Raw genomic sequence first — 67,355 nt, 5'->3', positions numbered from 1 at the left:
CTCTTGGTCCTGATAAAGGCGAGGTGTGGGGCCACCAGACAGACTGGGCAGCCGGGAAGACTGGCACCAGGCCAGACTGCCCCACGCCTCTCCTGCCAGCAGGCAGGTGCAGCTGACCATAGAAAGCAGCTCAGATATGGAGCCCACGACCCCACTGCGCGTCGATGCCCTGGGATGCCCAACCCCAGACTCTCCACAGTCCGGCAAGGTTGGGGCCAGGGCACGAGGACGCCAGGCTGACAGCCAGTCATGGGGCTGAACTTGGAGTCTTGGGCCCTTTCACAACCCTCTGAAAGTGATAGGTCTTCCTCCCAGAAAGGGTGGACACAATTCTGCCTCTGATTTCGAGGCTTTATGAACCCCTGAGAGGTGACCACAGATGACCAGGACACTGCATGTGGATTAAACATCCCCGGACTAAGTGCCAGTGGGAGGAAACATGAGGTTGGGATGGGGACCCCGGGGACAGGAGCTGAGGCTGCTGAGGTCCCCAAGGACACCTCCCCGGGCCCCATGGTGGGACTGAACTCACAGCAGACACTGACCGCATGGCCACGTGTTCCCTCTGCCGGCCCAGTGAGAGGGTAAGAACCAGGGCAGGAGGCCTTTTGGGAAGAAGCCCATGAAAACGCCATCCCTCGACTTACCGTTGGGCTCCCTGGAAAGCAGCCTCCTTTGGACAACCAGGCGGGGGTGAGGTGGACGCAGGGCCCCTGGGAAAGGCTGGGTTAGGACGGTCCCTGCAGGCGGCCAGGAGCCTCCCCAGCCCTGAGGCCACCACTACCCTGCCCAGGCCAGATGCCAAAGGCTGGGTGTTCACTGATGGCATCGAGGACCCGCTCTGCTGATGAAAAAGCCTGATCAAGCCTTTAAAATATGAACCCAAAAGGCCCACTTTAATTAGGTTAATAGACAGTGAATTAAAACACTGCTGAATAAATCTTCTGGAAAAATCGTTTTCTGAGTTCAGGTTGGAGGCACTGGATCAGCCTAATTGGTTTGGAACTTGCTGGTTTGGGATTTGAGGGGACGTTTACTTCCGTATTAACGGATTGTGTGACATCCTGAAGCGACTGTGCGGAGACGGGAGCCCTGGAATCTACAAACCCACCTGCAGGGCCCATGGTCTCTTCTGGGGGGCAGGTGTCCGAGCCCTGGTTGCCTGCTGGGCGGGCACTTGTCAGAGGGTTAGATGTGAGTGCTGGGCCACAGAGGCGAGGGAGACCCCACGGCAAGCTGCACAGGGAGTGAATAAGGAGGCATCCAGGGCTCAGCAGACACCAGCCCCAGGGATACAACACACCTTCTCAGGGGCCCATGGGGAGGCGAGCCCCTCAAATTGACTGTTAAAAAAATAACTCAATAAGATTCAAAACAGATAAGCAGTATAAATCTTACTGTGATCAAAATTAATAAAAGTAGAAAATAAAAATGGAAATTAAAGTTCCCCAATTTAGTTCTTTTGAAGTCATGAGATCAAGAGCAAGTGCTCCCTGCAGATGGCAATGGGTGGGGGAGACCTTCACGGCCTTGAACTCCGAGTTCCCAGGTAGATATTCTAATAAACTGGTGGGAGGGGCAGGCAGCCCAAGTCGCTCTGAGAAAGAGCCACAGGGAACGGAGCCAAAGTTGACGCGTTGAGGGGAAAGGCAGCAGAACGCTGGGGTTCAGAAGCTGACTCTTGGGGGAAACTAAGAAGCCAGGACTCTAACAGCCACCTGCCTAAAGCACTCGCCTCGGGGCCGCTGGAAAAGCGCGCCAACGCCCTCAGGAGAACGGACAACAGGGCAGAGGCGAGTTCCCCACGTGCTCGCGGGAAGCGTGGGTTTGCGGAGGCACGCACAGTTGCCTGGGGCCTCCGCAGATACTCGGCAGGTCGGGAGCTCACGCTTCCTTCTACCACCGTTTCTCACGCAGAAAACAGGCAAATATACCAGGTCTTTTCAGATTGGAACAGCAACATTTTTGTCCGATGTCCCATATTCAAACAAACGTATTTGAGGAAATAAAGACCGACTTTGAACTCAGCCTGTGCGCTGGGACACGCAGGGACAACCTGGAGAAAGTTGCCTGGGGCAGAAGACAGTGTTTACAACCAAACATATCCACAGTTTCCTTAGTTCCAGTGGAAATGACTAAAATCAAAGAAACGAGTCAGAATTAATGAAAAGACAAGCTGCAGACTGGGAGAAAAGATTTGCAAACCACACAGCCAACAAAGGAAGCGTATCTGGAATATATAAAGAGTGCTCAAAATTCAACAGTGAAAACAAAAAATCCAGCTGGAAAATGGGCAAAAGACATGAGGAGACATTTCACCAAAGAGGATATATGGGTGGGAAATAAGCTCATGAAAAGTCGTTCAAGGTCATCAGCCAACAGGGAAATGCAAAGTAAGCCCATAATGAGGTATCACCACACACCCATCAGAATGGCTGAAATTATAAGTAGGGACCACATCAAATGCCGGCGAGGACGCGGAGAACCTGGCCCTTCGTCCACGGCTGGTGGGAATGGGAAACGGAGCAGCGTGGAGTCTGAGGAAACCAAGAAGCCCAGCACCTGCACCCCCGGGCGCTTACCCCCGAGAAACAAGGACCTGTCCACAGGTACATAGCCACGAGCTCATCCGGCAGGTGAATGGCTAACACAGGAGGGTGCAGCCATGCAGTGAGGCGTCCTCAGCACCAAGGGAAGACCCTGGGGGGCTCTCCAGGGCGTCACGCGGAAGGAAAGAAGCCAGTCTCAGAAGGTGACATACTGTGTGCTTCCATTTACATGAGTCTTGAAATGACAAAATCACAGAGCGGGAGAGCAGATTAGTGATTGTGGGGATACTTTGGGAGGAGGCGGGGTGGGAGGGGGCTGTGAAGGGCAACGAAGAGGAAGCCCTTCCTGGACATGGAGCGGACCAGAGTCTCAGTCATGGTGGGGGGGGCACAGAAATTGCACCTGTGACGAATGGGGCAGAATGGGACACCCGCCTGCATACACACTGCTCCGGCCGAGAGGCTGTGCTGTCACATGAGATGTTACGTGTGTCACAGATGAGGAACTCACACAGGACCGCTGTGTGCTGCCTGTTCTGGCCACTTCCTGTGTATCTAGTCTAATTATTTCAAAGTAAAAGTTGTGGTTTTTTTTAAATAACAGCAGGCATTGCTTTGTTCTGGATGAGCCAGACCCCAGGCATTAGCTCGTGTCCTGAAGGGCTTACGCTGCCCGCAATCTTTTGGGCTGCTCACGGCTCTCCCAGGAGCATCTTATCTCACGTTCAAAGTGATGAAAAAGCCTCATTGTCATAACAGCAATTTTTAAATCTGTTTGCACAGCAAGCTAGCAGCCACCCACTGCAACTGCCTTGCAGAGAAAGAGAGTCAGGGAACAACACGGTGTCAGCCGCCCAGGGTTCTGGACGTCCTCCTGTGCGACACAACACATTTCACCCCAACACAGACCACAGACATGGGTGGGATGCCCGCTTTGCAAAGATGCATGGAGCTGCACACCCGTTTGAAGACACACTGCCCAGCGCTCCCCTAATCATTGCTCGAGCGTATTGGGTTGATACACTCGTGGTCACGCTGAGGCTTTTATCTCCGACGGGCAGGGCAAAGGCGCCACAGTCAGGACTTCACTCTGTGCACAGGACAAATATTCCGGGAGCTGCGTCGTCATGGATTTTTAAACCTCTGTGCCGACGCCGTCGTTAGCTTGCGGGAGCAGCAGCTGGAGTATTAACAAGCTGCAGTGGAATATAATTAGACCCCTTGTTCCACCGAATTTGCAGTGCTAGCTGGAGACTCTTTGCAGTGCATCTCATGGGGCTGGAATTAACTTAGCTAGACTGCAGTTTTGCTCGTGGGCTGACGGCGGGTCCCTCAGGTCCTGCTGGCTACTCCCCTGGCCCCATTCTGGGCCCAGCTGTACCCATCTCCTCTGGCAAAACTTCCTGGTCTCCTACCTGGTCCCGGTCACTGATCCCTCCAGCAGCAACTTCCATTCCTGTGCCACTTATTCCAATATCTTCTGAGTGCCCAGAGTGTTCCAGGCTGGGACTTGGTGGGAGCAGTCACTGCACCCTCCTGGCCCCCCCCCGCTAAGCCCTCAAGTTCCCCCCAGCCCAGCGGCAGGAAGCCTGCACCCAGCAGAGCAGCAGGACCCAGCCAGACTCACCTGGGGGCAGGTGGTGCTGGGGAGCTTACACACTCAGCAGGCTCTCTCCAAAAAGGAAGGTTTTGAGCTGCTGCCTCCAGGCTCCAGTACCTGCGAAAACCCAAGCCTGGCTTCTGTCAAGGGCATCGTGAAGGGGGACCATATTTCCAGAAACGCCCAGCCCAGCTCCGGGCTCCACGTCAGCCTCTCTAACCAGCGTCCATGTGCTGATATCTGCTGGAATTGCACTGACATTCTGCATGAGAGAAACCGGTCTGCGTGATCCCAACCACCAATGTGAGTATTTAATTTGTATGTTTTGCTGGCAGCTCTCCAGAGACTTTGAAATTGCCCAAATGACTCACTTTTTATCTCAGCACTTTGACACTGTGTACAGCCCACCCAGGATTGATTTGCGTCACAAAAATTGACCCACCCTCAGGTTTCTGGGTCCCATGAAGACGTGCAGTCCCGTCCATGGTGGTCATCCTGCTTTTGTCAGCTCAGCTCTGTCCAGCAGACCTGGCGTTCGCAACATCAAGCCCAGTGCCTCGACCGGGAACCGAAGCTGCCTCAGGTGTCACCTCAACCAGAGCTGCCCACAATCTGTTGGGCTGCTCACAGCTCTCCAGACAGGCTGAACCAAAACTAGGTTCAGACATGGGAGACTCAGAGAATGGGGGTGTTTGGGGTGTGGTGTCTCTGTCACTAAAAGATGGAGCAGAGGCTCCCTCGAGGTTAGAGAGCGGGGAGTGTGAGAGGAGAGAGAAGCAGTGGCTGCCCTCGTTGGCTGCGGCTGAATTCTGTCCCCAAAATGATATGTCCTTACCCCGTGACTGTGCACATGACCTTATTTGGAAACAGGGACTTCATAGGTGGACCTAGTAAAGATGAGGTCACACGGGAGTAAGTGGCCCTAAATCCAGTGACGGGGTTCCCTGTAAGGAGGGGAAGATTCAGAGACGCACAGAGAAGTCCATGTGACGACAGAGGCAGGAACAGGAAGTGATGCGGCCACTGGCCAAGGGGCCACTAGAAGCCGGAGGAGGCAGGAAGAATCCAAGCCTAGGGCTTCCGGAGGGAGCATGGCCCTGTGACACCTGGCTTTGAGCCCCTGTGGATCCCTCTGCCTGCCTTGCCCTCTCCCGGGTCATGGATGCTTGGTGTGTGGCTGGGTGAGCATGAAGCGTGGAAACTGTCCCACCCTGTCTCTGCCTGTCGCTCACAGACTGGACACCAAGCATGTCCGAGAAGCCAGGTCTGGGCAGGCCCAGCTGACGTCTAGATTATGAGATTGAAGGGGAGGTGCACGGGGCCCCAGGTCTGCAATAACCTCTTATACTGGGGCAGATGGGGAGAGCGTGCCAGGGGCCTGGGGCGGGCAGGAGGCAGAGCACCGATTGGCCTCGTCCCAGAAGGCAGGAGGCGCTGTCTTTCCATGGAGTCCCCGCTGGGTCTGGGCTATTTTTAGAGGCAGAAAGAGAATTCAAGATGGTTCGAGGCTGGAACACATTCCAGGAAGGAGGAGGCTGGAGGCAGGCAGGGCTGTCAGACATTTGGGAGGTGGGGTGGGGTCAGGGTCTCTTCTAGGTGACCCCAAGGTCCCTTGGGCACAAAACCCCCTCAGTCCCCCTCCCTCATCACAGAAGCAAGCCTGCCTGCTGCTCTGGGGTCTGTCAGTGCCGTCGCTCACTGTGCAAAATGGCCTGGAAAACCTTGGGATGCAAAGAATCCGAAAAGAAGGACCCTGCATTCACTATTTTCTTTCTGGAAGCGAATTGACACACAGCTGCATGGCAGCCTGGACTTCCTGCCGGGACATTTTCTGCCAGACCTAATGGAAACATTCGTGCTGCGGGCAGAGGGCATGAACGTCCAGCATCCAGGCGGCCTGGGGAGGTGGTCACCCACTTTCCCGGGGAATATATAGTTCATGCCCATGTGATGAGTGTCATCTGTCTTGGGAAGCTGAGGTGCTGAGCCCGGCCTAGCACCATTGACACCCAGATTTGTTTCCTCACTGCTCGTCCAAGCCTAATACTTTGTGTCTGAAACCTGCCTGCTCCGTGAGAGGGTGCTGTACTCCCAGAGGCTCGGCATGACTGCTTACAACGCCCGAGCGCCAGGCCCACCAGGGAGTCACTCCAGCTGCTGCTGAGGCTGGTGGTGAATTAACAGCTGGCCATCCCTGGAAACAGCTGGCCCAGGACCTGGGTGGACGTTCCTGGGGCTCCTGCAGTATCCGGCTCTCCAGGAGAACGTGCCCCCAGCTTCCTGAGAAAAATAGAGGGAATGCAGTGGGCTTTGCCTCAGTGGCCGCCGGGACACGAGAACTCCTATGGGAGGCTTGGGCGTGCCCAGTCCCCTCAGGAACGGGCTCTGTGCCCACCTCAGTGTGCTGGCAGCTGGGCACCGGCACCCCGCGTCACAGCTGCCCCACGGTCTGAACGAACAGCACAGCACCCAGCGACCCAACCTGAGGGTGAGTTTAAAAGGAACGTTTATTTTTAGAGTGTGCTTTCAAGTCAGATCACAGCGACACAGGTAAATTGCAATAAAAACAGTGCACTTCGCCCCAGAGCCCACTCGGCAAAGTGCAAAATGATTTTTCGCAATAACGGTGGCGGCCGGACTTCAAAGGTCAATTAGATCAGCTGAGGGGCACCCTTCATGGAGAGTGTCACATCCCAAGGTTTCCGGGCTTCGCTCCAGAAGTCCTTGTTGGTATGACGCTGTTCCAGGGGTGGGAGGACCAGCCTGCACACTCTTGGCCTGGAGATTTGGGGAGCTGGCTCTCCAGGCGCTGACCTCGCCGAGGCACAGATCCCCTTGGATGATCCCGATAGACTCATCGTGTGCCTCTCACTGTGCCCCTCTGGCTGCCTGGGAGGTGGGGGCCAGCGTAGTCACCATTAACAGGGATTCACAAGCAAGCATTCCATGTGACCTCAATGTGTTTGGGATGCAGACTGTGACAAAATCAGAAAAACAAAACCACCACCACAGTGGGAAAGCACACAGCTAAGAGAAGACTAATGCACAGAGAGGCTAAGGGACTTGCCTGCAGCCACACAGCAAGTGTGCGGGGAACTGCCGTCTGGCCCCCGAGTGTGTGCCTTAATTGTCACCATCGTCCACAAGAGAACACATGTGGGTCCTGTCCCTGGTGACCCTGAAAAGATGGCTAGATGGGGTACTACGGGCCCAGGGTAGCCCCCCTGAGCCACCTGGGGCTCCAGGAGCAAATTGTCTGGGCCGCCCTTTGTGGGATGGAGAATGGAGGAGGGACAGAGCCCACCTGTGTCCTCCACAACCTGGGAGAAGATGGGCAGTGGGCGGAGTAGCACAGACGAGGCCAGGGGGGCTGCCCATGGCCATTTGCCCCCCAGAGGGCGCTGTCCACTCCTGTGTGGCAGAAGTGATGCAGAGCCTGGGACCTCGTCCACTCCCTAATCCTCATTCGATGTGGGCTCACGCAGCGGGCGGCCTCCCAGGGACACAGCCCCTTTGTTTCACTTGGTGTGTCCAGGGCTTTTCCAGGCGGCCACCGGAGGGCCTGGGCTTGTGCTCCAGGAGAGAAGGTTTTCCGAGCTCCGGGGCCTGGAGGGGCTGAGGTGGGCCCCCACTTCCCTAAGCCGCTCCATCTGGGAACTAAACGAGGTGCACCTTGAGGGAAGGGCCCTCGTGGGTCCTCCGTGGACAGCTGTGAGGGTGAGGCACGTACTTACTGTGTGACAGGGCCCAAGTTCCTCAGCCGCTCTGTGCCTCAGGCTCCCCGACTGCCAAATGAGGGAACAACAGGTCCTGCAGACACCTGCTTGCTGACAGGCTCATGTGACACCCAGCACGGGAGCCTGGGCGCTGCCGGCCTGGCTGCAGTCAGGTCTGCCCCACACACGCCCCTGCCCCTGCCCTGCGCACTCCAAGACCTTTGCCCAGGAAATGAGGCCACACAGAGCTCCCCCTTGCTATAGGTGCGGTGTTTTCAGTACTGAATTTAGTCAAGACAGGAATCCCATTTCGCTAATGGATGAAACTTTGTCCCATTTTTATTAATAATGATTAAAACCTGGTTTATTATTCATTTGTCCTCTCTCCTGCTGGGACTTGGATCACAAAGTGATGTTCGTAGACAGCGACCGCGATGCCCCGCGTGCTAGGGTCGGCCGCACTTCACGCCCCCAGCAGAGGCGAGGCCGCACACAGCCAGCAATGACGTACCTCTGAGTTTTTGTCTTTAGTCACAATAAACTCATAAAGATGTCAGAGGTGCTCTCATTTTGATAGAATGCGGAGTTATAATTGGTGACCTATTTTAAGCAATTTAATTTCCCATGACCTGTTTTCCAAATTAACTCAGTCAGAAAGGCCGTGTGCTGGGAGGGGCCGTCCACGGTGCTGAGAGGTCTGCGACTCGTTTAAAGGTGTGTCTCTCACGTGTTCACATGGAAAGCTGCTGGGTGATGCAAAGGTTTCTATCACGTCTACCGAAGCCACAGATTTTCAACAAAAGCAAAATCGAAGAAAAGGAACAAGGACCTTGTGAAGACCTGTGAAGTCAGCAGTGAAAGCCACAGCGCTTGACAAACCCGCCTGAAACCCTTCTCACTGCTGGAATGCGGGAAAGGCTTTGGGCAGTGGCTGCAGCGCTCCCGGGTCTTCTGGCTCCTTGGTGGCTCACAGGACTATGAATGACTCCATGCTGGGAGTGGTCAAGGCCCTTCCACAGCCCCCCAGAGCTCCTCCCACCAGACCTGTCAATGGTGGAGTGGGGACATCTGTGACAGAGAACCAGAACACCAGGCTTCAAGCTGGAGGGTGTGTGAGGTGAGGGTCCTGTCCTCAGGGAGGTTGGCTTGGCTGGAGAAATGACACCCAGCTGTGCCAATAGTGACATAGTAGAGGGGCAGAAACCCTGTCAAATGCACAGCATGGTCAGCAAGAGGACAGCCTGGGGGCGCCGGGCCAGCTTCCTGACCCCTTACAGCACCAGAGCTTGTGAGACACGCAGGCTGCCAGGCCCACCCTGCTCCTGCATCCAGCGCACGGCTAAGGTGGAGAAGCATTGCCGCCCCAGAAGGCTTCTGGAGGAGGGGGCGAGCCTGGTTGGGGGCCTGGGAGGACAGGTGCGGCCGTGGAGGAGGCAGCAGTGGCCCCTGAGCACAGCATCGTCTGGGTCCTGAAATTCTACGCCTCGTGTCGTGGTGTTGGTGTGGCCCTTGCCTCATCACACTCCTCTTTCAAACGCAGAAAACCGCAGGAAGGTACCCATACCCCTGGGTGTGGGGGTGTGGGCCCAGCACTGCTCCCAGCCTGGAGACCCGCATGGCACTTGGAGGGCAGGGAACTGTGTCCCGGCTGAATCCTGCAGGTCATATGCCCAGGCTTGGGATTCAGGGTGCTCGGGGAACTCATGGATGATGGATGGTGGATGATGGATAGATGGATGGAGGGATGGTGGATGGCTTTAGTCTCCAGAAAGTAAGAAAAACTGGCATTAAAAAGCAAGATGAACCGTCCTACACTACCAACGGGAATGGAAAATGGTACAGCCACTTTGGAACATGGTCTGGCATTTCCGCAGAAAGCTAAATATAGACTTACCCTATGACCCAGCTGTTCCACTGGTGGGTGTATATCCGAGGAACGAAAACACACATCCACACTAAAACCTGTGTACAAGTGTCCACAGAAGCTTTAATCTTAATGGCAAAAAAGTGGAAACAACGCAGAAGTCTATCACGTGATGAGTGGGTAAAATGTGATCTATCCATACAATGGACTCTCATTCGGCCATGAAAAGAAACGAAACACGGAGCCACGCCACAGCAGGGGTGACCCTGGAAAACACCGCACTAAATGAGAAGGCAGACACGGGAGGTTCCGCGTTGCACGGTTCTGCATATGTGAGCTCTCTGGGACAGACAAACCGTAGGAGACAGGATGAGTGGTCGGCTCAGGCCGAGGGACTGGGGGAACGGGGAGTGACAGCTGAGGGGTGCAGGGCTTCTTTCTGGGGTGATGAAAATGTCCCAAAATGGACGGCGGGTTCCGGCTGCTCAAGTCTGTGAATAGACTGAAAATGGCTTAGCTGTACACTTTATGCAGGTGAATTAAACGGCATGTGAATTGCATCCCGATAAAACTGTTATAAAAAAAAAGGAAAAGGTTAAATCACAAAAAGTGAGCTGGTTGGGCCTCATCCTGCTTCCTCACCAGGGGATGGGACTTGCGTCAGGACTGGAAAAGCAGGCTGGGCCTGGGGTGAAGGCCACGTGTGTGGCTGCCTGTGGGGTCACTGTGCTGCAGGCCCAGGTCACCCTATGTAACAGGCCAGGCCAGGGGCACCCTGTGTCCTGCCCCCCAGGTCACCCCTCCCTCCACAGGGCTCACCAGCTTGGAGGCCCTTGTACTGCAGGTGGGCTGGGGTGCAGCTACATGCCTGTGACAGGGACGTGATGGCCACGTGCTTAAGAAAAGCTCACTGGGGGATGGGTCCCGGCCTCTGGTCAGAAGCTGGGCAGTGGAGGCCACAGTGCAGGCCATTGGACAAATTTCCCCCAGGCCAAGCCCCAGGGACTCCTGGCTGTGGAGTAAGAGGGCTGGGAGTCAGCAGGCATCGGTCTGGTCCCTGTGCCAGCTCCACGGACAAGGTGCAGCTTCTGTCCGCCATGGCTGTGGACGTCCCAGGTGCCCTGAGTGCACTGAGCCCTCGTCTCTGTAGGGAAGAGGGGGGTGTGCGGTGTGTGGGTGACAGCAGTGCTGGGCACAGGGGCCTTGGGACTCCCCCCCAGGGGTCTGCTCTACCCCCCACCCTGGGGGGTAACCTTGCAGCAGGCAGGTGCTCATGGGGGGGGAGGGGTAGGGCAGGATGGGAGGGGTATGGAGCTGTGGGAAGCCTGAGGGCCTGGGATTTTCCCAGGCCCCTCCCAGGGCCCGTCTAGACGCTGTCTGGTCCAAGGGCACACGTGTGGAGGGCAAGCGGCCAGACGAGTCTCCCTGGAGGAGACCCAGGTCAGGTGTCCCGCCCAGGTGCCCTCAGGGCCCGACCAGGCAGGGCCCGTCACCACAGGATCCTGCCAGCCCAACCACTGCAGGGTCATCTCCTGGCCCCCAGGATGGCTGCCCCAAAGAGGCCCCTCAGCCTCATGCACAGAGCAGTTACAGAGCATCCCCCCACCCCAGGCAAGGCAGACACACCTGGCCAGCAGCTGCTGGGCTCCAGATAAGGACCTGCTCTTGGCTGCCAGGCCCCAGCACGTGGCAGGGGCTCCAAGGCCCTTCTGGGTGGTGGGTGGACTACCCCCCTGATGCCCATGCTGTGCCCTGGAGGCCCGGGTGGGGGCCCCAGCACTGGGCGCCCACAAAGCATCTCTCCGTTGCTTCTTCTACCTCAGAGGCTTCTCTTCTGAACACACCTTGTTTCCATGGTAACTGCTTCTTTCCCTCACAGTTTCCACATGACACCAGTGGGGCCTGGCCAGGCACAGCACAGACGATAGTGTGAAGTGACCGCCAGCTGGACCTCCCTTCCTGGAGGGTCAGTCACCCTGCACTCACCAGCCATGAGGGGTGGGGTCTGAACCCCAGGCGGGGCGTCCCTCCCAGGTACCACAACAAGCCCACCCTGGTCCTGGGGGTGCCCCTCCCTCCCTGGAGGTCTTTAGAGAACCGGACAAGCCAGGTGCTCAGCTGGCTCTGTGCAGTCCATCTGTCCCCCTCTTGGGGGCTGGCCAGCTGCTGGCCACCCTCCCCACTCCTGAGGGGGCTTCATCCATTAGGACGAGGGGAAGGGTGGGATGGGAGGGGTATCCACTTGGGGCTGCCATCCAAGGCTCACCGCCTGGCACGTCTCTGTGGAACCCACCTTCCTCCCATCCAGCCGTCTTTCCTCCCGATGCCCCTCCACTGGAACCTGGGCTGGTACCTTCCTGGCTGCTTAGAAACCCCCTAGTCTGCTCCTCCCAGGACCTGTGCAAATGCCGTCTTCCCTGCCCTGGGGAGGGGTCTCAGGGGATGTGGGGAGGGGCACTGCAGCACACAGAGCGCCCAGCAGGAACTGACCAGAGTCCCTCCTGCCCCAGCAAGGTCAAACCCAACATGGGCTTCTGTCAGCAGCCCAGGCTGCTCTCCCATGCGCCCCTGCTCTAGCTGCGCCCCAGGCACCAGCTCCACACGCGGAACAACCTCTCTCAGGCTCCTGGGCGCAGGGCGGCAGTGTGACGTCATGCCCTCGGATCTATCGGAGATTGTCACTGTACAGCTTCTCACCAAGACACTGGCTTGTTGGGCAGGGGACCTGGACAGGGGCTCAACGCAGGGCACGAATAATTTTGCTTCCGTGGCCCCAGGGTTTGTCCCTCTCAGTTGTCACGTGCTCTGGGTGCACCCAGGCGCACACCAGCACAGAGGCCACCGCGGTGAGACGCCCCCCGCCCCCCCGGGTGAGGCAGCAGAACCTGTCTCTGTGCGCAGCCCAGGAGGCTTCCTCCGTTTTTCTGTCTCATGATGCTGATCAAATGTCGGGGGTTGACTTGGGATCCAAGTCCCTTGATTTCTTGATCCTGATGTGCCTGCCGCTGACATCACAAAGTCTGACGTAAAGGACATTTAACAAATCCCCACCCACCTCCTCCCAGGGGGAAAAGAGCCACTGTCCCCCATGTCCTTTTGGAAATGAGAACTGGCCTCCTACCAAACGTCCCCTGTGGGCTGCCCACGCTGGCCGTGCTCTCCTGGCCTGTCCCAGGCAGGGCAAATGGGACCCCAAGTCCCCTGGGAGCCCTGCCTGGCACCCGCATCGGTGCTCTCCCAGACATGACGGTCCAGGCACACGAGGACCAGGGCAGAGGGGAGGTGTTGCTGGCTGGGCACCTCCACCCCAGTGTCCTGGGGTGGCCTGGGACACATCAGTGGGCTCCGCATGGTGGCAAGGCAGGCCCGGGCTCCCCTCTGCAATCTCAGGTCTGGGCTCTGAAACTTATCTAGGCAGCATTGCCAACTCCCCTGGTTTGAAATTCTCCGTAAATCTTTTCTAAGCAGAAAGGAAGTGGCGACATCCATCCTCACACTTTCTCCCCAAGGCTGGCCTCTCCATGTCCACTAGAAACCTCACCAGGGGGCGGGTCCCTCCTGTCCTCTATGGATAGGACTGGCCAAGCCAAGTGGGGGGCTTCTGGTGTCACCCAGGCAGTGGACACTGGGACCCTCATGCACTCCAGTGCCATGCACCTGACACCTTGGTCTGGGAAGCCCAGCACCACCATTGGACAGCACCTGGGCATCCATCATATTCCTTCATCAGCCAGGAGCTGGAGCTGAAGCCCTGCTGCCCCACTGTGCCTGTGGGTGCCGAGGACGGGCCGTGAGGACCCTGGGGGATGGGCAGTGCAGCAGGACAAGGTCGGCCCTTTGGACCAGCAGCCTGTGTGCCCATCTCGTTCTCCTGAGCGAGGGACACACCCAGACGGAGTTTGGGCAGGCGAGCTCAGTCACGGGGCACAGAAGCACTGCAAGTCTCTGGGGCCTGCGGGTGGGGTGGACAGCCACTTCCACACCCACAGGCAACGTGCACCTGTGTGTGAACACACGTACACACACGCACCACGGCACAAAGACGTTTCCACCCTCAGCCTATGGATTACAGGCTTGGGCTTTGGGGAAAAAAAGGAAGAAAGGGAAGAATTGCTAGGCAACCAGCCAGGGGTTGCTATGGCATTTCCGAGGGCAGCTGGGCCAATCAGAGCCGAGTGCGGGCTGCTGTCTGTCAGTGCAGGAAGAGGCTGTGAGGCAGGCTCGGCACACAGGGCGGCTGAATGCAGACCGCGGGCTGATGGGGACAGCGCAGCTCATGAATATTCATTGGGCTGATTGAGGCAAAGCCAATTAACCACTTGGCAGCTTGATTTTCCCCAGATCCATTCACCTCTTTTAACCGTCCGGTGGCTTCAGGGGCAGGCTCCCTGACTTCCCACAGGCCCTGGAGAGCTCTACATGGCAGACCCCTAGCTCCTGCCAGCCCCAGCCCAGACGGGGCATCCCTGCTCCCCCAGCAAGATTCCAATTCCCACCCAGGAGCCAAGGACAGCACAGTGGGGTTCTCCCTGGACACACCCAGTCATTCACCCCCTTCCTGACCTCACTTCCTAATTGGGGAAGTGACAGAGCAATGACCATGGCCTTAGCTGGGCTCACCAATGCCACCTCAGCCACTTCCCAGAGCCCCAGCTAGGCTCATAGGCCAGGCCCCCAGAAAGCAGGGCCTGAGCAAGGGTTGCGCGCTCCAAGGGCAGAGACCAGAAACTGCAAAGGCACTCTATGGGGGAGGGGTCACCACCTGCCGGGAACCCCAGCTGGACGGCCCGAGGGTGAGGACACCTCCAGAAAGTGGGCGAAGAGGAAATACTCTTCCTCGGAGCAGCCCACAGAGAACAGTGTGTGTCTCTGCCTGGCTCCCTCCTGTCCCCCACCCCCTCTGACCACGAGAGGGAGGACGGCCCAGGGACCCCGGCTGGGTCTGTACCAGCAGCAGCCTCACTGACCTTTCTTCCTGTGCCCAGTCTCCAAGCTCCTCCTCTGGGGCGTCCTACCTGCTGGAACACGGCCCCAGCACCCCCCCCCCAGAGGCCCTTCACCGTCCCCCTCGCAGCCCTTCACACACGTTCAAGAGCAGCTGAGTGGGCGATCAGTCCACCCAGGCCTGATTCTCACCCCTGCTTCCAGCCTCCAGGGGAGGGTCCTGACGCCTCTGTCACCACACTACTGGAGCCCAGGGCATGATGGGTGCACACTGAGCCCCCACTGCCTGGGCAGCACCTCAGACAGCCCCCATTCTGCGTCTCAAATCAGCTGCAGTGAGGTGGGGCCAAGTGCTGCAGGCAGGGTCACCCAGGCTCAGGGCGCAGTGTGCCGGGGACCTCCATCCCTCACCCTAAGTGCCCTGGTCCTAGACGACACATGGGCTGGGGGCTGGCTCTCAGGATGTAGGGATCGCTCAGCTGTCATTACTGCCATCTGCCCCCAAGGGAGGGCAGGATGGGAAGCGAATCCAGCAGTCGTGGGTGTCCCCTCCCTGCAGTGTCCCAGGGTCAGCCTGAGCTTCTGCAGAGACCTTCAGAATCCTGGTGTCTGCATGGGGTGCTCAGCCCCACCCCTTCCCCCTGCAGCAACACCTGGGTTCCCTGAGCCACTCCCCTGCACAGGCTTAGGACCAACCGAGGTGCTGGCGTGGGGTGGGGGGCGGCTCCTCACACCGGCCTCACCTGGAACTCCCTGATCTTGCCCTCATGGTCTCCCTTTCCTTCCATCCCATCTGAGTATTAGGCTTGTCTCTCACTCCTTGTCACTGGAGGGGAGCCCAGGAGGCTTCTCGGGGCCCCAGAGTCTCTTGCAATGGTCTGGGGGGCAGGAAAGCTCACCATGAACTCAGTCCTTCTGGGGGAGACGTTGGTGCCCGGGAGGTAACACAGGCGTCTCACAAGGGGCATCTCTCAAAGGCGTAGACCGGGGCAGAGAAACCCAGGGACAGAGCAGTGTCCTGGGGCTCGCCCTCTGACCATCAGCCTAGGACAGGGCACCCTGCATGGAGGCTGTGAGGTAAACACTAACTCACTGGCCGGTTCCTCCCTCAGACCCGCTGGGGCCTCCCATGGGCAAAGCCAGCTGGAAGCCAGAGGTCCAGAGCCCACCACGCAGACTAGGGAGGAAGAGGCCGCTGCACCTGGGAGGGGACCAGCACATCTCGGCAGTCATTCACACCCTAGTGAGAACTGGTATCTGAGACACTTTGCCAAGGGAGTTATAGGGAGAAAGAAGGCTTGGAGACACAATGAAAAACAGGTGCACAAAGTGGCCCCAGGGATGTCCAAGGGTGATGGCAACCACAGTGGATGACCAGGTGGACGTGTCCATTCTTTGCTTCTGCTCCTGCCCAGCAGACACATTCAACTCCATCTCCGTCCTGGCAGGCCCCCAGGTGGACTTGGGGGGCACACAGTACTGGTTCACCCTCCCTTGTCCAGCCTGAGACACATCCAGTAACAGAGACAAGGGCCCCAGGGAACCCCAGGGTCAGCCATGACTGTCCACCCCTGTCACCCCACAGTGGGTTCAGGCAGATCTCCCTCACTATTGCTTACCCTAAACAAACACTAACCCTGAAATGAACACAATTAAATCGGGAAGCACCGCGACTCGGTGCCTCTGCCTCCTGCCGGAGAGGAACCAGCACTACCAGCGCTTGTCTGAGAGCCCACCCCTGAGGTTGGCAGACCCCACCTGGGCCCCAGGACACTCCTCTCAAGTCAAGCCCAGGCCCCTTGGTGTGCACCCTCAGTCTGGACAAGCCTGTGTCCCTAAGAGCAGACAGAAGTCTGAAGCCCCTAGGGCCCCTCCCAGGAACCTCTTTCCTGCTGGAATGACCCAGAAGCAGACGGCAAGGGAGTGTGGAGGAAGCTGTACAGGAGGGGTGAAAAGTGAGCCAGACACTCCTGGAGGTGGAGGAAGGTACAGGGGCCAGAGACAGAGATGGGGTGGGAGGAAGAAGGGAGAGAGGAAAGGAGAAATGCGTGGCTGGGAGAGAGTCACCAGAGATGGAAAGGCAGGAGCAGTTAGCCTAGAGGCAGAGTTACAGATGGCGAGAGAGATGGCACATAGGGGCAGGAAGGCAGGGACCTGGACCCCAGGGAGGCTGCGTCCAACAGGAGGCCCCTCGGGTCCCACCCTGTGACCACGGCTGCCAGAGGCCAGGATCTGGCCCTGCAGGCCTGGCCAAGGAGGGCCCTGCTGCTCCCACCTCCAGCCAGGCCACTTCCGAGGACAGTCCATCATCAGGGACCTCAGGCCCCAGTGCTGTAAGGTGGGTGCTCCCTCGTGTGGGGTCCTGAGGGCTGAGGGAGAAGGGGCAGCACTAGGGCCCCTGGAGCAGGGTGCACCCCATCTCTGTGATGAGGGAGGGGCCTTGGTGGGAGGAACTGGCGAAGGGCCTGAGGAAGTGGGGGGCTGCCAATATCTGAGGGCCAGGCACCCTGCTCCCCACTCAGAGAGGCTAGCCCCCAGGGGAAGCTATCCCCTTTCACCTGCCTGATGGCCGGCTCCAGGCTGTGACCTGAGAGACAGGAGCAATGCAGGGGCCAGGCTGGCCTCAGCCCACCTCACCTAGCCATCTAGGGGCAGGGGTCCTGGAGGGAGACCGCAGGACCAAGGGGGGCCCTGTCCCGAGCTCTGCAAGGTCCAGGCTCCAGAAGGAAAGTGACCCTAAGTGGGTGTTCCCACCCCGGGGGTCCTGGGTGCTGGGTGGGAAGGCGGTCCCGGAACTTTTGTTGTCCCTGCCCCAGCTGCCCCAGTGCTTTCTGGGGGACAAGTCCTCACCCCCTTCCCAGAGGTCATTCGCTGACACCAAGTCTCCTCAGTGTGGCTAGTGGGTGCCAGCCTGGGTCCCTTCCTCACAATATACCCTCAGGGACCCAGGCTGAGCCTGGAGGAAATGGGGTGCTGCTCCAAAGCCAGGACTCAGCCTTGGGGCGTGGGGTCAAGCCCTGGGAGGCCCATGGGGCAGGCAGCTGGCTGTGGCTCTCCTTCCTAGCGGGGTGGTGAACCTCAGGGAGGTGGGGCAGAGGTGCCTGGGAGACAAAGACCTGCTTCCCCCACTGGCCAGGCATCAAGCCAGCGGCCTCACTCCAGGCCCCGCCTGGGGTGGCAGTGCTGGCCTCCAGCCCGGCCAAGTGCCCACTTACCTGGCCCCCCTCCGCAAACACTCCGAGGCCACCATGGTCGAGCAGCTCCACGGCCTCAGGCCCAGAGACCTCCCCGGACCAGGATGGAGGCAGCTGCACCTCTGGGCTGTTGGGCGCTCTGTGGTCTGTCCCTCTTTGTGGGGCCGGGAGGAGGGCGGGAGCAGGGGGGAAGGGCTGAGGCCTCATTTCCATGCGGGAGCCCCTGGCCCCTGAGCGGGCCCCCACCCCATTGTGCTACTGGCCAGGCTCACAATTGCCGCCTTTGTGGTCCCTCGCTCCGGCCCTCAGCACTCAGGCGTGGCAGGGGTCCCGGCCCCCCACCCGCTTCAAAGGGGAGGGGAGGGACTCTGTGCCCATCAGGCCCCATGGAGAGACAGGGGAGACCTGCCTGAGCCTGCGGGAGGTTGTGCTGTGTGTGCACACCCACCCCCCAACCACACAGGAAGAAGCAGCCAGGCAAAGCTTCTCTGAGCACGTGGGCTGGGGGAGCCCCAGGGGGAGGGAGAGCAGACGGTCCCAGCTGGGTTGGGGGCCGCCCCCGTGGGATCAGGCACCTGCCCCACCTCTGGGACCCTTGTGGCCATGTGGGAGCAGTCCCTCTGATGGGGGGGGTGCTTTCCTCAGGAAAGGTTTGGACTCACTGGTGTCTCATGGGAGGGGACCTGGGCCTCCTGAATGAGTAGGTCTGTGGGTGGGGGCCTCTCAGCTGCCTGGACCACCCAAGTCAGAGGTTGGAAGCTGTGGACCATTTGGAGGCTACAAGGGACGCAGAGCAGGGGTGGGACCTGGAGCCCCTGTGCCCACCCACGCCAGCAAACTGTCCCATCCTCCCTTTGACTGGAAGCCCTGTCTCCCCCACCACACACATCTGCACACAGGCCCCAGCCACTGGCCTCCACGCTCCCCTACCCCTGTCGGTGGGTCCCCAGACCCTGATCTGTGGTCCTCCTGCACCTTGGAAGAGGGCAGGGTCGCGAGGCCAAGAGCCAGCGGTTCCCAGATGTGACCATTCCCCTCCCCTTTCTGGAGGAATGACAAGCCTGGTGCCCAGGAGGGGGCGGCGGTGTGACAAGGAAGCAGGAGCAGAAAGGGAGGGTTCTTCCCCGTTTCTGTGGATTTGTTTAATCCCACGCTATTCGCAAGCTTTCACAGTGGCAGACTGGAAGGAAGGGGGAGGGGGTCCCGACCGAGTCCCTCCCTTCCTGCTCCCGGATCCCGCCCCAGGAGCCACCTGACCCGTATCCAAGTTGCCGGCCGGCGCGAGGGGAGGGGTCTTTGTGCGCGCGGAGGCAGCCGCCTGGAACCTGGAGCCCTGAGCTGCCTGGCTCCCTGCGCCCTTCACTCTGAGCCGGGAGCCCCCTGCCACAACTCTCGGAGCTGGCAAATAAATGAATCCACAAACACAAATTCTCGGTGTGCTGGGGAGAAGCGGCCGCACCGGCACCGGCGGAGAGAACGCTGGGCGGGTGAGGCTGGGCGGTCCCAGAGGAGCCAACGGGAGTACAACCCCCGCGCCGAGCCTGGCAGCAGTGAGTTGACTTTGATGAAACCTATGGAGGCTCTGAGGCCACCAAGAAGGTCCCCATCGTGCTGGCACAGAGGGCGGGCAGGGCAGAGGCTGGAAGCCCCTTTCCCACGCAGCACCCACCGGTCGACTTCACCCCACACCCAGGGTGGCCCTTTCTCCCGAGGGCCAGAGGGCAAGCATGGGAGCTGCCGGTCGCTGGAAATAGAAGGGGCGAGCCTCTGACCCCATCGGTGCCAGGACTCGGAGAGGTAAAAATGGCGAGAGGACATGCCCGAGGGCTGCGCTGGGGATGCGCAGAAAGCCAGCCTGATCCAAAGGTAGGGGCGCCCCTCCCACCTCCCGCGGAGAGGTCTGGGTGGTAAGGTGCTGGGCCAGGGGAGGCAGCCTGTGAAGAGCGGTGACCCTCCCCTGGCCCCACAGGGAGCCAGCCTGTAGGGAGGGGGCACCTGAGAAAAGATTTGGGTCCCTAAAGCTGAGTTCTCCCCTTAGAATGCGAACAATCCAGGGAACTTGAAGCCAGAGCTGCTGGATGTATCCAGGCAGCGAAGGGTTGGGGGTGCATCTGCCCTCAAACCGCACCTGGGCCCGACCCTTCATGGGAGAGGACTGGGGCAAAAAGTCCAGAGAGACGCGGGAAAAGATGAGACTGGGGTTCAGGGTTCGTTTCAACACCATGGACAGCGGACCCCACCGCATAGGGACTGCCCAGCCTCAGCAGGGTGAGGATCCCTGGGAGTGGGGGGCAGAGGCGGAAGGTGATACATTCAGATGCTGAAATTGCCAGCTGCCCGGCGTTCCCCTCCCTCCACCCCCTCCAGTGAGAGCGTCTGGATGGCGTGAGTCTGTGCCTGTCGGCAGGTAGGCTTGGGGCGGCTTCCCGTGCGTTGGACGTGGGTAGTGAAGGTTCTGCTTCTGCGTGGAGGAGTGGGGATCTGCGAATCCCATTCGATAGAGAAGGGCCATTCCTGACACCTGCAAAGGGCCAGAAACTGCGCTGGTTAGGCTGAGACTGAACCCACACCAAAGGGAGAGGGGCGCCCTGGAGGGTTGAGCAGCAGCGGGAATTTGGGGCAGGGTCCCAAGCCCCTTCCCAGGTGCCTCTCTGAAGGCTCTGCGGTGCTGGAGAGGGCTGGAAGGAAGGAAGCAGGACGGTGCCCGAGGTGGGAGGGTCAGCGGACTCTGCTCTGAGGGCAGATGGTGGAGGGGCCGAGTGGCCTGGAGGGAATGCAAGGGAGCAGAGGCCTGCTGGCGAGGCCCGGGCCTGTGGTTCCCTCACCGTCTGCACGGAAACAAAGGCCCGTGGGGGAGATGTGAGGTGGTGTGGTTTAGGGGAGCCTCTGATCTTTGGCTCTAGAGAGGCGGATCAGGGTCATCCACCGCAGGGCGCCAAGGAGAGGCACTGGCTCAGCAGTCAGGCCGTGACGTGTCACCTGTGCTCCCGTGGTCCCTGGGGCAAAAACTCCCCACACCAGTCAGGACACAGGGAGAAAGGGGAGCAGTCTGTGATGGGGGGGTCGCTATCTCCCTCCTGGGCATAGACACACAGCAGGGCCTACGGCGAGTGAGCGCGCGGTCTGCGCGCTTCCTCCGCAAGTCGTTTCCCGGGTGGCTGGAGGGGGCCCCTGAGGAACTACGGGGTGCAAGCTGAGGCGGGGAGTGCGTTGCGGGGAAAGAGCACAGGAGATGCGAGCCTGCGGCGAAGGCCTGAGCGCAGAGGTGTGCCCGTGGGGCTCCGCTGCGTGCAGAAGAGGCGTGGCTGGTGGGTGTCAAGGTGCGCCCAGAGGGGCTGCAGTCGATGGGCTGCAGGAGCCGCGCTCGTGTGAGTGCGGGAGGGTCGCGGGAAGGATTCGAGGGAGTCTGTGTGAGAGAGAAGCGTTTCCGTGGCCATACGTGTGGCTGGAGGGCGCCAGGCACGCTCGAGGGCGCTCGAGGGCGGCGTCCGTGTGAGCGGATGATCGCGCGGGGCGGGACGCGGCGAGTGTGCGCGGAGGCACCGGGCGCGCAGTGCGTGTGTGCGCGTGTGCGCGGCGCGCGTGCCCCGCAGTTCTCAAGGACACCTCGGGGAGGCGGCGGAGCCGGTGTCCGGGTGACGTCACCGCGCGCCCCAGTGATAATCGCCCGGTGCCGGAGCCGAGCGCGGATACGCGCAGAGGCAGCTGCGGCGGCGGGCGCGGGGACAGTAGTGCCCAGGCCGGCCCGGCGACCAGGAGCTGGGAGCCTGCAGCGCTGAGTCCGCAGACTCTCGGCTCCCAGCCCGCCGGCGGCACTCAGGGACTTGTCCCGCTCCTTTTGCCGTGTCCCCGCGCTCTCCTCCTAGGCAGCGACGTGCGGGGTCCACGGGCACCGCAGAGGAGGCGGGAACGGGCGGCGCGGGGAGCGGAGGCGGCGGCGGCCGAGGAGCGGCAGGCGGCGGCGGCTCCCGCCCGGGACGGGTAACTGCGCTTGGGGCCGGGCGAGCTCCGCGAGCGGTTTCTCCGGGTCTTCCCGTCGTCCTCTCCACCCACAGCTCCAGCGCCTTCTAGCCGGGCCCCAGTGCGCGGGGAGGGCGAGCTCTCTGGGTTGTAAAAAGAGACTGTTTTTCATGCCTGTGCATCGAGATTCTTTCTTTTAACCGCATTCGTTGCGCGCTCGGGGCCCGGCCTGGGAGGGATCTCGGGAGGGGCTGTCGCCCTGCCCTGTCAGAGAGAGGGCTCTGTGCCTCTCAGCGGCCCGCGGGAGGCGCCGGGCGCGCACACGCTCGCTCACCCGCTCGGCTTCGGCGCCTCCACGCCGCGATTCCGCAGGGCGCCAGGCTCCCAGGACGCCTCCAGGAGCTTGCGTGGGCCCCCCTCCCTGCTGCGGAAGGGAGAGAAGAGTGGGTTCCTCAGAGTTGGGAGCGGATCCGGGCTGGAGTCCGAGAAAGCACCGTCGGCGTGGCGCAGCGCCCCCGCCCCGCCCGCCCCACGGCCAAGACGCTGGAGCGTTGGCGCCCTTTGCGCGAGGACCCCACGCGAGCCGGAGCCGCGGCCCCGACCCCGGCCCGGCCGCTCGCCGGCCGCCGCAGCCCTGAGGGCCCCTCTGCGTGTTCACAGCGGACCTTGATTTAATGTCTATACAATTAAGGCACGCGGTGAATGCCAAGAGAGGCGCCTCCGCCGCTCCTTTCTCATGGAAATGGCCCGTGAGCCCGGCCAGCGCGGCGCCCCTCCCGCGGGAGGAAGGCGAGCCCGGCCCCCGGCGGCCCCTCGCGCCGCGGACAAATCCGGCGAACAATGCGCCCGCCCAGAGGGCGGCTCAGCTGCCGGGCCGGGGACCTGGCTGCGGGACACAAAGGGGCCCGCGAACCTCGGGAGTCGCGGGCGGGTGGGGGCGACCGAGGGGGAAGACAGGTCCGGACCAGGCTGGGCCATCCGGCCTCGGCTTTCAGCCACGTGCATCCTCAGCTTGGAGTGCGGAAGAGCCCGCAGAGGGCAGAAGGAACCGAGAAGGTGTCCGAGGAAGTGCAGGGGCGGGGAGACAAAGGGAGGGTCCGCGGGGAGCAGCGGAGTGGGGAGTGGGAGCCGGCTGGGGCCCGGGACGGCGCCATGCACCGGAAATCGGCGGCCGCGCGGCTTTTGGGGAGATCGCGCCACCTCACCGGCGCGTCGGGGCGCTGTCCGTGGTACTGGCGGTGGGGTGGTCCCGCGGGACAAAAGTGTCCGGAGGGCCACTTGCCCCAACCCCCGACGCTCTGGGCAGTTGCCATGGCAACAAGGGGGGGTGGAGTAGGGTCTGAGGTCACTGCAAAGTCTGTCCTGCCTCAGTCCGCCGGACCGCGCGGCGGGGATGAGCCCTCACTGAGCTCCTGCAACCGCCCCGGAGCCTCGAGGACGAGGACGAGGCTCAAAATGGGGAAGGGGAAGAAAAGGGCACGTCTACAGCTGTGTCCAGCGTCCAAACAAGGGCAGGTGGATGCGCTTGACGGAATCCAGGCCCAAATCCCGCTCTGGACTATGCAGGACTCAGGCACAAGAGGCTCCGCAGCCAGGGGGAAGGTGGCAAACTCCTCCCCCGCCCTCTGCAGCCGCAGTGACACCCACTCGGGTTTGCTGCAGGCATTTTTTTTTGTCCTCGGGAGCCAGCGCCACCTGCTGGCGCTCTGGCATGCGCTCCGCCTGCTGGCTCCCTATGGGGCTTCCTCCCTTCACCCACCAGGTCCCCCATCCCGGAATGCTGCTTGGGTCACTGGCTGTCTACTGGCCGACAGGCCGCTCTAGCGCTGATCAGTGGGGGAGGCGCCCATATGCGCCCCGCTTCTCCTCCAGCATGTTCCCAACCCTGCTTTGCAGCTGCGCAGTTTTTCCTCTTAATGGCGGCGAGGATGAACCCCTCTGGCCAGGCTCCAAGCCTGAGCAGGACCTTGGTCCCCCCAAATCCCCAGCCCCTGGGCCACGGCAGGAAACAAAACCAGCACAGAAGGGATCACTTAGGTGTCAAGCTGTGGCCCCTCAACCCCCACCCCTCTTGCCTCCCCCATCCTTCTCTCGGCTCAGACCTCCAGCTCTCTCTGAGACACGCTGCAGGTGCAAGCTGAAGGCAAGGGCCTGATCTTCCCACCCCATATCCTGCCCCTGAAGGGCGGGGAAGGGCCAAGTTGCCCCCAGTTGGCTGCGGCCTGACCATGGAGCCGCAGAGCTGGCCCCACAGCACTGGCCTTGGGCATGGCGGCCCCTTCTCCCTCCGCCCGCTGTGAGGGGGACAGCACCTCAGAGGCACGTCTGGTCTGAGTTTATGGAGGGGCCCAGCAGGGGCCCCAAGGTCTTCCAGGTCGGCACTGAAGGGACTTGGGGGGAGGCAGCCCCGTGTCTGGTGTCCCTGCTGGAGTGGCCCTTGTCCAGTCTGAGCTTTCTCTGGGGGCTGCTCAGAACCTCCCTGCATCAGCGGCATGGACCTTCTCTCATATGGGAGGTGGCCTTTGCTCCCCCTACCCTCTGGATAAGGGACGGGGCCGGGCTCTGTGCTCGCCCATCTCTCTTCTTGGGGACTTGGCTCCTGACTAGAACGGACCTTCTGAGTGGTTAGCCAGGCGGGGAGGAGGACACAGAGCTGGTGGATGGCCCTCGGCACTGTCCTGGGCTGGTTGGTCTCTGGTGAGGGTCCCCGGGGACCCTCCAGTTGGGGAGCTCCCTCCTCCTAGAACCCTCCCATAAAGGAGGCCTCAAGTAACCATGCACCTGTGCCCCAGTTCCCTGGGTGTGTGTGTGGTTTTGCAGGGTTTTCAGGCCTCCACTGAGCAGGCCCCATCAGATGAGTGCCGCAGTGTGGGGAGGGCCATGTGTCCAGGCCGCAGGGGCTGAGCCCAGAACTTGTACTCTGCACCCAGCACGGATGCTGGCCCACCTTCCTGCCAGCATCACGCTCCCTGCGGACCTTGTTTTCTCTGCACAGAGGGAAGAATAAAGCCCGTGTGTCTCCCACGGGTGGATGAGACAGCCTGCTCAGGGGCTGCTGAGGCCAAGGCTGACCGCCAGCCCAGAGCTGGGGCACGATTCAGGGGAGCATGGAGAGGACACATTTGCATGGCCAGGCACCTGTGTCCCTACAGCTGTCCTCGTCTCTGCAGAGGGGACGTGCCCAGACCGCCCTGGCTGCCTTGTTGGGGAATCAGCAGCAGCCATGACAAGAATGGCCACAGAGATGGGCGCACACCTGCCTTTCCCAGGTCTATACGCACCCCAGCTGGTGGGCTGCTCCCCAAACCCCCTCCTCCCAGGGAACTCAGAGCAGGAAGGCGGGGCTGCTCCTGTGCTGGGGAACGGAGTAGAAATTATTCGAACAGGTTCCTCCACGAGCCATTTCTGCAGACACTGTGATGGGAATGGGGCCCGCGAAAATGGCCAAGGGCAGCTGAGCCCCCTCCCCAGGACCAGGAACGGGAAATTGACCGAGATGGAGACACGCAGCACCTCCAGTCAGTAAGAGGTGCTTCCCCGGGTGCAGGGTCCTCAGCCATAGTTACTACGTCCATTCAGGCTGCTGCCAGATGTCTGTGGGCCTCTGCAGACCCTCCCTTCCCCCGGTTCCCCAACACAGGGTCCACACAACCTCGTGGCAGGACCTGACCCCAGAATCACGACTGGGCAGGAGACACCACTCTAGTTGCAGAGTCCAGTGGCATCGGCACTCCTACCTGCCAGCAGGGCTGTACCTCCATTCGAGTTTATGCCAGGGGCTCCAGACACTCGGGGAGGGCACCTGGGCTGTCCTGGGCTGTGACCACTCTGGACCCTCTTGAGAGCCTCAAACTGAGACCAAGACCTGTGACCAGCCCTGGGAAGTTCTGCCCTGTGAGCAGAGTCTGTGCCCACAGGAACGGCCCACCAACAAGACCAAGCTTGGGACACTCCCTGCCCCAGGCTGTGTGCCCTGCCATGGCTCAAGAAGCATGCACGGACGGTCAGCAGTATGCAGCAGGCATTGTCTGTGCAGGGTCAGGACAGGCTGATTCACAAAGGGCACACACCGAGCTCAGGGAGAGTCTGAGTACAGCCCTGCTCACAGACCTCAGGCACCTCTGTGGACCTGGCTCTGCGCCGGCCTTCTGCAGCTGCCACTGCTGACCACACGAGGGCGCCTCGGAGCAGTTGCAGGATTCTGCACCTGGACAGGGCTGGGAGGGACCTGAAGCGGGCGTGGACAGCAGAGGCCAGCCCCAAAGGCCACATGTGTAAGTGTGACAGCAGAGGCAGCCCCCTCCCCGCTGGGAGACGCCCCCTGCCCCAGCTCCCAGGGGAGGAGAGACACCCAGGCCCACAGGAGGTGAGACGCCTTGCACACCTGGATGCTCTTCATTCATTCAACAAATATTTCTGAGTCCCTCGCAGGGACCAGGCCACCACAAGAGCCGCCGAGGTCTGGGACAGCTTGCAGGGGATGGGACCCTGGTGGTCAGTGAGGGTAACATGGGCTCCTACATTACGTCCAGGAACCCAGCTAGAACTGTCTGGGACAGAGTGGGGAGCCTTTTGATGGCAGCGGGCAGGAAGCTGGGCACCCCAGCCACTGGGCACGAGCGGTCTCAGACCTCACTTCTCTGTGCCTCGTTTCGTCCTCTGTGGTTGGAGAGTGAATTAAAACACGTTCACTCAGCAACTATGAGCAGTTGGTATAATTATCATCCCCATCTCCACCATCTCCACCACCATCTCCACCATCTCCACCACTATCTCCATCATCCCCATCTCCATCATCTCCACCATCCCCACCACCATCTCCACCATCTCCACCACTATCTCCATCATCCCCATCTCCATCATCTCCACCATCCCCACCACCATCTCCACCATCTCCACCACTATCTCCATCATCACCATCTCCATCATCTCCACCACCATCTCCACCATCTCCACCACTATCTCCATAATCACCATCTCCACCATCTCCACCACTATCTCCATCATCACCATCTCCATCATCTCCACCATCTCCATCATCCCCATCTCCATCACCACTACCATCACCTGAGGCATCAAAGCCCCACCACTCCCTGAGCACAGGCTTTCCTTGGGGTCCTTCCCTTGCTCCCCCGCACCCCTCTGAAGCTGCCCCACCCTGGTGGGGCCTTCCTCTCCAGTTGGGTTCTGCCCAAGTGGGGCACCCAGCCCTTCCCCACCTCACATGGTAGCCACCAGGCAGCGCCCCTCCATGGCCAGTGGACACAGTCAGCTCCGTGCCATCCCCATCTGGGTCCCCAGGCTGCCGGGAGCAGCGGGCCGGTCCCAAGCTTCACTGCCTGCCACACTGAGTAAAACACCCACAGGGGACCGCCCCAGTGAGGCCAGGCAGGGCTGGTTGTCTTCTGGGCAGCACGGACATGTACGTTCCCCCGCCCCCCTAGTGCCCACATCCCCAGTACAGCTGAGCCCCTGAGCCCCAGGAAGTATCCCAGAAGGCTGGGCCTGCACCCCTGGCTCTCGGGAGGAGACGACACACATGGGGCCTACTTGGCTGCGGGAAGGACCAGCTCACAGCAGGCAGCTCGGGCACAGCTCCCTGGCCTCTGGCTTCCACCTGCTGCCCTGACCACAGCCCTCTCAGACCATGGCCCCATGCCCTCACCCACTCCTAATCTCTGGACACAGATGCCCACTGCTCTCCTACTGCTTCCATCCCAATGCCCTCTCACCCCAGATCCCCCCGCTATCCCAGTGCCTACGGCCTCCCCCTGGCAACCCTGCCCGGGAGATGGCGCAGCCTCACCAACTCCGGGAAGGCTTCTGGTAGAGCACCCGCCCTCTGGGCTCTTCCTTCCTCTTTGGAGGTCCTGCTCACACTCTGAATATGCTCTGTGACCCTGGGGGCCTCATCCCCCCAGCTGGCCCAGTGGCCCTCAGTGACAGGGGCTGCGTCACCAAGCCCTGTCCCCTCAAAGCCATCCAGTGACCAGAGCCCCAGCAGCTGAGTTTCAGGTTCCCGTGACCTTAGGGCTTGGGGGCCAGTGGGACCTGCTCCGTGCGGTTATGGGATTCTGGTACCTGCACCAGCAGCACACCTGGGCAGGAAGAAAACCCAGATGTCAGCCCTGAGGAGAGGGGAGAAGGGCAGAGGAGGCCCTTCAGCCGACCAAACATGGGAGCGCTGGGGAGCAGGCCACTCGCTGGCTGGCCCGCGAGCTGTGGCTGGAAACTGGCCTCTGGTCGGACTGTCTCAGGGCTCGGGCAAGCAGCACAGAGATCTCGCCTGACCAAAGCCAACACACACAGTGGGGGCCGTGGGGGGCAGCCACAGCTCGGGACATCACTCGGTGATGGCCTCCCACAGAGGTGGTGGTCAGTGTCAGGGCATGCCCCCCAGCAGGAAGGGCCCTCGGTGTATGGGTGGCCCAGGGAAGCAGTGGCCTGCTGAGCGCCCAGGAGGGGAGAGGGGAGGGACCATGCTCCTGGCATCACAACCCGGCCCCTGGTCTCTGCTGGCGGGCGCCCCCTCCCCTTTGCACCAGCCCCAGGACTAAACTCACTCCCACGTCCACGGGCCTACTGCCCAGGGCTTTCCTAGCCATAAAACGGCTCACCGTGCACCGGCCCTGGGACAGCAGTCAGCAGCTGACCCAATGTCCCCCATCTCCAGAGGACACCAAGGACCAGCCATCCGGGGACCCTGCAGAAAGGAGCCGGGGTGGGGGGAATGGACCCTGGGGCCTCCTCAGCAGGCCTGTGAGGAGGTGTGTGTTGCTGTCTAGAGCAGAGAGGGGCAGGGAGGCCAGCAGAGCTAGACCTTGAGGCTTCCTCCCAGAAGCCTCCTCCGCCCCCAAATGCTGTAAAGGACAGCGTGTTAATAACCAAACAGGAGTCAGATGGCCCATAGGTAGAAGTGTCACAGCTCTGTCAGTCACTGGACAGGTGACGTGCTGGGCGAAAGACCCAGGATGAAGCGCAAACGTGTGGTTAGTTCCCAGCATGGCCGCCCCTCCCCATCACACCTTCCCCTGGATCCTCTTCTTGGGGTCCTTCCCAGTAAATAAAGATGAACTCTGAGAAGAAACAGTCTACTGGGTCTTTCTTATTTTAGCTCCAAAAATTTCACTTTGTCACTCTCATCCATGGAGAATTATTATAGTACAATTAAGTGCAGGACAACCATTCAAATGCTTTTTCTAACACGTTGGTTTCGAAAAGATAACTGAACACGCAAATCGTAAAAGCCACTGTGGGTTGTGGAAGAAGCCGTGGTGTGGGGCATGGGGGCGCACAGGGGGGCATGGGGGGCACGCATAGGGGGGCGGGGAAGAATAAGTCTCTGAGCACACACCTTGCTGAGACAGGCAGTGAGGACCAGAGACAACTAGGACACAAGGCTGCTGACCTGGTCACTTCGTCCTACCAGAGAAAGGCCGTCGGTCCTGGACAGCAAGCAACCAGGACAGGATCTGTACCCAGGGAGAGGCCACCAGCGGCTGAGCCACTCCTTGCCACGCTCCCGTTGCGGGACACTTAACCCTGGCGCTGAGGGGCCTGTGGACTCAGCAGGTGACACAGCAGCCAGCCTAGGGGTGCTATCTGCACAATTCCAGTCAGACCCTCCAAGAACTTCTAGAGCCAGCGGGACCTCAAAGAGCATCACAGGCTGCTGGCATTCATGGAACTTAAGAACCCTAACATGGCGTGCTTTTGGGTGGGACAGAGGGACAGAAAGGCCGACCAGATGGCTTTGGGGGGTACAACGGGCAGCCTCACAAGCAGAGCCTGGCACACGTTTAAAATGGAGCCCTCTTTCCTCTGAAGTACTTAGCTGCTGGAGACCGAGCGCCCCGGCAAGCCTGGGAGGCAAGCGAGGCAGCCCAGGAGCCTTCAGAGCAGGTGACACGTAGGGACTCAGTACATGCCAGTCACAGACCCAGGTGCCAACCTGCCTCTGTTCCTTGTCACCAGCCCACGGCCTTCCTCCCACACCCGTGGAAGCCCCAACCCTGTTGCTGTGACTCAGTGGGGGGTCAAGCCATGGCCTCGTGCAGTGCCTCCCAGTGTCCCCCTCGGCCTGTCACCTTACCAGCCAGGAGCCACGCACTGTTCAAGGAGCCCAGTGATCACACATGTAAGACAAGGGCCAGCAAACACGGGTCTTCTTCTCGCAGGAGGTCACAGCAGCAGCTGTGAGCACGTCTACAGACCACGGCCAGGCGGCAGGGCACCGCCTGAGCTGCTGGCGGCAGGACGTGCCTCCCACGTCCGTTGTGGCATCTCCAGCGTCACCGCCTGAGAAAGGGCACAAGGGTTCCCTGGAATGTTGGTGACCCGGGTCTTTCTCTCACACTTGTCACAACTCTGCCACCATCTATGCATGTCTATAAACTCTACCCCAAAGGGAAAGCCATGTGAGGACGTGCACGCTGACCCCTCCAGAGGGCGGCCGCAGCGGGAGGGGCTGGGGGCAGGTGGAGCGCAGTGGGTGAGCGGGCAGTGACAGGGCCGGGCGCCAGGTGCTCCAGCTGAATTCCGCCAGCTTTGCTGCTTGTCTGGAGGCTACAGAGAAATGCTGGGAAACCTACAAATTCTGGGTTAGAACTGGGCCTGTAAGAAGTTCCTCTGCCTGTTCAGCACAGACAAGGAGCAAGTGCAGGCACAGCTCCGTCTGAGGGGCACCGGTCACTGCAGCGGGCACCCACGGGCTCAGAGCGGTGACTCTGCCGCTGGCTTTGCAGCTAGAAACGCCCCACCGGGGAGAAGGATGCACGACGCCAGGCTTGCTCAATAGGTGTCGTTTATTAAGGCTTGTGTTCTCCTGGAGGAAAAGGGGTCCGATGTCCGTGACTCCGCCAGCAGCAACAGCTCAGAGGGGCGCGCTCTAAATACAAGTCTAAAGAACACAGCTTCAACTTGACCTCAGAGGGGCTTCCGGAGTAAATGGTTCCGGGAGGACCTGCCTTCCGCATGGCCCGGGCGCTGGAGTGACAGCTCGAGCACTGTTTCCATGCAGCAGGTGACGCGAGGTCCCCCACGGTCCCCACTCCACAAAGCGTGACAGCAAGTTCAGTTTCTAAAAGGGTTGTTTTTGCTTTTTTCACCCATTCAACAGGAAAAACAGACTGAGACACACGGTGAAATTTACAGCGGGCAGCACCAACCATCACACTGCCTGCCATCAGATCCTACTCGTTAAAGCTCAGATTCTTGGCATAGAAACAAAAACGGCATCAGCCTTCTCCAGTGAAGAGAGCGGGACTAAAACGCCGTGCACACAGCGAGGGCGCAGGGCCACTGGACCTGCACCAGCCGCACGCCAGGGCCTGTCAGCGTCCCTCCAGACACAGCGCCTGCCCCGGGAGCGTGGGGCTGCGGGAGGAAACAGTGTGGAGCAAAATTGGAAAACGAAAACTTAGCTTTCTGTCGGTAAAAAACCCAAATGGGCAGATCAGCATTTCAGACAGATAGCGGATGATAAAAATGGCAAACCAGCCAAACAAGGTGAGACACTTCACCTCTTGATTTCGGCATTTCTAAGAGACGTATTTTAAGAGAATACACTGCATAACAAAACAACTTATGGCCTGTTGTGTTCACCATGAAGCAGTAAGGGGTGAGACGTCGGGCTCATGAAGACGTCACATGACTGCAAATAAGAATGAGAACATAATCTCTGCCAAAATCAAAAAAATCTTTGGGATGTATTAGGTTTTTTGTTTTTAGAGATTTCAATTGCGCGTTATGCAATCTGACTGACAGGCTGACAAAAACCATTCTCCTTTATTAGTGAGTTCTACAATACTATAATACATAGGAAAATACCCAGGTTCCCTCTGGGCAAAAGGAGACCACAGAACGCAGAGATGCAGGAGCGGGGCTGAACCAGGACAGCACCGAGCACGCTTCCTTCGATGCCGTGTCTCAAACATTAGATCATGAAAGAAAAGGCAGGTCCTCATTGTTTGTTTCGATTCTGTCGTTCCTGCAAAAACAAACAGGAAAAAAGCTTAACACATGGAGTGAACGTGCGGAAATTCCCCCAAAAGTGAGGTGTCAGGCTGCCCAGGGGGCCCCGCCACACCAGGCAGCACTGGGCACTTCCCTCTGACCAGCACCCACCTGCTCCAGCCGGGCTCCTCGGCAGCGGTGTCCCCGCCCGAAGGAGAACTGCCTGCCTGCCCGGGCAGTCTGAGCAGCCGTGGCTCCCCGCTCAGCTTCCCTTTCTCGTTGGTAGGTTGCCTCACAGCGCTGCGACTGCACTGAGCTGGGGACGTGGGGACGCTTGCCCACCTCCACCCGCCCGTCCCACAGGACGGAGCCAGTGAAGGACGATGCTGTGCGGGGCTGCTCAGTGACAAGTCCCAGTGTGGGATTAGCAGACAAAGGGTAACTCTCCCGTGTGCTACAACTGGAGTGGACGTGTCTTTGGGTTACGTCCTCTCCCCACGCCCTCCACTTCAGAGGCCCCTGCAGCTGTCACAGCAGCTCCCAGGCCTGAAGGGACAGCACCGCTGTAAGGTCCATGTCCCCTCCCGGCCCTGAATTCCACACGGCAAAGCCAGCAGCTCTGTACTGTGTTCTCCAGGGAAGAATCCAGGCGCCGCCTCTCCCAGGAAGGCGCCGGCCTCTGGTGGTACTGCCGGAGCACCTCGGAGGGCGACAGGCCCTGCGCCCCGCTCCCTTCCACGACCAACAACTGCGGGGTTCACCTCGTGTTCTTAAAAACCCCCGACTTCACAAAGGAAGCACAGCTCACGCTAGAGAAAGTCCTCAACACATCCCAGCCCGTCTCCCCAGTTCCTGGCCAGTCTGTGCAGAGACCCCGGGCCAGGGCTCCAGGCCAGTAGGTAGGAGGACCCTTCCTTGACTGTCACTGCGCTCTCTGAAGCGCCCCAAGGAGTGACTGCCACAGCTACAAGCTGCACAGCTCCAGGACTTGGTCTGCCCTCAGGAAGCAGCATTGCCCAACCTTAGCTGAGGAGAGGGCAGGACAGCAGTCCTACCCAATGGCACCTGCATCTTGCTCACAAAGGCGGGTAGTTCCTAGACATCCTATGCCAACTGCCCAGGCGGCCCCCAGCAAGCTCGCGTCTGGGAGCTCCTGCCTCACCTCCTGTCAGCATGTCCACCCTTCAGAGCACGGCGCGCTCCTGAACGCACTCACGGCCACGACCACGGGCGCCCTGGGGCCCTCGTCCTGGGAGACCATGCCGAGCCCCCATGTGAGCTCAGCGCGGTCTGAATTCTACAACAGTGGGCAGTGGGGGCTCCCGCCGGTTACTCTTCACAGCGGAGTCAGCACTGACTGCCTGGGCCTGGGGCACGGTGGGCACGAGCTTGGGAGGCGGCAGTCTTTCCTGGGGCGCCTTCTGAGGACGCCCAGTGAGGCGTCTGGGAAGCGAGAGGGGAGGACAACGCACGTGTTATTGTTCTGGGGGAATTTCAAACGCCTGCTGAAATAGCTGCAGGAACGGCCCCAGGCCACGCGCAGTCCGACTGCCGGTTTCCACTTCCCGTCAGCAGCCTCGCCAGTCACCCGAGGCCCTGGCTGCTACAGTGCAAGCTCAGGACATCAGCACCGTGAAGACGCCGGGCAAGTGAGGGGCTTGCCACCAGCATCAGAACCCATGAGCGTTAGGAAAAGAGCCACGTGTCCCAGCACTGACGACAAACGACACAGCCAACTGCCAGCGTCAGGGTGCGTGGTCCAAGCCGCAAAGTTGGCGACTGCATGTACTTTGGTGTTTACGCCGTACCTAGACCTAAACTGTAGGACGGCAGTAATGCAACGACAAGCCCTTTTCTTTTCCACACAAGAGTGAAGCAGAGCGACCTGTTTTCAAAGTGTGCAAAGCCAGGCTGTCACTGTGTGTCACTTACAACTGCCCACAGGACTAAGCGTCCTCCACAGGCCCCGTTTACACGCCCTTCTGCTACAAATGCTTCAGGACACTTGACGGGCACGGATGTGCGACTCTTCCTTTGACACAGAGCCGCAAAAGGACGGAAAAGCCGTGTATTATCAATTGACGTTTCACGAAACCAAGGACGTTTAAAAACAAACCAAGCACGGGAGACAACCTCCGGGTGAACTCTTTCCGGTGTGTCACGCATGTCTGTCCGTCACTGTTTCTGGCCAGTGTGCAGGCCCCTGAGCCCGTTCTCCACCGGGCTGGACAGCTCAGGCTCAGCGTCTCAGACCGCTGTGGGCCACAGATGCCCACGGTGCTGTTACGTCTGCATCTACCTGCCCCACGCTTTCCACCCAAGTGAAGCAGGTCAACTTCCCAAAACCTGAGGACACGGCTTTCCAGAGAAGAGGTAAGCAATGACCTGCAGACCAGCACTTCCCAACAGCTGAGGGCAGTGCCCCTGACATGACAAAGACGAGGAAGCCTTGTGCTAGAAAAGCAAAGCGGGAGTTACCCTAAGTTCTTCCTAAGAGGATGTGCTCTGTGGTCCAACCACCCTTTCCTAGAACCCGAGACAGGCTGAGGTCGGGCGGCGACGACCCCTGAGCCGCCTGTCACCAGGGGCCGCGCCTGTGAGCACGCTGGGCCCCCGCCGCCCCCACCCAGACCCACCTTGCGAGCCACGTCCTCCTCCTCCTGGCGCTTCTCGTAGTGGGAGAAGTCGTCGAAGATGGACGTGGTGTGCTTGTAGGAGGCGATGATCCGCAGCACTTGCTTGGCTTTCTCCAGGGGCACCTCCTGCGTGTCGCGCGAGTTGGTGACCGGCTTGTTGTCGTTGTTCTCCAGCCGGATGTGCCGCAGCTGGTTGTTGGGCACGTCCTTGACGAAAATCCACTTCACGTCAAACTTGCCCTTCCACTTGTCCTGAGACCAGACCCCCGCGCTCGTGCCATAGTCCACGGGCGACTTCATCTCCGCCACGCCGCAGAAGTGGCCGCTGCCGTTGACGCTGAACAGCAGGTAGACGGGCCCGCGGCTGCCCAGGGCGCGGAAGGCGCCGTCCAGGCGCTTGTTGCCGTGCTCGGTGCTGCACCAGATGGAGTACTTGATGGAGCGGTGCACGTCGTCCTCCGAGTAGCTCTTTATGATGAACACGCGCCCGCTGCGCAGGTCCCAGTCGAACCCCTCGGGGTTGTAGCTGTGCGCCGCCTTCAGCTTCTCCAGGACGGGGTGGCACTCCACGCCCGCGGTGCCGCCAGGCTGGGTGCTGCCCGCACAGTGACTGTCGCCCCCGGTGCCTGCACTCTGCCCAAACGCTGCACTCCTGTTGCGTGGGGCCACCCAGCGGGTGGGGGGCGGCTGCTGAGGGCTCTGATACTGTGGCTGGGCCAGCGTGGGGGCCTGAGTGGGCAGAGGCGGCACGCGCGGTGGGGGCTGGGGGGCCGGCTGGGGGGCCGGCACGTGGGGGGGGGCTGGGGCCTTGGGCACGGGCCCCTTGTTATCCCAGGTGCCGATGTCCATGTTATGCTTTATAGGAGGAGGGGGCAGCACACCCCCAAGCACAGGTCCGCTCTTGGCTTTCATTTTCGGCTGCGGCTTTGCTGGTTTGCTGGCGATGGCGGCCCAGGACGTTGGCTTCGACACCGACATGTTTACGTTTGTCCCACCGTTGCCAGAGAGCATGCCAGTCATGGCCACACTGCTGACCACTGAGCCCCCCGTCTTGACGGCAGAGGCGGTGACGTCGCCGATCTTCAGGCCGACCATGCCCTGCTCCAGGCTGTTCATCCCGGGAGCTTTGCTGAGTGTGTCGCTGTGGAAGCCGGTCTGCCCGTCCACCATCGTGCCGCCCAGGGAGCTCGGGGGGTAGGTGTAGCTGCTCCCGTAAGCTGGACTCTGGGCCTGCTGGCCCTGAGACCCACTTGTCCCCCAGGCCGAGAAGGCAGGGTTTTCGGGGAAAAAATTAAACCTGTGCTGATAGATGTTGTTCCCCAGGCCCCCGGGCTGCCCGAACACAGCGTCGTGCATGAAATGGTGGTCCCCGTTGCTGAGCTGTCCATAGGTGGTGAGGTACGGGATGGGGGGGTCCCCTCCGGTAGACCACGGCGCCTCACTGACGGAGTAAGGGAATCCGATGGACGGTGGGTAATAGCTGGACAGGTAGGGGTCGGCCATGGAGGGGTAACTGTTACTCTGCGGAAACAACAGGTGAACACAGTTAGACAGCTCTCAGTCAGACCACTAAAAACAACCACCACCTGCCCACGTGCAAGTGCAGGCTGGTGGGAAATGAGACAGCACCCCAGCCCCAGCGGAAACGCTGGAAGTGGGAGTAAAAGGCCCAGGGGCTGCGGCCCAGGGGACATCCCCACATGCAGAGCACCCCCTGCTGTGGCCTGGAGTCCAGTCGAGTGACTAAGTCTGGCCACTCTACACTGACTGGACAGCAGTGCTGGCAGCAGCCCCTCCGCTTCACCACTGAGAAGCAGCCCATCCAGCAGAGCCCAGCCCACGGCTCAGCCTGCCCGGCCGGCAGTGACGTCTACGAGAGCACAGGCAGCTCCGACGTGAGAACAGCTGCAAAGAGGTGGTCAGGTGTTTCTGCCGACAGGCAGGGCCGTGCAGGGCTGAGGCTTTGCCCCACAGATGGATGTGAGCTTGCCCAAGGGAAGCAGCCTTTCCCACTTTCAACCCACAGGACCCCTTGCCCGTCAGGGCCGCTTCAGACACCCTTCCACACGCCTCTCCCGACAGCCCGCCGTACAGGAGTCCAAATGGGCCAGGCCACCCCCACCCCATGGCTGCCTGGGCACAGCCCTAGGCTCTGCCTCCCAGCGAGCCTGGCAGCACACAGGCCCTGCGGGTCCAGCTGCTTCACCCAGAGGAAGCACTCTGTGTGTGGCGGCCACAACCTCAGAGGGATTTAAGGTGGCAGGGCCTCAACTCAGGGACTCCAAAGGTCTCCAGGTGTGGGTTTCAGACGGGAAAGACTCACCCAGGGGCTCTGGTCAGACCTGGGCCCTCACCCCAGGCCAGTCTGAGGAGGTAACGGAAATAGTGTCCGGGGAGTGTGTCCAGTGGGGGTGCTGGAGAGGAAGTGTGGGGAGAGGACGCCCCTCTAAGGCTGCAAGGAAAACAGGAGCAGGGCAAACGAGCTCTCCTGCCTACGATGCTGTTTTCTGGTTTCTTAAGTCCCCACATCCCCCAAATAACCAGAAAGTTCTACACAGAGGGCGTCAGCTAAGAACCTCCCACCCCAACCCCCACCTGTCTTTAAGTGAGAAGACCCACCACCCCATCTTGTTCTGACGCTTTCACAGGCGACACTGCATCAGGTCTTCAAGGCAGGATCCGTCTCCTGACCTTAAAGACGACATCCCAAGCACTGGACTCTGGGGGCGTGTACTGGTGACTAAGAAAAATTGGGGAACAGGTGGGCACGCCAAACAAAACAATTTCGAACAGTGACTACTACCCCTTGATCCTTTCCTTTGGAAAACCACACGGTAAAGCACAATAAATCAATGAATCTATTCTAGAATTAAGAGTTTCTCATACTTACTAAAATTGAACCACATTAAAAAAAGAAAGAAGCTCTCATTCTGAATGACAAGAACCGTTTCAAGTGGAAATGTTTGCTTCCTATAGTGGTTTTTCCGAGAAGGCAAGAATCCTGACATTACTCAAAAGCTTTCAGTTTCACAAACAATAAAGTGACTCAGCCATTAGTGACCAAGGGCAGGGACTGGAGGGAGGAACGGAAGGACTCTTCAGAGGCACAAGGAAAACATTTCTGGAACACGCTGAGAAGCACTTACTCAAAAAGGGAAAATATACAAACATTAAGAGCAATTATGCAAACAGTGACAAAGTGACACAGACCCAGGAAACCAGCAGAGCCCAGGGGCTCCTCCGACAAGCCCTGCCTGCTTTCCTATGCTCAAGGCTGCGATTTCAGCTCCTGTGCTGCTGGCAGGTCACCCACAGGTCACATGCAGGGCACACATGAGACCGCAGCTTCTGACACCCACCAACTTCTGCATTTGCTTCCTGCCTTGAGGAGCGCAGCTGTGAGCAACTTCACAGTAAGTGTGTCGAGATGCCACTGGGTCCCACCAGCTGAATCTCAGGGTGGAAGTCTACTGTGAGGCACCCCGTTTTAGGGAAGCCAAAGCTTTCACGCAACGACAAGACGCGCTCCCCTGTCCCCGCCAGCCAGCGCCCGGGGCAACCAGAAGCCAGCTCTCTCTCCCCGTTTCTTCCCCTGGAGCACATACCCTTACGAGACATCCGTCTGGCCTGGCTTTGTGCTGCTGGGTGAAGAAAACCACCTCAAAGTGACAGAAAGCCTGGGTGACAACTGAGGCCAGACAGCACAGAAGGTGACATGTGAGGGATGCTTGCCACACACATGGCAATGGACAGTGTCCTCAGCTCCTGGGCCCCGCCCAGCATTTCCAGGGGCGCTGCCCCCAGCGGAGCTGAAGCCTGTCACAGCGTGGGAACCAGCGTGGCTCTACGAGAAAGCTTCAGCACAGGCTGGAACGAGTCGCAGTGACCGGCCTGGAGCCGCCACAGGTCTACGGGACTTCCCGAGAAAGGGAGCGTTTCCTGTTACACCTGGGACACAGCTGAACCGTTAGAGGGAAACAGTTCACTTCCAGTCGTCCCTGCCCGAGGTGACTGAGCAAACCCGTGAGTGTGACAGTGAGTACTGCGTGTGGACACAGGTGTCCCGGTCAATTCCCTGGCTGCCCACACCGCCCGGCCTGCCCCAGCCTGGGCACGGCCTGGTCGTCGGCCAGCGGCACCTACCGCAGCTTCAGAGGGACTTCTCTGGGTCATTTCGGCGTGTCCTCACCTTTCTGAAAACAAGAGAACGGGGAAGGCGGGAAGGACAACACAGCCCTATCAGAGCCCCTCAGCCAGCGCCCACTTCTCCCTGGAGCTCTCCCTCCCCCCATCATTTCCCCAAAACTGACCACCGTTACTTCAAGTCACAGAAGGGGCCCCGGGGCAACTCGCGGGAAAGTGTGCACCAGTGGCTTTGGAGGGTGACAGCCCCCCGACAGCGCAGCACAGGCAGGTGTTCTCCAAGTCGCCCACCTGGTCAGGCCTCACAGAACAACAGAGCCGGTGGCCTCCTGCCCACCCACCGCAAGTGTGGGCATTAGAAAGGAAAGCAGCCGGGCCGACGGATACAGCCGTCTCCACAGATGTGCGCGTGCGAGGGCAAGTGTACAGACGTGTCCCTTCACGCTAAGCACTGCACGCAGTGACAGGACTGTGACTTTCCCGCTTCCGGCCACACCTTCTCTCACTTAACCTGAGAACTGGGGCTGAAGGGCAGAGGGCACCTTCCTACAGGGACTCGCCAGCAGAGCCCAAATGGAAGCAGCAACACTTCCGGTGAGTCTTGACTGCAGGGGCAGCCCCGCAGCGTGGCCCTGGGAATAGGTGATGACACACACAGGGACGGACAGCAGGGGCCTGCTCTGTGCCTGGCTCTGCACTACCACCCGCCCCACCCCGCTGGGCAGACAGGCCTCGGGGGGCCCGGGTTCCTCATCTATGACACGAAGCGCGCTCCAGGTGATCTGCCGCCTACCCTCGACAGCGGCTGGCTGGGCGGGCGTTTCTGGGCAATGTTCTCAACCCAGAGCCTGGGTTCACCCTTAAGTGCTGGTGACCATCTTGCTGGAAAGCACGCCTCTAACACGCAGAACAAAAGGGCCGCTTCCAGGCTGTTCACTGACACAAGTGTAGTGAAACCACCCCCACTTTTGGTTAAAATTAGTACACAATACTGCTATAGTAGTCAAATGATCTAAAAAAACATCAGATAGTCAAAAACATTGCGTCCATTTAACTTCCTGCCGTTTCCTATGGTGAAGCCCATCCCCACGGTGGTGGTGGTGGTGGTGGTGGTGGTGGTGGGGAATTCTCAGGGTCCCCATTGCCGCCTGTGTGCCAGGCGAGGAAGGGAGGAGGATGAAGACAAGTTCTAGGACACTTTGGAGAAGGGCAGGTGAGCGAGAAAAGAGGCAGACTGGCTCTATTCCACACCAGGGAGGGGCAAAGCCTGCTTTTATTCCAAAGCAAACAAGCACAGTGCACTTTAAAAGTGGCAGATATTACACGTAAACCTAAACTCCAGCTAGCCCAGTGGTTTTAACCAAGGCAATTAATTTAGCCCCCAGAGGACACCTGCCAAGACACTTTTGGTTGTCACATGGGGGGCAGTTACTAACGGCACGTTGTGGTTGAAGGCCAGGGAGGATGCTAAAGATCCCACAACACACAAAACAAAAAATGTTTCAGTCCCAATGTCCACAGTGCCAAGGCTGGGAAATCTGGAGATACCCAAGAAATCAGGCGACCACAGAGCATCGGGCCTGTACCAGGTCCCATCTCCGAGCTTTACGTGCACCATCTAACGTCACTCCCCCAAAATTCCATGAGGATTCACCACTCTTTTATAGAAAAGGGAACAGGCACAGAGGGCAAGCAATCTCAGGAGCATCACGCGTCAGTCAGTGGTGGGGTTAAGACTCAAATCCAAGGCAGGGTCGGGCTCCAGAGTCCGGATCGTAGCTGCTCTCCTAGACCACAAGTCCAACCGTCCAGAGCAAAAATAACTCATCAGGGAGCATCCGGGAACTACCTGCGTCTCCACTCCATCCCAGACAGTGCACTCCGACCCCCCAACGCCGAGGCCACCTAGAGTTCGGCCTGCACGCCAGCCAGGCCACCTGCTAGTTCCTTCCAGAGAGAAGCCAGCTTCACTGCACTCACATCCTCATTCAACGCAAAGCCCGTCTTCATTAGCAATCTTTCTATTATTTCTAGTGTTTTACAGTCTGCTTCTTTGTTATTTAGGATAATAAAGTGAGACACAGCACAGCAGAGATGGACTGCAAAACTCGGTCAAAACTACGTAATGTAAAAATGTTACATTAGAAACAAATAAACTCACCTGGTTTGACTGTCCAGAAAGGTAGGGCTCAAACTCATTGTCATGAACTGTATCCTTCTGATGCAAAGAACCATTTTGTACTGGAACAAATAGTACAAACAGACATTATGTTTGAATTTTTAGAAATTACTTTTAAGCATGGAAATTAAAGGTCATAAAGTCTATGCCCATCAATTTCTAGTGGAATCTGCTTTTAACTTAAAAATGGACACAATCAGTATGGAACATCTATTTATACGACTGATTAGGATGGCAACACAGAACTTTCAATATTATGTTTTTGATAAGGATTTCATCATAATGTAGTAGATGTTGACGACACAGAGGTGCAGACAAAATAACGCCAGGACCTTGTAACTGGGCTTTGGCAAAGATGGAGTGGTCCATATGTACGCCAGAGGATGGCGCTTCCAGAAGCCCAACTGTATGTGGAGGAGAGAAGACCAGGCAGCCCTCAGCCAGGGTAACAGGGAAAAGGCTGTAACTGATGATGTTTCTGAACTCATCATTATCTGGCTCGCCACTTATTTTCCACCATTACGATGCTCAGCCAGGAAATGAAAGGAGAGGTAAATAAAGTGCTGGGCCTTTTCCAATCTTAAAACACGACTAACCATATTTGGTTACACCCCTGTAACACACACACTGGTTAAAAACAGTCTCCCAAGTAAACACGAAGTGTCACAGCTTCTCACCAGAGTGAGTTCTGGGGGTTTATCCCAAGCCAGAGTATCAGGAGCGACGATGAGGGACTTAGCAAGCAGGGCTGTGACCGCCGGGGCGGGGAGCTAGCTTACAGGGCCAAGGGCAGGCCCTTCTCCCACCAGCCAGCCCGACACCTGGGGCGCAGGCAGGAAGGTCACGGGCCCTCGGCCTCCCTCCCTGCCTCCATCCAATCAACCATCTTCCGGTTACTCTACCCATTTACGTCTCCTTGAAAGTCCCCGTTTCCGACCTGTCGCCTCTCCCCAAATGTCACCACCTAAAGTTTCATGTCCCCAAAGCAGAGGAAGAAGTTTCCGGTACCGGATGCTGCTCCCTAGAGCGTCCGCGCCCCACATGGTCCGCTTTCGCAGCGGCCTCCTGCTCCCCGTCCACCCAGGGCCTGCAGAACGTGCGGCTTCGCTTACCTTTATTATCTTGTCCTTTTGTTCTCTGCATCGTCGCAAGCCGGGACGTGTGAGCGGACACAACCCGAGGGAAAGGAAATACAAAGTTATTTACCGGAACGCCGCCCGGGCGGGGGGCGCGCTCCGGCGCGAACAGGCCCCGCGCTCACACGCGACCCCGGCCCCGCGACCCCGGCCCCGCGGCCCCGGCCCGGCCCGCTACCTGGGGGTCCACGCTGGTGGCCGACATGCTTCATGAACAGGCGGCGCGGCGCGGGGCCGGGGCGCCCGCCGGCTCGGGCCTCCCGCGAGGCCGGGCCTGTCACCCGCGCTCTCGCGGCCCCGGGCCGGCTGCCTCCTCCCCGGGCGCCGGCCGGGTGGCGGCGGCGGCTGCTGAGAGCGCGGGCCGCTCGTGGGGCGCGGCGCGGGACGCCGAGCAGGGACCGGACGCACGGACGAGGGGCGACTCCAATGGCGGCAGCGGCGGCAGCGGCGGCGGCGGCGACGGCGGCGACGAGGCTGCGCGACGTCAGCGCGCGCGGGGAAGGCCGGGAGCGCCGACGGCCGCCACGCACTGCGCCTGCGCGCCGCCGCCCGCTAGGACGGATCTCGCGCCGGGGCCCCTGCATCGCGCGGCGTGGGCGGGGCTGTGGCGGGGGCGGGGCGAGCCCGGGAAGTCACGTGGGCAGCAGCGGGGGTGATACTGCCCCCAGGAGGCACGTGCGGGCTTAGGTTGTGAGACCCGAGATATAAAAAGCGGAGCCAGCGAGTGAGGCCACCCGCCTGAAGCCCTTACACGGGCTGGGGTCCAGTCGACCCTGCAGCTGGCCCCAAAGCCCCACCAGCAACCCTCAGAGGGGCTCTGGGTTCTTGGGGCGGTCCTCCTGGGCTTCCTGAGTTTTGTGTGTGGCCTCGCCTTCTGCAGCAGCTGTCCCCCCCCACTGGAGCCCTGGACTCCAGTATTCCTGAGGGTGCTGCTTTGCACACGCTCTGTTGAGTCTCCAAGGGGCTCCCCAGTTTACAGCCAGTTTGCATGTTAGATTCTTGACCTCAGATTTCACTACAGGGAGGACAAGCAGGTTCAGCTCTGCGCTGTACCGGTGTCCAGGAGCCACAGGATCCTTTTGGCCTGTATTCAAGGATGGACAGCCCCTTCCTGGCTCTAACTTCCTGAGGGGAGCCCGGGTCTCATTCCTCACTCACCCCCACAGCCCGCGGGGTCCCCAGCCTGGATGCCCCTCCCAGCTCCTGGGCCTCTGTAGTGGCCACTCTCCACCCACCGCTTTCTTTCCAGCTCTGGCAGGTGTAATGTCTTCATGAGGCCCCGCTGTGTCCTGTCCTCATCCTGGTGGGAGAGAGAGTCCTGGAATGCTGGCTCAGGGTGGGGTGTCAGGCAGGGGCATCACAGACAGGAATGTTCCCCTAAGCAGAGCCCGCCCAGCACATGGCAGCGGGCAGGTGATGGGCTAAGCAGCGTGGATGGGGACTGCTGGCAGAGACAGGATGGGTGGGTACCAGGCAACATCCGTCACCACTGCAGCCGGCGGCATAGACAGCACCAGTGGGCAGACAGCCATGTGTGAGGACTGCTACGCCAAACCCTCCTCACTGGCTTTCCTTCGGGCCCTGCCTGACCTACAGGTGGGAAAGGCAGGCTGGGCAAAGGCTAAAAGGCTCGTCTGATGCCCGGAGATGAACCTGGGTCCAGTGGGACTTTGATATGCTTGGGCCGTGGGCAGCTCATGCCAAGATGAAGTCCATGCATTTGGGTCCAAAAATGAACGACACACATCCAGAAAGGCAACAGACACAGAGAAGACACATGGGGATGGTGGCTGACAGCAAGATTGCTGATGGGCGGGGCCGTCCATCTCTGGGGTGGAGCAGACATGGGGCAGTCCTCCGGGGCCCAGAACAGCAGGCACTTATGCCCCAGGACCAGGAGAATCCCAGTGGTCAGAACCTGGACAGTCAGCCCTCTCGGAGCCCCTGCTCTTCTCTCCCCATGTGACGTCCCTCAAGCAGGAGAGCACAGTGGGCAGGACTGGGGTTTGGGGCCACACAGCAGGTATGGATCCTTCAGCTGCCCACGCTCCCTTCCTCCTCTGCTGTGGGAGGAGTAACTCCCCTCTTTCAGGATTACCATGGGGCGTGAATGAGGCCTGGGCACCCTTGGTATCAGGCCAGGCCCACAAACACCAGCTGTTACCTGCCGTCTTCACCCACAAATGCCCAAGCAGGCTAAGCTGGCCTTGAGCTTAGGTGATTTTTTTGATGCAGCACACTGGTGGGGGGGCGGGGGGTGAGTTCTCCGTGCCTGCTCTGTAAAGGATCTCAAACTGAGTGACTTAAAACACCAGAGATTTATTCTCGCCCAGTTCTGGAGGCCAGAATCCAAAATCGGTTTCCCTGGGCTGAAATCCAGCTGTGGGCGGGGCCAAGCTCCTTCCAGGGGCCCCAGGGGAGGGGCCTCCCTGCTGCCTCTAGGCCACCGGGTGACCCCAGCTGTCCTTGATGCTCCTTGGCTCTCTGTCTCCTCCTCACATGGCCTTTCCTATCATTGGATACAGGGCCCACCCACATCCAGCATGACCTCATTTTAACTTCATTCTATCTGCAAAGACCCTATTTTCAAATAAGGTCACATTCAGAGGTGTATGACTTTTGGGAGACACTATTCAGCCTGGTACAAGGGTCACAGGAGATGTCAACTGGAAAATTTGGAGGCAAGCATCCAGGGGCTGAGCTGGGTTCCACTCACAATGTGGAAGGAGTGGCCCCCGAAACAAGAGGACTGAGCAGGAGCGGTCAGGCAGGCTGCTGGCTAGGGAAGGTGCAGGCCGGTCCGAGGGTCACCACCCGGGTCCACCCCAGCTGCCACCCCACCAGCTGGGAAATCTGGCAGAGCTCTGTGCTGACCGTGATCATGGAGCAGAGTGGAGACCTGCCCGAGCAGGGCACAATGTGGGTCCCAGCCAGCAGGGAAAGGAGGGACTGCATGGACCAGCGCAGGAGCTGAGTCCACTCCGACCAGCCCAGGGGAGGACGTTTCGCCTGCCAGGCCTGAGGACCTAGGAAGGACGGTGTCACAGAGTCTGGAGCTGAGCTTCCTCTAACTGCAGAGGGCCACTGTCACAGTCCAACCATATAGAGGGTGGGAGACCCTGTCCCAATCTCGCCCTCCCAGCCCAGCTCCTCTAGGAGAAGGAGACCAGGGCCCTGCAGGTTGGGAACAGAGCAGCTCCTGGCATGGGGTGAGGGTAGAAGTGGGGGTGGGGGGCGGGCTCAAATGACACTGACCAGCTCAGGTTTTGGAAGAGTACTGGAACCTCTGGGGCAGGGCTGGCTTGGTTTCAGCGTCTGTGCTGGGGCCTACAGGCTCTCCCACTCCCTGGGACAGTCCACTTCTCACTCCACCTGACGACTGCTCATCCTTAGGCCTCAGGGAGGAGCCAAGCCCATGCAGGCACATGGCACAGGGGTCCCCAGCCATACATGTCAAATGGTAGAGAGAGCCCACCCCTCCGCCCTCAGAAAGGCCCCTCTCCCTGCCGTATCCCGGCTATACCCAGCCAGAATGGGATTTTTCTAAACGTTGCTAACTAGCATTAAAGAGGTTTGATTTTCTATTTATCTCAAAAGCACAGACAGCGTGGTTAAAAACCTCATCTTTGAATTCAAAGTTACAAGGTGGGTGGCAGAGGGCACGACCGCCGTCCCAGGTTCCACTCCCAAGGGATCTGGGGTTCTCTGTACCCTCCGCCCAGACTGCCTGTTAAAGTGTAGGTCTGTCACCCACCCCACTATCCAGCCAGCACGTGGCTCGGTGTCTCACTGAACATATCAGCGTCCACCACCCACTCCCCACGTCCCTCCCAAGGTTATTCCCAGGCCATTCAGATTCCAGCCTCGCTGTAGTGAGGCCCTGGCCCTGACACACATGCACACCTGTACACCTGTGCAAGGACACGTGGAGAGAGGTTCCTGCAGGTGGGATCACCAGGTCAGAGGGCACTCGCATAGGCCACCCCCATGATGATGGATCTGGCAGATCACCACCAAAAGAGGCTGTGCCCATTCGCCAGCAGGGACACCTTCATTGGAGCTGGGGGGCGGGGCCTAGAGGCTAGTGGCCTTGAGTCCAGGTGACCAGCTGGCTGGAGCAACCTAACCCCCCCCCAGGTGTTGGATGTGGCTCACCCAGAGCTGGCCTCTGAGAGCTGCAAACAAAGACCCCCATCTCCCCAATGGCATGTGCCACTCCCTGGTCACCTGCTGGTCACGAGCTAAACTCCAGGCTCATCCCTAATCAGCAGCCTCCTTCCAGAAGCCGGCTCCTCTGTGCTTCCTGTGGAGCCGTCCTCCCCACAACACCTGCTGGTGTGTCGTTGGGGCTCCTCCTGCTCCCCGCAGGAGTGACCTTGGCTCCTGTGACCCACAGCCTTCTCTCCGAACAGCTGAGGGGCTCATTCACTCCGTGGCCGGGCAGCTCCTGGTGCCCGGCAGCCTGCCCTGTCCTCAGCCAGCACCCTTGGGCTCCGCCTTCTCTGCCTGACTTCCCCGAGAGCCCAGCAACCCCCTCCCTGCTTCTCCAGCAGCCATCTGCACTGTCTTAACTCCACTTTGACGAGGACATCTTGTCCTCAGCACGGACTGTCGTCTGTCCCCAAAGACAGCGCCAGGTAGTCTGGGGCCTGATGTCTTGGGGGTGGGGGTGGGAGCAGGACGTGGACATGCCTGCCCAGTGGCCGAAGTGACAGCCGGAATAGGGCTGCTCGGCAACCCCGTGTCAGCTCAGGTGGCACCGACCGTGGCAGACAGGAACCTTGGCACCGGCTGCACAAGCTCCCTGACTGCTCTGGTGAGCAGAGGTGCCTCACCTGGTGACCAGGAGGGCGGCTCCCAGCCCGGAGCCCAGCGGGGCCTGTTCCCCTCCTCCTGGCACGTGTCTCTCTGGCCCTGTCCTGCCATTTACTACTTAGTGTCAGCCTCCCTCAGGCGGAACACGGACCCTCTGTGATTTCGTGTTTACACCCAGGCCCCCGCTGGGGTGAGGGGTGACAGTGGTGACTGGCTGGGGGAGTGGGCAGCTGAGATTGGTGCCAGTGGGTGCAGGGAGGCCCCAAGCCCTTTTCCTACGGGACATCATTTCACAAAACAAATGTAAAGACAAAGTATTAAGGATGTCAAGATGGGCGCACCGCCGCGAAGCAGCCCTGGGTTGAGGGGCCCAGGATGCCATGAGGAATCTCTCCACCAGAGGTTCACAAAGAGGGGGATCACAGGAGCCAGTGTGGCCAGAATAGGGGTGGAGGGAAACACTAGGACGGTAGACAGGGACCCACGTGACAAGGCCATGTGCCGGAGAGCAAGAGCTGCAAGTGGCCCAGAAGGGAGGGGCCTGGCTGGAGGAGTGTCTGGCACCTAGCGGGGTCCTGGGGGCAGGCGAGGAGAGTCGGGCGAGTGGAGACGCCACAGCGCTCTCCTGGAGTGGCCGTCCCGGGAAGGGACGCATGGCATAGGCCTGCTCCTTCTCATGCTCACGGTCACCGTCCCCTCCTGTCACGTGACGCATCCTGACGTTCTTCTGGGGAGCCAGCAGAGTCACCACTTGCCGGTGGACCTATGCTCAACCCTGCCCCAAACAGTGCCTCCTTGTAAGCTTGAGAATCACGAGTGAGAGGCAGAAAATCAGAGAGACAGAAGGAGAGCCGTAAGCCACTCACCCCCAGAGCTGTTCCTACGCGGAGTGGGGAGTGCAGGCCGGCCTCCCTCCCTAGAGCCCCACCCGTGGGCAGGGAGCTCCCTGCCCTGCCCTTCCTGAAGCTGACCCGACAGGGCCCTGGATATCTGGGCTGGGTCTGGGGCCAGAGAGAGGACCTGCCAGCTCTCCAGATGAGGCTCAGATGCTCACCGACAGCAGGGCTGCCGGCTGGCGGCTGGCGGATGTCCTGGGCTCTGCAGGAATGTGGGGCCAGAAGGCTGCAGCTTACCCGCCCTCCCTGCACACCACGCCTTCCGCCTTCCACCCATCCCCAGTCTCCTGGCTCAGCTTCTAGGGGCACCTGGGCTTGGGCAAGGAGTGGGAAGGAGCCAGGCTCAGCTGTGCTGAATGGTCTTCAGGGAGAAGCCAATCGTCCTGCCCAGGCTTGGGGTCATGCATGTCAGGAAATAACCTGATTTAACAAGCCTGAGGCCACGTGGGCGGGGCCCCGGGGCTGCCCTGAAGCTAAGGTCCAAAGAGTTGCACTCGGGGTCTCAGCTGGTTAAGGTCCGGTGGGCCCAGCCTCAGCAGGTGGGGAGAAGCCCCGCTTGTAGGTGGGTGGGGGCACCCTGTGGCTGGGCCTCAGCTCAACTATCCCCACGCCCCCTGCTGGCCTCTTTCTGGCTCTGCCCACAGCTCTGCCCCTGGCCGGCAGAACCCAGCCGGTTCCCAGGCTCCATCACCCCCAGCAGGGGCATCTATGGCAACGGCCCTCAGGAACACAGCCAGTGTTGGTGCCTCGCACACTGCCTCTGGGTGCTTCCTGCAGGGACCCCAAATAAAGCACTTACACCCCAGTCTTTGTTTCTGGACTTGCTCTGGAGAGCTCACCCTAAGATTCAGGGGTGGAGCGGGAGGTACAGAAACAATCCTCTAAGGGTGAGTGAGATGAAATAAAACCCATCCTTTCGCTCACTCCCCACGCTTCTTTGAGACACTGTGGCCCAGGCACCATTCCAGGCTCTGAGGACCCCACCAAGAGCCACAGCACAGGTGATTCTCACCCTCCCACGCTGAGCGCCTTGGCCGCTTGTGATGACCCAGCCCAAATTATCTGCCAGCTGTGTCCACTTACGTTGATGCTGTGAGGCTTCATCTGACTTCTGGTGGCAGCTGGAGAGACGCCTCCTTCATACGCATCAGCAAGGAGCCCAGCTGCTCACAGTGAGGTCCCTGAGGGAGCTCGGGCTGCCAGGCACCCATTGTGGGGGGCCCAGCACCGAGTGGGTGCCCATTTCCTATCCCTTCAGTCCACGCCTGCTGTTGCCCCATCGGAAGCCAGAAGCCTGTTCGGGGACCCCTAACTCACTTGCCTGCCTCCCTGTGGTCACTTGTCAGGATTTCCTGCAGGAAATCAGGTGTCTTCAGGCCTCTGATAGGAGAGGGTTTCGGGACTCACTGGGACCGTGGCAACATCAGGGCTGAGCCACTGGTGCAGCCAGGTTGATGATGGGATGCCCTGGAGGGTGAGGTGGCACTCCACCCATGCCCCACCCCCACCCCACCCCACCCCACTTGCCCGGAGTGATGCACAGGTGCCAGCTGGTATATAGGAGCACCGGCTGCCGGCTGCTCAGTCTGTTGCTCGTGCTGCTCCATGTGGGAGGTGAGTGAGGGCCACTGGGCCTGGCAGTGCTGTGCCCGGGGTGGGTTACGAACCCCTCCTCCCAGCTCCTTTGGGACTATAGCACTGCCCACCCTGCTGGACTGGCCCTGGAAGCCCCATCCCTCATCAGCAATGGCCCTGCATAGCCTGGTTCCTCTTTTCATTCTTAACGAACTTGTTTTTAAAAGGCTGACGCACTGACAGCCCGAGTGGGCTGACGGGATGGCAGCCACGGGGAAGAGTGTGAGGAATGAGGAGTTAGGGCCCGAGAGGGGAGGAGGTGTGCACTCCCGGGGGGCTGTGGGGACAGGGGCCTCACTCCCCATCCAGTCTCCCTCTCCTCCCTTCTACACCAGAGGCTTTTTGTCCTTGGGACCCCGCCCTGCCCACCTGGGAGCTCCATCCCTTCATCATGTTCCCTAACTGTTGGGCTGGGGCACTGGGGCCCCTGGACTTGGGCTGGTTGGCAGAGACCATGTGGCTGTGTCCAGGTTTGAGGGAAGCCACTCAGGGAAGGGGGGCACCCCACATGGCCAGCGGCTTTGACCTGGGCCTGAAGCAAGTGCAGTTCCCAGCCCCAGCCCTGCTGTCTAGACCAGGAGCCAGGATTCTAATTCAAATGGGAAAACTGACCTTGAAAATGCCTAATCCCAAAGATCTTCCCTGAGTCGAAGGAAGGTTAGGAAGGTGGTGGCCCACTCAGGACTAGTCCCCTCCCCAAAGCCTTGGGAACCTCAGGAAGGGTGCAGCTCCATCTGGGCCGCTCTCTGTGGCCTGTGGTGAGAACTGACCATGGGCCTGCTGAGTTACCCTCCCCCGCTCTGCCTGCTAGGCGCAGGGATGTCTCAAGGCCCCTTTGGCTCCAGGGTTCAGAGCAGGAGGACATGTAGGTGACCAATTCCAGGCCCAGGCCCAGCCCTTCAGTACATACCCCTGCGTCCTCAGGCTGCCATGGCATCCCCACGAGGGATCCCTCCCTCCCTCCCTCCTCCCTCCCTCCCTCCCTCCCTCCTCCCTCCCTCCCTCCATCCCTCCCCTCCCCACCCTTCTCCTCCCCTCCCCTCCCTCCCTCCCCTCCCCTCCCTCCCCTCCCGCCCCTCCCCTCCCGCCCCTCCCCTCCCCTCCCCTCCCCTCCTCGCCCCTCCCAGGCAGTACTTCCCACACAGTTCATATCACCTGGAACCTTCTGCTTCCAGAGGCTGATCCTGGCGCGAGGCCTGGGAACTCCAAGCTGCCAGCGTCCAGCATCACCACACCTACAGCGTCTCTCCTACCTGTCCCCCCGAGGTCCTGGAGCCAGTGCCAGCCCTCTGTCTCCTCGGGAGGGGTCTCCAGGCTCTGGCCTCCTTGTCCCTCCTTGTCCCCAGAGACACTGCCTACCCTGTGGACTGGAGGGAGACCTGTGGCCCCCACCGCCCCAGGCCCTGCCCGCGAGCCCCATGACACACCCCCACTGTAGAGAGCGCGTGATGCTGGCTGCCGCTCTGGCCCCTTCCAGAAAGCGGCAGTCCCCCTGGCCCCTCCCCAACCTGCAGCACTGCCCTGCCCTCTTCTCCCGGCTGTTTGAGGCAAAAGCCACCACTGACCCCAGGCAGGGCCCAGGGGCCAGGAGCTCTGAGGCATGCTGGGTGGGCACATTCCAGGACTGGCTGTCCAGGGGCCTCACCACCGCAGTGGAACTGGTCAGGGCTGGTGTTTCCTCCACGGAGCCCGAGGACATGACCCAGTGCTGGGGCTGGGGCCCAGAACTGAGTGGCTGGGCAGCTAGAGGCAGCCCCACACGGGGGCACTGTGTACCCCACACTCCGTGCATCCATGTCCTGGGCCGGGGTAATGCAACTGTCCCATCCTGGGGAGGCCGGGGCTACATGGACGGGCAGATCCTGGGCCAGCGTCAGCCCCTGATGGAGGAGGAAGAGGTGGGGAGGGCCGGGGCTGCCCCGTCCGCAAGGCCTGCCTTCCCCGAGATGGGCTCCCACGAGCTGCGACTGGCCTCCTTCTGTGACTGGCCACTGACTGCCCTGGTGCAGCCCGAGCTGCTGGCCGCCGCAGGCTTCTTCCACACTGGTGAGTCCTGTGGGCCTGGATGCCAGGCAGGGCCCTTTTGGACTGAGGGAGCCCAACCCCCACAGCAGAGAGGGTCCAGGCCTGATGAAGATGGGGGCAGGGGTCCCACAGCCCCTCACACCTGCCCCCAGCCCTGGAGTCTCTTTTGGGCACGTGCTCCAGACTGTGATGAGTGCATTTGGGGAGGGGCCAGAACACACAAGACAGTTGGACCCTGGCACGGTGGTCAGTGGTGGGACAGTTGCAACCGGGAGGAGAAACGTCTATGGGTCCCCTAGGGGTCCAGGGACAGGCTCTCAGAGGTCTGGTGGCGGGATGTGCCTGTGGCAGCCATCATCTGCAGTCTGCACCAGGTGACAAATCTGTAGATGGTGGGGAGTGAAGTGGAGGAGAGGGCCACCAGGGGATAGAGAGGAGAGGGGGGCCCCCACCACCCAAATGGAGGTTTGAGCTTGGCAGTCAGTCTCCCCTTCTCTCCATCACTGGGCAACTATCTTGGGGAGGTGGCACCTGGGTAGAGGCGATGGGGGAGGGGTACTTCTATCCCCTGAAGTTCCAAGGTTACCAGATACTCCAGGCCCCGGGGCTTGCCCCCCAACCCCGACCCGCCTGCCTTCCTGTGAATGACGTGAATGCCCACTCCATTCCTTTCATGAATGTTCTCAATCCTGGCTAGTGTCCAGGCATTGCTATCCCCATTTCACATTTGAGAAAATGGGTACGCGTGAGATCTAAGAAGAACGCTGGGCAAGGTGGGTGACAGAGTCCAGTGAGAGCCCCAAGGCTCTCGATTGACCTCAGCAAGCCCCTGCCCCTTAAGGAAAGCCATCTGGGAGCCCCTGTGTCCAGCCTGGGGGACATACCTGGCTTAGTGGGAGCAGCTGGGTGAGGGCATGGCCGGTATCTCTGCTCCCTCCAGGCCAACAGGACAAGGTGAGGTGCTTCTTCTGCTATGGGGGTCTACAGAGCTGGGAGCAAGGGGATGACCCCTGGACTCAGCACGCCAAGTGGTTCCCCAGGTAAGAGCCCTGTGGGACTCCACTGTCCTGGGGGTGTCTGGTCTCAGGGATGGGGGCCCCTCTGGGGATGGCACTTTCGCTGTTTCTTCCTTGATGCTCAAAAGAGGTTTCTTCCAAAATAGCCTTCTCAGCAAGTGCACACCACTCAGGGAGCCCCAGAGAACTGTGGGGCAGACAGGAGCAGAAGGCAGGGCCTCGGCCCAGGGTCTTCCCAGGGCTTGAACTTGACTGGGAGGTGGTTCTCTGGCAGCCCACGCCCACGGGGCTTCTGAACTCACTTGCTTCAGGTGTGAATTCCTGCTCCGGACAAAAGGAAGGGACTTTATTTGCAGTGTCCAGGAGTCTTATTGCCACCTGCTTGGCTCCTGGGTGAGTCCTGCCGCTCTTTAGGGCTGTGGGGTTCGGGTGGGGGGATCCCTCCCACCCCTGCTCCTCCATTTACTCAGAGCACAGGTGTTCTCTGGCTCCTTCCAGGACCCATGGGAAGAACCAGAAGACAGAGCTCCCAGCACCCCCTCAGGTGAGCCGTGGCCCGTGCTCTGCTCCCTGGGGCACCTGCAGCCTGTACTGTGGCCGATGCCATTGGGTGTCCCCCTGACGCTGGACAGCAGGGAGAGTGAAGGCTGCTTGGCCGGGTGTGAGGGTGCTGCCTGGGCTTGTTTCACGGGGGCTGCATGCAGGCCGTGTGTGTGTGTCCAGGGCTCCAGCTGAGGCCAAAGCAGTGCCCTGCAGCGTGGACATAGCCAATCCCAGTGCAGGTGACATCAACACGGAGAGGAGTGCACCAGGTGTCCTCTGCTGGGGTGGCCACCAGCCACAGGCCAAGAGCCGACCCGTCTGCAGTCATGAGTCCACAGAGGAGCCAGCTGCTCTGAGCTCGGCTCCCCAGGCCCGGGCCTTGTGGGGTGGGGGGCCGAGGGGCTCCAGGGTTCAGATCCTGGCTCTTTTCTCCAACTCTAGAGCAAGGAACTTTTGCTCTCTGAGCCACATGCCCTGAGTTGTCAGGTGGGGACAGTGCCAAGCCCATCTGTGATTAAACAGGGTCCATGGGACGCCTGGGAACAGCTCTTGGCACTGGGGCTCTCTCTGTGGTGGCTTTGCTGGCCGTTTACTGCTTTTCCCGCTTGGCAACACCTCTGGGAACAGAGCCCCTCTCAAAAGGGTCTGATTCTTCGCTGCACTTCCATGTCATGGACGCTGATGGAGCAGCCATGATGGCAACAGAGGCCTCTTGTGCTGAGGTGGCCCTCATGACTGGCCACAGCGGTGGCTGTGTGTCTCTGTCCCGTGACCCCCGGGCCCCAGCCTCCCCTTGCTTTGCAGATGCCAGGGGTGGCCTGGTCGGGGTGGTCTGCGTGCTGCTGGGGCCCAGCGGTGTGGGTGGCTCTCCCAATGGGTGTAGTTGGGGTCAGGTGCAGTGGATGTGCTACTGGGCAGTGCCACCATTATGTCCACGTCGCAGCTGGCGGCCGACCTGCTCCAGGAATAGGATGAGGGCTGGGCGGCGGGGGTCAGAGGCGCCTCCGCTCTGAGCTCAGTGCCTGTTGCCCTCCTGCATCCTGTCCTGCTCATCGCTTCTGGGCACAGCCCCCTCACTGCCCCATAGTGCCCGGCAGACACAGCACGTGTGGCTACTGCAGGAGAGGCTGGACGGGCACAGCATTGTGCAGAGTGGGCTGCGGGCATTCTGAAAACTGAGGGAGGCAAGGTGTCAGGAGCGTGGGCTGGTACTGCCGCCTCTGTCGGAAGTGGACCTCGCGGGGCCAGCTCTGTCTCTGGGCCTAGCCTCACTCTCCCCTGGGGGCCTAGCTCTCAAGTCTATTCCTAATTGCCCACAGCTCCTGTCCACCCGGGCCCTGAGCTGCCCACGACCAGAAGAGAGACCAGGTCAGAGGGTGGCAGGGAGCCAGGTGAGAGCAGGACCCACTTGGGGGCGGGGCTGGCTCTTCTGCATCCTGGGGTGGGAGAGGTGGGCGCTCCTGGGGCTGGTTGATGCCAGACACTGTGTGTGTGGCCCCAGCTCACCTCCCCCATTGGCCCAGTACAGAGGGAGAACAGGGTGTGCGGAGGTGTCACAGGCCCTCCGTCTTAGAGGAGCCAGGTGGAACCCAGGCCCACAGGTACCTGAAGGTTTTGAACCCCCAGGAGACCGAGACACAGAGGAGCAGCTTCAGCGCCTGCGGGAGGAACGGACCTGCAAGGTGTGCCTGGACCGCACTGTGTGCGTTGTCTTCGTGCCCTGCGGCCACCTGGTCTGTGCCGAGTGTGCCCCCCACCTGCAGCAGTGCCCCATCTGCAGGGCCCCCGTCCGCAGCTGCGTGCGCACCTTCCTGTCCTAAGCCAGGTGAGCACAGCTTCCTTGCTGGGCCAAGTAAGCATTTGGCCACAGCACTACCTGCAGACAGGTCCCAGCCTGGCCTGACACGGGTGTTTCTGAGATGTCAGATGGGCCTGGACAGGGACGCCAGGCTTGCGTGGACACTGCAGTCCTGGGGCTGGTCCGGCGCTGTAGGGACACGAGATGGCAGGAGGCAGCACTTCCTCCACCGCAGCCCTGGCACATGTGCCCAGAAAGCCCGTTACCCCCTTAGCTTCTTGCTCTGAACCTTCTCGGCACAGGTCCCTGGGGCCACTACCATTTGGCTTGGGCACATTAAACCACACCTGGGGGGCACATCTCCACCTCGATCTTCCTTGTGGTCGGGGCAATGCCTCCTATCCAGCTGGGCACCCAGGGCTACAGCCATGCCAAGGGGACGATGGCATTGGAGGTGTGTGGAAAATACACAGGTGTGGGGTGGGGTGGGGGGGCCTGGTTATGAGAATGGATTTGGGAGCCCAGACTGTGGGCGGTGTGTGTGTGAATTGGGTTGTCACAGCAGGAGGGCAGGAGCCTGGCCTTCTCAGGGTTTTCAAGGGCCTGTGTGCCCCATGGTCACCCCACGAATCCTCCAGGACTAGACACGGCAAGGAAGGGAATCTAGCTGGGGCTCAGGGTCCCTGCCCGAGGACTGGGAGCGGCTGCTTCATCACTGTCCTCCCCCAGGTGCTACAAGCGTGGCCTCCGTGTGGGCGCCTGCCCGACTCAGCCTGTCCTTTGGACACACACTGACCGCCTGATTCCTGACCCACAGCCCAGGGTGGACGACAGAGCTGTGGCGGCTTGGCGTGGGGGTGGGGTGCTTTTACCTGTTTGGATGCTTTTGAAGATTCATAATAAAGTGCTAGGTTTTACTGATGGTGCTAGCAGTCTGTGTTCCAGAGCCGCCAACCCAACTGCCGCCCCCCACCACCCTGCTCCAAAAGCGTCTGTCCCACCCCCTCCCTGCCTCTCCTCACCAGCAGGGCACCAGCCAGTGAGCCCACTCCAGGCCATTTCCCCAAACGCTTCCTCACATTCGAGGACACCCCCTTCCATCCCCTTCTCTTTCCCGTTCTTGTCAGCATTTTAAGGAGTCTTAGAATCCACTTGTGAAGGCCTCTTCTGAGACTGAACCTGTAATTCCCCACCAAGCCTGGCCTTTTAGGGAAGATGGCTTATTACCTACTTGGTTTCTCCGGGACTCTGTAGCACTAGTTGCCCAAGTCGCCTCTTGGGAACAGTTCCAGGGCCATCAGAAGGAAGTGCCCGGCCCAGCCCAACCCTCCACCCCGGACTCTATCAGCCGAAGCACCTGGGGTGGGGTGGGGTGGGGGGCTGTGCCTGGTGAGAACTCAGCAGTGTGAGCAGTGTTTAATCAGGAACCCTCTCATGGGGGGCACATGGGCTCCCATTGACCTTCAAGGTGGGGTCACTTGCCTGTCTCGGGTCCCTGTGACCCTGTGGCCAGCCCCTTCCCTCAGCAGTGTGTGCAGCCCAGGACCGGCACCCAAGGAAGGGGCTCCTTGGACAACAGTCCCAGGCCTGCTGTGGACCGAGCGTGGTCCCAGAGCTGCTGCACACAGGAGATGAGGTTTTCCTTGGTCTTTTTTTCTTTCTTTCTTTCTTTTTTTTTTTTTTAGAAAAATGCAATTACAAACTCCTTTGAAGTTGCCGCCGTCTGGGCCTGGTGCTGGCTGGCTACTCCAGCCGGTGTCCACTTGCTTGACCTTGTGCAGGTGCTCTGGCTGCCGGCCAGGCCCCGGGAGCAGGGAGGCCCGTGAGTCCCACTGCCTGGAATCCCCTCGCCATCCACATGGGTCAGAGGCTGGAGGCAGGAGCAGGACTGGTGCTTCCTCACTTACGCAGGCCTGCAGGGGCAAAGGGGGTGTGCAGGGGTTACAGAGCCCCTGAGGAGCTGATCTGGGCAGAAAGAAGGTTCAGGCAGGCTGCAATCATCAGGGGTGCTATGCCCTCTTCCCCTGGAGAGATCGAAATGCAAATGGGACAAAATCCAAGGGGGGGGGGCTTTGGCAAAGGGGTCAGGGGTGAGGGGCTGGGGTTTCCACCTGGGCAGGGCAGGCCTTGTCCTCAGACCTCTCGGTGGGATTTGAGCGGGGGTGGGGGGCTCCACGGTTGGAGGGAAATCCTGAGTCCTGTCCAGCCCAGTGTACTCTTTCAGAGTGCTATGTGCCCCTATGTACCCTGCCCTGGTTCGCGAGCCTGGGTGGGTGAGGCCTCTCCCTGTTAGAGATGCTGGATGCCCGCTACCTCTGGTGATGGTGGGCCTTTACTTACAGGGTAGAAAGGCTGGGGGGCTGCCCAGAGGGGCAGGGTCCCCAGGAGATGACAGCAGGTGAGGTCCTAAAGGGCAGGCTTATCTCTAAGGCACGGCTAGGACAACGGAAGTACAGCTCTACTGAGATGACCACCAGCCACAAATTCTGACCCCAAATTTCAGGCTCACACATGGAGCAGGGCTGGTGGCAGAGGCCTAGGCACCCTTCCCCCCAGCCTGGGGTATGCAGGGCGTGGACACTGCTCTTCACAAGAGGAGAAGTCTCTTTCTCTAGAGGTAGGAAAACAACACCCAAACTTCATGCCACAGTGAGACGTTGCCTGTCTGGGAGGTGGCATGCCCCCCCAGCCTCCTCGTACAAAACCGGCTTAGATCCAACTCCCATAGTCTCTGCTGGGCTCCGAGCTCCAGGGTGTGGGGGCCAAGCCCTGGAACCTCTGCACCCCTGTCCCCAGCCCAGAGATGCATGGAACAGATCTCAGAAAAGTGGGGGACAGATGGACGATGGATGGATGGACAGACAGGCAGATGCCCGGTGAGGCTGCCTAAGGAGAGAAGCCTCGTGGCTGTGCTGACCTGACTGGCCAGGCCCAGCTGGGGGCAGGCTCTGCTTCCCATACTTACAAGTACGCCTGCTTGAACAAGAGGCTGGAAGGCTTTTCAGTGACATGGTAGAGAGGAAATGGATCAAATCCACCAATGAAATCAACTGAAAAAAAATCAAGACCCAAATAAAACAAAACCCAAACAATGGAAAAGATGGCAGATGGAGAACACAGACACTCATGCAGTGATGGCAGGGGCAGGATCAAGTGGAGGGGGGCCCGGGGAGGGTGACACCACCCCAGGCTGGCTCAGACCTGGAGACAGCTCTCTGGATGGTGCATAATGCAAGTGACTTCCAGGCTGAAATGTTTCAATGGACGCTGGCACGCTCAGCCAGGGGCTGCGGCCTGGGGAGCTCGGATCCTCTGAGCCTGGGGGTTGGCGGGCTGCACCATGCCCTGCAGGCTCTCCCAGTCACGCCCCCCTCATGTTCACACACATCACTCACCCGCCCCTTGGAGCAGTCTGCACAGCTAGTAGGTGGCAGGGGCTTTCTGGGCAAAACGAATGCGTTTCTGAACCCCCAGGCTGGCTCCCGTCCTAGAATGTTTTAATGTGACTAAAACATGAAGCCCTTTTGTTTCCTCCCTGCCAGCTGCATTCTGAGAGATGGTCGGGTGGCCACGCAGGCCAAGGGCTGAGGGGAGCTGGGGGCTGGTCTGGGAACGAGCCTGGTCTCTTAGCCACAGGATGCCACTTGAACAAATGGACTGCCCACCCCAGAGCCACCTGACCCCTGGGACAGAGGCTCTGAATTCTGCTTCGATTCAGACCCAAGGGGAGGGTCTGCCCGTAGGTGTGCCCAGCCCCTGCCACCCTGGCTTTGTCTTTGTCTGCAGGGTCCTCCCTTGAGGCCTGCAAGGGTGGCTGAGTTGATGCTGCATATCAGAGGAAGTTGAAAGGGGCTCACAGTGGAGGGCAAGTGAAAATGCTGCTCAGATGGGTCCAGGCCAGTACTGAGGGCCTGGGGGGACACCCAGCCAGCAGGGCCCAGTTCTCAGCTGCGAGGAGGCAGAGTGGCCCGTTCCCCGTAGGTCTGAGGGCTCAGCCTGCCACCTGCAGCAGCTGTGGGGGCTGTGGGAGCCAGCCCTGCAGTATGCGAGCCTGTAAACCTGCAGGTCTTGGGGTGAGTTGACCCCTGATGCCCACAGCCTGGGACTCCTCCTTAACCCTTTTCAGGTGGCTGGACCATCCCCCTCTCTGCTCAGGCCAGGATGCCTGTGGGCATGGGGATCCATCTAAGGGGAGGGGTCTCAGGCTGCCCACAGCAGGGCAGGAGAACTCGGAGACACCACCCCGAGGCTGGCCCTCTGCTCCCCTCTCCCTCCCCCACTGCCTGGCAGGGCAGGGCTGGGTCTCTAATGGGCTTCGGAGGGAGCCTGCCAGCCACACACTTACAACTGTCTTCTTCCTCGGTGAAAACACTGACCACGTAGCAGGCATAGACGAAGGCCACCAACTGAAAGACACCGAGAGGCCAGGGTCAGCACACCAGGTGAGCTGGAGGAGCGTCATCACGAGACATGGCCCAACAAGTGTCTGACTTCCCCAGTGGGGCTGCCAAGGCCCCTGCAGATGAGGGGGCGACGCATGGGTGAGGGCCTCCAGCGTGTGAGTGCTGACCACTGGACAAGTAAGCCAGGAAGATGACCAAGCCCTGAGGGCAGAGGCCCCTCACTGGAGACGCTCAGACTTCAGGGGAAAGAGGGCAGGCCTGCATTAACCCCTCAGGACCTCCGGGCACCAGGCCTCCAGGAAGAAAGGGCTCCGGCTGAGATGCGGCAGGCCTTGCACTGCCCACGGCCTGACCCCTTTACACTTACGTGACGTGTGCGACACTAACCATGCGATCAGTTACTCCCGAGCATGGCATCTAGCACCATCAGGGAGCTGCCTTCTCTTTGATGAGAATGAGGGGGACCAGCCCTGACTCAACCAGGGCTGCCAGACATGCTGGACAGCTCGGGTTTGTGCCTCCTATTCTTCATGGTCCCCCTCCTTCTGAGGGGCAGGACTGTCTCCTCGCTACTGAAGCACAAACTTGAGAAGCCTTCCCAAACTGCGTGGGCCTGGAGGGCAGGGCGCCCCCTGCCGCTGAAGGGGCCTGGGGCCCGGGAGCTGGCCGTGGTGCTGAAAAGGCCTCCTGCAGCCCTGCTCTTCCTAGGGAGAGTGTGCTAGGGAAAGGCGCCCCACTCACCACACCTCTGCCTTCCCGCAGCCCCTCCTGTCTATCCTCCCAGGTCCTGCTGCAGCGCCATGCAGCTCTCCAGACGCCTGCAGGGCCTGCAGTGCCCACTCTCCCAGCACTGGGTGCTCGGCCGGGGGGAGCTCTTGGGGTTCCTCCCCTGCACACACTGCCTCCAGGGCTGGGAGGGGGCAGACTGCAGGAGCCCCAGTATCCCCGACCCCACAACATCATGAGAACAATCAGGTTCTGTCCTTGTTTCAGCCTCATGCTGCCCTTGGGGTCACAGTGGGACCTGAGCCCATTTTACAGTGCAGGACACTGAGGCTCTGAAGGCTCAGGACACACAGGCAGGGAGTGGCGGTGTGAGTCCTTAACCTGTCAGGCAGGGACGGGTGAGGAAGGACGCCCTGCCCTGGCGGAGGATGGCACGGCCATCTGGGTGAATCCCCTCCCCTGGCACTTCACGCCCCTCCCCGACGCTCACCGCCACCAGGATCTGCAGGGCGCTGTGCAGGGCTTCCACGTAGCTGTGCTCCAGAATGCAGCTGACGCCCGGCACCAGGGCCTGGCCACCGGAGGGCTGGAAGCCGGCCACTGGCTCCTCTCGTTGACAGCCGGGGCCATGCTCACGCCACCAGGAGCGGTGCCGGGAGAGGTTGAAGGTCAGGAGCTCGCTGTCCTGGGGGAAAGGGGGTGGATCCAGGTTAGCACTAGGGACACCACCAGCCCCCACTTACCACAGCCCAGCGAGGGCTCCCTGAGAAAGGTGAGGGGTGTCCTGCTCTCCTGCCTCTCCTGTCTGGGGACCCCTTGGGCTCCAGCCATGAGGGGCAGGGGCACCAAAGCCCTTCTAGCTGCTCCCCAGATAGCCAGGCCTGGGTCTGCTTGCCCTCTGCCCTCAGCTCACACCCCCTCCTCTGGGAAGGCCTCCCTGCGCAGGACAGACCCCCAACAGTGCGTTCTCAGTTGGCCTGAGTTCCTCCTTCGTGTTCCAGGCCAATGCTCCCATTTTGTGTGTGTTACATGTGTCTGGCCCAGGTGCGGCCCCATGAATTAGGGGCCAGTCAGCTCTGCTGACTACCATGCCTGGCATCTGGAGCCAAACCACAGCCCCACTCCTGGCTCTTTGAAAACCTACCTCTGAGCTTCACACAAGGATGAAAAAAAATGCTATGTGCAAAGTGCCCCCAATAGCCGCTCAGGCAGGATTTGTTCACCAAGGACACTCCTGGTGAAACAGGGCTTGGATGTGGTCCCTCCACCCCCTCATACCTTATCCCGCCCCTACTGCAGGAGGGACCAGTGGACTTCATCAGCGTTTGAAAGAGTAAGTAGCCCAGAGGGCAGGAGGGTAGCATTGCTCTGCCTGGCCTGGCCCCCCAAGGTGGTATTCCTGCCTGCACACCTCTTCTACGGCTGGTCTTTTTGCTCCCTGGCCCCCAGCCCTTACTCTCTTTCCAGGTGCTGCCCAGGTTCTGAGGCCCCCTCCTCCAGGAAGCCTTCCCTGGTGCCACAGCCCCTCATCCATCCATCACATCACTGGTCATTCCCCAGACCTTCACTGAGTCACTGCTGTGGGTCAGGATTGTGCTGGGCGCCAGGGACAGAGCCACGAGCAGACCCAGCCCCGCCTCTGTGTGTGTAGGGGACAGGTGACAGATGCCTGCAGTGCCCACAGTGGCCACGCCCCCTCCATTTGCGTTCGTCTCCCTCCACTTCACTCACCTTCGAGAGGCCCCCCACTTCCAGGTAGAAGCAGATGATGAAGGTGTTCCATGTGACCCAGACGGCCGCCCACACAGCATACTGGGGAGACAAAGGTGGGCACAGCCGGGGAACTTGCTCTGGGGGGCACCCTGCTTCAGCCCTCGGAGGAGACCCCACTGAGCGCCCGTAGGGGCAGGCGGAGCCACTCCAGGTCTTAGCTGTGGAACCTTTCCGCTACGCCAAGAGTGTGACAGGGCTTCTGCTTCCTGCTTCGGAGGGGTGCCCAGGGGATGGGGCCACCAGAAACAGCCAACTGTGGGGGATCCTTTCCTTGCTCCTTGTCCTGGTCCAGAGACGCCTATGGCTCATCCACGGTGGACGAATGAGAAGCAAGGGCATGCGTGGTCTGACTGCAGAGTGGCCTGACTCCCCGAAATCTCCCTAAAAGAGCACCCTAGAGAGCTACCAGGCGGGAGTGGGAGGCTGCGGGGTGCCGGCTGTTGCAGGCTTCCTGGGCACAGCACGCCCGCTTGTCCTCTACTGCTTAGGGCTGTATCTGTGCCACGGCGGCAATTGTGGCCCGTAGGCCTGAAATGCCCACTATGGGAGAAGTTTGCTACAAACCCCAGTCAGGACCAATTATCTTCCTCTGCTGCACTGACCAGAGCAGAACTTGCTGGACGTCATTCAAGCTTCTGCAGGGGTAGGATGGCAGCATGCAGGGGCCCGGGATGGGGTACTCCAGGGTCCAGTCCTGCCCTGGGCTTGGGCACCTGCTCTGTGCCTCAGTTTCCAGGTCAGAATTCTAGACGTCTGGGTTGTAGAAAGGTTTGAGCCTGGTGGTCTGGGAAGATGGTGTGCGGCTAAAATCCTGGCCTTTCTGGGTGTTCTGGTGGTTTCTAGGGCAATATGCTACTGGAGGGCCCCATGCTGGCCAGCCAGCCCAATTGCCCACAGCAAAGGGCCCAGCACAGAGGACTCACCAGCACGATGTAACGAGGCCGGTACTGGATGGTGCCAAAGAGCCCCAGGATGACCATGACGATGTGGGTGAACGTGGCCAAGATGGGCGCCCACTGGTAGCCCAGGAAGTCGAACACCTGGCGCTCCAGGGCAGTGACCTAGGGCAGGGGCAGCATGTGAGGGGCAGCAGAGCCACGAAGGCCCTCCTGCCTCAGCACCCCCTTGAGGGCCTGCTGCGGTCCTGGCTCTTCCAGCAGAAATCCCCAGACAAGTCCACGGCCCCGACAGCTCTCTGCTGGGCGTTCCTTCTGCTTTGAAAGCTCCTCTTAGAGAAACCCTCTCCCCCAGCTCCTCCTTCATCTGAAGAAAGAGAACTGAGGTGGGGCGGGGGCTGCTGGAAGTACGGGGGGTGGAGGGCCACACAACAAACACAGGACAGGAAGAGCACACAGCACAGCTTCGGTTAGCTGGGCTCTCTTTTGTGCTTTGGGAACAACGCGTGGGGGTGGGGGGGCAGGCAAGGCTGCCCCTGCACTTTGAGGCCATTCTCAACTGTCCAGCTCTGTAGATGCCGACCCCGTAGGAACGGCCGACAGAAGACCAATTGGAGGAATCAGATGCCTAAGGAACTTGATGTTTTATATGTAGGGAAACCGATTGGTTCTGAGCTGTCATGACTCCAGACAGCATTCATTCACTTATTCATTCATTCATCGTGTTTGTGGGCCAGGCCCATCACACGTGCTGGTGTAGAGGAAACACAGGGAAAAAATACAGTGGAATCCTCTGCATCCAGCGAGGGCTGGAAGGGACCTGTCATGTCCTGGAAAGAGCTGTGGAGGGAGGATAGCCTCCGGGCAGCATGGCTCCCGGGGGGCCCGTGGCTGCACTCCACGGTTTCACTGAGGGCCCACGGTGTACCCAGTGCTCTGTCGGCGCTGGGAGAGCTAGAGGCCTGCCTGAGCCAGAGTGACCTCTGGTGGGTGGGCAGTGAGTCACCTGCTGAGCTCGGGGACTGGGGAGGGCTCTGTAAGGTGGGGGAGGGAAGGGCCCCTCCAAGCAGCCACCAGGCGTTATAGGGAGAAATGAGAGTCTTCTCACAGCTGGTCATCACACACCCCTTCCTGAGATTGGACAGCTGAAACCAAGAGTGGGCAGAGCTGGGACACAGGGTGGAGGCAGGATGGGGCACCCAGGAGCAGCCTCCACCTCCCACAGGACCCCCCAGCACTGTGACTGGGGACAAAGTCCAGCAGGGTGAGCCTTCGTGGATTTCCCTGGGATCCCTGGGCCTGCTGGTCACAGATGCCCTGACCTCAGCCAGAGCACTCGGCCCTTCCCCACCTCAGCACCACTCTGCTTGCTCTCGACCTGTGTCCTGGAGCCCTCGTGGGACCCCGACCAGCCCCCAGAAACAGCTGCTATGGGTCTGTCCTGGGCATTGTCAAGGTCATTGTAGATGGCCACAAGGGGGTGGCGGCTATTTCCAGGAGGTCTTGTACAGGGGGACGTTCCAACAATGTCCTTCAGGGATTGGGGTCAGCCCTAGGAGACAGCTGGGCATGGGGAGCGGGAGCAGGCCTGCATGCATGGCATGGAGAAACTGCCCACGGGTGAGCCCCCCAGGCTCTGAGCCACTTTCCCTCATGTCACAGCTCGTCCTGCCCGCAGGCCTGCCATGGGTTCCTCTAGACAAGTCCGCCTGAGGCTGTGACTGCAGCTAGGAGGTGGTGGCCTTGCTCTCTCCTGAGAGGCTGGAGCGAGGCCCACCGTTTCCCAGGACAACCAGGGCCAGCCAAGAGGCCGTGGGGAATCTCAGACACTCCTGGCTGTTTGAATTCTGCCTGATTTTACCCCTAGAGCCCAGTGCACCCAGCAGAGTGGGCTCATGGCCTGGACGGGATGAGCGTCTTGTGGCCCTTGTTAATGGCTAAATCTGAGGGGTGGTCTCCAGGGGCTGCTCCTGGAAGGGAGGGCCTGCAGCCTGGGCAGGGTGGCCAGCACCGGCAGTCTGTGTGGGGGCGTCTTTCTGTCTTTTCCATTTCTGAGCCAAGATACGGAAGGCTCGGGCTGTGGCCATTCTCCAGGCGGGGAGATGAGCACCGCCCACTACCCAAACCCTTTACTAAGTCCTCGCCCCCTCCTGTCACCATGGTAGGGCACAGCCAGGGAAAGCGCCTCCATGCTCGGCAGGCTCAGAGCAGGCAACGTTCACACTGCTCTTCAGAGACGGCTCTGAGAAGACATGCTCTGGCCTTTGTCCCATAGCTGGGTAACGAGGAAACTCTCACGCTTGTTAGAAGAGAAAAGAAAAGCCACAGGATGCCCCCTCGGCTTCCCCCTAGGACCCCGCCCCCCACACAGTGACCAGAGTGGTGGGTGATGTCAGACCTTGTCTTACTCTGCCATCCCCTCCACCCGGCAAAGGAGGGACAGGGGACGAGGGACAGGGGACGGCCAGGACAAAAGGCTTTTCACAGCTCCCTGCTGGCCTTGTGGGGACACAGTTCTGGCCAGGCCCTTGGGCTCGCCTGGCTGAGTCTAAGAGTCTGCCAGAAGCCCCTGGCCCAGGGAACCCTGCAGCCCTAAGCCAAGATAACCCCTCCCCCTTAGCTGCAGCCAGATTTCCAGGGGCGTGTGGGGGGCCGCCTGTCTGTCCTCTGTCCACTGTCCACTTCAGAGGTTAAACAGGCAACATTACCAGACCTGCCCCTCTGAGCCCAGAGGCCACACCCCTCACCCAGTACATCCACTTCTCCTGCCTGGAATCCCAGCCCACTCGTCCACCCCAAGTGTCTCCCACACACCAAACTCAACACATGGAAACCAAACCACAGTCACAGCACCCCCAAAACGCTGCTTCCTGATGTCCGACACCACCTCCTAAGGGGGCTCCTGCCCCTGAGGGAACCTCCCACCTAAAGACAAGGTTTGCAATAGTCCTTACTGCCCATGGAACAGTTAGTTGTTGGGCCTCATAGCCTTTTGTAGGGAGGTCCTCTCCCAGCCTCATCGCACAAACCCTGGAGACCACCCCCTCCCTCCATGCTGCCCGTCACCCCACCCCTCAGGCTTCCACAGCAGAGCCTGTCCCACAGGGAATCTCTGGCAGCTTCCTCCAGGGGGGACACACTGGGCAGTGTATCTCAGCCGCCTGCCAGCCCTGCTGGCAAGCCCTGCCCCCAGGCAAAGGACAGGACAGCAAGCCCTGCGTGAGTGCAAGAGGACTTTCTGCTCACAGCTTCTCTGAGGCAGCCCCTCTGTCCTCCTGGACTCCCGCCCAGCCCGACTGAGCCAGAGCAAAGGCAGTGAGGCCTCAACAAAGCGGCACTTCCTTTTGAAGACCAGAGACCCAGGGACCCAGTCCTGTATTAGCCCCTCCCCCAGGGCAGCGGGCTCTGGGAATGGGTATGACCTAGCAGCCTGGAGCTCCAAGAGCAAAGTGGAAACTTGGCTAAGGGATGGCCAAGTTCTCCACAAAGCTCTGTGTCCAGCGGCCCAGCTAATCCCAGACACAAAAGACACTCAAATGCAGGCCTGGTCACTGGCTCCAATGCCCCTTTCCTCTCTCCATCTCTCTGGGGGGAACCCTCCTCCAGCTTGGGGGACGCCAGGGGAGGGCAGGGCCAGGCTTACACCCCCCTTCCAACACACACTCACACACACATTCACACTCCCCATCTCCCAAGCACCCCCCACTCTATGGGCTGTCAGGCCTCAGAAAGGGAACTCCGCTGCTCACTCGGGCCGGGCGCTAGCTTGGGAAAGGGAACACTCGCACGCGCTACTTGCGTGCGCACTGGGAGACACACACGCCTTTCCTGACACGCGCGGACCGCTCGCGCAGCGGCGCTCCTCGCTGACCGCGCGGCGCCCACGGGACTTGTTGAGTCCCCATGCAAGGCGCGAGCGAGAGCAGCATCCAGGCGCCCTGCCCGAAGGCTTTTGTTCCGCGCGGGCCACTTCCAGCCTCTCCCCGGCACCTGTCCCTGCTGCTAGGAACACTGCGGCCACCCCAGCGCGTGCACACACAGCAGGATGCGCAGGGCTGGCAGTCGGGGCCGGAGGGGTCGCGCCTAGGGCACTGGCTTCCCACGCCCCCACCGGAGCGGCGGCGAACTTCGGCCGTAGGAGCCCGCGGGTCCCAGCCATCCCCTACGCGGAGCTCCCCCAGGCTGGCGCGGACCCAGCGGGCTGGGCTTGGGGCAGGGACAGTGCCCGGATCCCCTAGCGCGCTGGAACTGCGCGGTCCGAGGAGAGGCCGCCACTCACCAGCTGGAAAGTGCAGAGGACGATGAGCGTGCAGCGGCCGGAACAGCAGCCCATGGCGCCGCCTCTGCTGTCTGGACCCGGAGCCACCCGCGCGGGGAGCCCAGAGTCCAGGCCCGCAATCCTGCCGCCCCCGGCCCCGCCCTCGGCCCCCGGCCCCTGGCCCAAGCCCCGGCCCCGCCCCAGTCCCGATGGCCCCCACCCCCCACCCTCCGCCCGGCTCCTGGCCCCGGACGCGGCCCGCGATCTCTGGACCTCGGCAGAACCTCGCCACACCCCGCGGAGGCCCCAGACCCCACCTCGCGGACTCGTGACCGCCGCGGGCCGGGTCTCACCCCTCAGCTCCGCTACTCCTGGCCCTCGGCCCCTGGCCTTTTCCCTGTTCGGCCCCTGCCCACCGCCCCCGGTCCCCGGTCCAGCTCCGCCCCCTTGGAATAACAGCTGTGCCTCGTCTCTCTCTCTCTCTCCCTCCCTCCCTCTCTCTCCCCCTCCTCCTCTCCCTCTCCCTCCCCCCCCCACTCGCGGCCTCCGGGGACTTCGCGCCAGCTGGGGAGGGGCCACGGGACCCTTTGTTAAAGGGACTATGGCGCGTCTTTGGCGGCGCGGAGCAGAGGGGCTGCCCGCTGGCCCCAGGACAGATGCAACGCCATCCTGCCCGAGTCCAGGATAACGAAAACC

At 60.4% G+C, this 67,355-nt stretch overlaps 3 protein-coding genes and 2 long non-coding RNA genes across 13 annotated transcripts in view; 2 read left to right on the top strand and 3 right to left on the bottom strand.

Moving 5' to 3' along the window:
* The window catches only part of LOC141568171 (uncharacterized), a 7,413-nt gene extending 2,717 nt beyond the window's left edge, over nucleotides 1-4,696 (bottom strand). For both annotated transcript variants that reach the window (XR_012491211.1, XR_012491212.1), the window contains exons 1-2: nucleotides 4,177-4,696; nucleotides 1-3,745 (exon numbers count right to left, since the gene is read on the bottom strand). The exon at nucleotides 1-3,745 is cut by the window's left edge. This is a non-coding gene — a long non-coding RNA (uncharacterized LOC141568171). The remainder of the gene's footprint in view (nucleotides 3,746-4,176) is intronic.
* Nucleotides 4,697-18,950: 14,254 nt separating this feature from the next.
* On the top strand, nucleotides 18,951-22,006 carry LOC141568226 (uncharacterized). Its single transcript, XR_012491292.1, has 2 exons — nucleotides 18,951-19,733; nucleotides 21,734-22,006. It is a non-coding gene; the product is annotated as an uncharacterized LOC141568226 (long non-coding RNA).
* An 8,607-nt stretch (nucleotides 22,007-30,613) lies between these two features.
* On the bottom strand, nucleotides 30,614-42,362 carry YTHDF1 (YTH N6-methyladenosine RNA binding protein F1). Of its 4 annotated transcripts, none has more exons than XM_074318151.1 (5): nucleotides 42,054-42,362; nucleotides 41,852-41,876; nucleotides 40,722-40,801; nucleotides 34,418-35,938; nucleotides 30,614-31,815 (listed from the first exon to the last, which is right to left on the bottom strand). In XM_074318151.1, the coding sequence occupies exons 1-5, from the start codon at nucleotides 42,078-42,080 to the stop codon at nucleotides 31,789-31,791; spliced, it is 1,680 nt and encodes a 559-aa protein (XP_074174252.1). In that variant the 5' UTR covers nucleotides 42,081-42,362; the 3' UTR covers nucleotides 30,614-31,788. The 4 variants fall into 4 exon arrangements, with proteins under 4 accessions (XP_074174252.1, XP_074174254.1, XP_074174253.1 ...); XM_074318153.1 differs by lacking the exon at nucleotides 42,054-42,362 and adding an exon at nucleotides 38,561-38,610 and having other exon boundaries at nucleotides 41,852-42,044; XM_074318152.1 differs by lacking the exons at nucleotides 41,852-41,876; nucleotides 42,054-42,362 and adding an exon at nucleotides 41,072-41,835.
* Nucleotides 42,363-43,333: 971 nt separating this feature from the next.
* Nucleotides 43,334-55,464, top strand: BIRC7 (baculoviral IAP repeat containing 7). The gene is made up of 8 exons (XM_074318093.1): nucleotides 43,334-43,471; nucleotides 50,349-51,267; nucleotides 52,187-52,286; nucleotides 52,574-52,655; nucleotides 52,761-52,806; nucleotides 54,125-54,196; nucleotides 54,345-54,630; nucleotides 55,333-55,464. Exons 1-7 carry the CDS (start codon nucleotides 43,334-43,336, stop codon nucleotides 54,623-54,625), a joined length of 1,638 nt encoding a protein of 545 aa, XP_074174194.1. The 3' UTR covers nucleotides 54,626-54,630; nucleotides 55,333-55,464.
* Nucleotides 55,465-55,698: 234 nt separating this feature from the next.
* On the bottom strand, nucleotides 55,699-67,090 carry NKAIN4 (sodium/potassium transporting ATPase interacting 4). 5 transcript variants are annotated; one of them, XM_074317659.1, is made up of 7 exons: nucleotides 66,977-67,090; nucleotides 62,429-62,566; nucleotides 61,464-61,544; nucleotides 60,223-60,417; nucleotides 58,949-59,009; nucleotides 57,569-57,653; nucleotides 55,699-56,516 (listed from the first exon to the last, which is right to left on the bottom strand). In XM_074317659.1, the coding sequence occupies exons 2-7, from the start codon at nucleotides 62,483-62,485 to the stop codon at nucleotides 56,507-56,509; spliced, it is 489 nt and encodes a 162-aa protein (XP_074173760.1). In that variant the 5' UTR covers nucleotides 62,486-62,566; nucleotides 66,977-67,090; the 3' UTR covers nucleotides 55,699-56,506. The 5 variants fall into 5 exon arrangements, with proteins under 5 accessions (XP_074173760.1, XP_074173761.1, XP_019609060.2 ...); XM_074317660.1 differs by having other exon boundaries at nucleotides 67,013-67,056; XM_019753500.2 differs by lacking the exon at nucleotides 66,977-67,090 and adding an exon at nucleotides 66,681-66,859 and having other exon boundaries at nucleotides 55,705-56,516.
* Between the last annotated feature and the right edge of the window lie 265 nt (nucleotides 67,091-67,355).

This window comes from Rhinolophus sinicus, linkage group LG13 (genome assembly GCF_036562045.2).
Source record: "Rhinolophus sinicus isolate RSC01 linkage group LG13, ASM3656204v1, whole genome shotgun sequence".
NCBI lineage: Eukaryota > Metazoa > Chordata > Mammalia > Chiroptera > Rhinolophidae > Rhinolophus > Rhinolophus sinicus.
Note: the sequence above shows the minus strand (reverse complement) of the source record. Positions and strands in the feature narration are given on the sequence as shown.

Coding starts and splice junctions, on each gene's coding strand:
- NKAIN4 (XM_019753500.2), bottom strand. CDS start 66,734: ATGGGCTGCTGTTCCGGCCGCTGCACGCTCATCGTCCTCTGCACTTTC. Junction 62,567..66,680: donor TCCTCTGCACTTTCCAGCTG/GTGAGTGGCGGC, acceptor CCCCTGCCCTAG/GTCACTGCCCTGGAGCGCCA. Junction 60,418..61,463: donor AAGTGGGGGGCCTCTCGAAG/GTGAGTGAAGTG, acceptor CCTTTCCCCCAG/GACAGCGAGCTCCTGACCTT.
- YTHDF1 (XM_074318151.1), bottom strand. CDS start 42,080: ATGTCGGCCACCAGCGTGGACCCCCAG. Junction 41,877..42,053: donor CCACCAGCGTGGACCCCCAG/GTAGCGGGCCGG, acceptor GCGACGATGCAG/AGAACAAAAGGACAAGATAA. Junction 35,939..40,721: donor TTTCTGGACAGTCAAACCAG/GTGAGTTTATTT, acceptor TTGTTTCCGCAG/AGTAACAGTTACCCCTCCAT.
- BIRC7 (XM_074318093.1), top strand. CDS start 43,334: ATGGGTGGGTACCAGGCAACATCCGTCACCACTGCAGCCGGCGGCATA. Junction 43,472..50,348: donor GGGCCCTGCCTGACCTACAG/GTGGGAAAGGCA, acceptor CGCCCCTCCCAG/GCAGTACTTCCCACACAGTT. Junction 52,656..52,760: donor GCCACCTGCTTGGCTCCTGG/GTGAGTCCTGCC, acceptor GGCTCCTTCCAG/GACCCATGGGAAGAACCAGA.